This window comes from Lotus japonicus, chromosome 4 (assembly GCF_012489685.1).
Source record: "Lotus japonicus ecotype B-129 chromosome 4, LjGifu_v1.2".
Classification (NCBI taxonomy): domain Eukaryota; kingdom Viridiplantae; phylum Streptophyta; class Magnoliopsida; order Fabales; family Fabaceae; genus Lotus; species Lotus japonicus.
The window spans coordinates 30506000-30577603 of record NC_080044.1 but is presented as its reverse complement, the minus strand read 5'-3'; the positions used below and the strand labels follow the sequence as shown (position 1 = coordinate 30577603).

The 71604-nt window shown below is 39.4% G+C and overlaps 4 protein-coding genes and 1 long non-coding RNA gene across 5 annotated transcripts; 2 read left to right on the top strand and 3 right to left on the bottom strand.

Moving 5' to 3' along the window:
• Nucleotides 1–3161: 3161 nt before the first annotated feature.
• Nucleotides 3162–5998, bottom strand: LOC130713661 (replication protein A 70 kDa DNA-binding subunit C-like). Its single transcript, XM_057563445.1, has 10 exons — nucleotides 5663–5998; nucleotides 5230–5497; nucleotides 5059–5134; nucleotides 4823–4944; nucleotides 4666–4750; nucleotides 4447–4582; nucleotides 4210–4364; nucleotides 4006–4123; nucleotides 3675–3866; nucleotides 3162–3571 (listed from the first exon to the last, which is right to left on the bottom strand). Exons 1-10 carry the CDS (start codon nucleotides 5816–5818, stop codon nucleotides 3332–3334), a joined length of 1548 nt encoding a protein of 515 aa, XP_057419428.1. The 5' UTR covers nucleotides 5819–5998; the 3' UTR covers nucleotides 3162–3331.
• An 8501-nt stretch (nucleotides 5999–14499) lies between these two features.
• On the bottom strand, nucleotides 14500–16731 carry LOC130712599 (uncharacterized). The gene is made up of 2 exons (XM_057562426.1): nucleotides 15600–16731; nucleotides 14500–15491 (listed from the first exon to the last, which is right to left on the bottom strand). The coding sequence occupies exons 1-2, from the start codon at nucleotides 16729–16731 to the stop codon at nucleotides 14500–14502; spliced, it is 2124 nt and encodes a 707-aa protein (XP_057418409.1).
• Nucleotides 16732–22952: 6221 nt separating this feature from the next.
• LOC130710213 (uncharacterized) lies at nucleotides 22953–26204 on the top strand. Its single transcript, XM_057559396.1, has 7 exons — nucleotides 22953–23111; nucleotides 23462–23548; nucleotides 24560–24835; nucleotides 24959–25126; nucleotides 25233–25286; nucleotides 25473–25616; nucleotides 25821–26204. The coding sequence occupies exons 1-7, from the start codon at nucleotides 22953–22955 to the stop codon at nucleotides 26202–26204; spliced, it is 1272 nt and encodes a 423-aa protein (XP_057415379.1).
• A 1602-nt stretch (nucleotides 26205–27806) lies between these two features.
• On the bottom strand, nucleotides 27807–41238 carry LOC130712598 (uncharacterized). Its single transcript, XM_057562425.1, has 5 exons — nucleotides 41094–41238; nucleotides 36502–36955; nucleotides 34603–36177; nucleotides 33541–34552; nucleotides 27807–28142 (listed from the first exon to the last, which is right to left on the bottom strand). Exons 1-5 carry the CDS (start codon nucleotides 41236–41238, stop codon nucleotides 27807–27809), a joined length of 3522 nt encoding a protein of 1173 aa, XP_057418408.1.
• A 3399-nt stretch (nucleotides 41239–44637) lies between these two features.
• On the top strand, nucleotides 44638–47794 carry LOC130715396 (uncharacterized). Its single transcript, XR_009011639.1, has 3 exons — nucleotides 44638–46448; nucleotides 47004–47194; nucleotides 47463–47794. It is a non-coding gene; the product is annotated as an uncharacterized LOC130715396 (long non-coding RNA).
• Nucleotides 47795–71604: the final 23810 nt, after the last annotated feature.

Below are 71604 nucleotides of genomic sequence, written 5' to 3'. Positions count from 1 at the left end.
AATCAGCAATCAAGTATATCCCTTTAGGGAGATTTCTATCAGATCTCTTCATTGAGAGCAACCTTGTGCAAGATCTGATCAACGCTGGATGCATAGAGGATCTGACCACCATTGTCAGTGATGTCTTCACTGCCAATTCTCTAAGGAAGATGGGTCTGGTCAAGAAGAAAATCGCCCCAGCTCATGAAGACACATCTTCTGAAATCAGAAAGAGAAGGGTGCCTCTGAATGACTACCCTCTATGGACACAGGCAGACAACCCAGAAGCTATTAGGTGCTATGTTGAAGACCTAAGGGCTCAACGCTTTGAAATTGATCTAGATGAATTCTTCCGAAGACTGCCGCCAGCTCAAGAGTTTGACTCTCCTCCCAAGAGGAAAGTTCAGAGGAAGATGGTCTTAGAAGAATCCTCTGAGGAATCTGATGGCTCTCAGAAGAAGAAGAATAAGGCTGACCAGCCAAAGAGGAAACATGATGAAACCATCAAGCCTGATGCTGGTGGTGATGATAACGTTGGTCCTAAGAAAAAGAAGAAACAAGTCAGACTTGTGGTGAAGCTTACAAATGTGGAACCTGCTGCTCAAGTGATCAGAAGGATTGAGACTCCTGTCAGAATGACTCGGTCTTCAGCACGATCATCAAGTAAGTCTGTTATGGCTTCGATTGATGATTTAGATACATTTGATGCACTCCCCATCTCTGCTATGCTGAAACATTCCTCCAACCCACTCACTTCTATCCCAGAGTCCCAACCAGACACACAAACCACTTCACCACCCAATTCACCAAGGTCTTCATTTTTCCAACCTTCTCCAAATGAAGCACCTCTCTGGAATATGCTTCAGAACCAACCTACCGGACCCTCTGATCCAACCTCACCTATTACCATCCAATACAACCCATTAACTTCTGAACCCATCATCCCTGATCAACCAGAACTTAACCAACCAGAACCTGAACCCAGAACTTCTGATCACTCTGTCCCTAGAGCATCAGAACGTCTGGTTGCCAGAACCACTGATACAGATTCATCAAGTGTCTATACACCTGTATCATTCCCAATCAATGTTGCTGACTCCTCCCCTTCCAACAACTCTGAATCCATTCGGAAATTCATGGAGGTCAGAAAAGAAAAGGTGTCTTCCCTAGAAGAGTATTACCTCACTTGTCCAAGCCCTAGGAGATATCCTGGCCCTAGACCTGAACGTCTAGTTGACCCAGATGAACCTATCTTGGCCAATCCTTTACATGAGGCAGACCCTTTAGCTCAACAGGCTCAACCTGACCCTATCCAACAAGAGCCAGTTCAACCAGACCCAGAACAATCTGTGTCTAACCACTCTTCAGTTAGATCACCCAATCCTCTGGTTGAAACCTCTGAACCTCACCTTGTTGCCTCTGAACAACATGTTCAAAACTTTAACATTGGCTCTCCTCAAGGTGTTTATGAGGCACACAGCAGCAATCACCCAACCTCTCCAGACCAATACCTCTCCATAGTTCCCTACACTCATCTCAGACCCACCTCTCTCTCCGAGTGCATCAATGTGTTTAATCAAGAAGCTTCTTTGATGCTACGCAACGTGCAAGGTCACACTGACCTGAGTGAGAATCCTGACTCTATTGCTGAGGAATGGGATAATATGAGTACTTGGTTAGTTGCTCAGGTCCCTTCTATGATGAGTCATCTCATTGCTGAAAGGGATCAGAGGATAGCAGCTGCTAAGCAGAGGTTTGCCAGAAGAGTGGCTCTTCATGAACAACAACAGAGACATAAGCTTCTTGAAGCTATTGAAGAGGCCAGAAGAAAGAAAGAACAAGCAGAAGAAGCTGCACGTCAAGCAGCAGCTCAAGCTGAAGAAGCTCGGTTAGAGGCAGAAAGACTTGAAGCTGAAGCTGAAGCACTTAGATGCCAAGCACTTGCACCAGTGGTTTTTACTCCTGTTGCTTCTGCTTCCATTCCAGCTCCTCAAGCTGCTCAGAATGTTCCTTCCAGTTCTACACAGTCAAGCTCGTCCAGACTCGACATCATGGAACAACGTCTTGATATTCATGAGTCCATGCTGATTGATATGAAGCAAATGATGATGGAACTTCTGCGTCGCACTGATAAACATTAGCTTTAGGATCTCTTCGTTTTTCCCTCTTAACTTTGTTTGATTTTAACTTCTGTTTAATTTTTAGTTCTTTTTTTATTTTGCTTTTTCGTTTGTGATTATCTATGCATATATATATATATATATATATTTGTCACTCTGTGCTTGCAAAATATTTTCTTTATTCACTTTTCATCATATGTTTACATCATATATTTTCTTTTTCTAAAGTCTAGAATGGAGGATCCCTCCTCATTCTTCTGCACTCCTGGCGCTGCTCTGACCTCTTCTTCTCCAGACGATCCAGTGAATACTGGATGTTGTTGAGACTGTCTTTTAGCTCATCCCTCTCCAGAGTTTCTTCTGAAGTCTTGAGCTTCTTTTCTATGATTTCTTTCTCTTCCAGCAGCTTCAGTTCAAGCTGGCTGAGCTCTTGTACTTCCTCCACAAAGGCAAGGAATTCCACTAAGTCATTCCTCAACTCTGGACGCAGGTCCTCTTCTAGCAGTGTCCTCGTCAGCTCCGATATGGTTATTGTACCCTCTGGATGCCTTATGTTCAGGAACAAGTCCTCCTCAAACGGCATATTCATGTGAAAAAAGCTAGTCTTTGAACATCAAGTGATAGCAGAAACAGAGTTACGAAGGACCCTTACTTCTCCACTACATACTTCAAATCAAACCAGAAACCTACCATGTCCACATCAGATAGCAGATAGCTTAAACTTCCTTTCAATGGATCATCTCAAATTAACTAAAGCATTATACCAGTAGGTAACATAAATTCCTCTAAGCTACAACTTTATTTTCTTCTTCCAATTTCACCAATAGAAGGCCCAGGTAGGATTTGTTCTAACAACACCAGACTCCTAACAACATAAATATATTGTATTTTAACCAATTAAACATTAAACATTATTTCTAATTATAATGTTCTTCTATTGTACACTAACCAAATATAGAAAATATAAAAAGTCACAAAGAATACACAACAACATATTTCATTAATTAACAACTGCAACATAGTTGCAAACCAGTGCAAGCTACATAACCATAGTACTTAGTAACATACTTAACCACAACACCAAACTCCTATTTTCGAATAGGCCATAACTCCCAAAAGATACCCATGCCATTATCATCACACATACCACAAAAGAGGAACCACCAAACTGCTAGGTGACCCATAGATCAAAAGAAGCACACTACACTGGTTATTATTTCATACTAATATAACTACTTCTTCTCCACTTTGACATTCTTCATCTTCAGTTTAGGAACAGTTGGAGGTTTCTTACAATCTTCATCAGCCTTCCTCTTGAAAATGTTAGCAGAGCTTTCCACATATGAAGGATCACTACCAAGAGAAGGGGTTAGAACCTCAGGGGATAAAACCACACAGGACTCAGAGGGGTCCTCAACTGCTACCTTATCTCCAGCAGAATTAACAACAGTCAAAGGAGTGGGGCATCTAGCCTAAACATCATCAAAATATATCATCAGTCAGAAATCAATTCCAAATTCCAAATAAACACAAGAAAACCCATTGAAAACAAAATTAATCTATTCAATGGTTTACCAAATTTGAAGTCTGGGCAGCAGAAAGTGCCTTAAAGGCTTCTATAATAGAAGGATCATCACAAATACGCTTCACACAATAAGAGTCATCAAACTGGAAAAAATTATTAGATTTCTTCTCCACCTTAAACAGCAATTCTTTCCCTACCAATTGTTCTTCCATCAAGGGAGTAATCTCAGCAGATTTAGGATCCTACAATAAGAAAATGAAATTCATTCATTATACACAAGAACAAAATATATTAAAATAAGAATTCACATCTGCCACAAATTGTGTTCCATGTTATTATTTACATGCGGGTTATCTAATCTGACAAAAATAAAATGGATACCTTCAAATTTCCCAACATATCCTTGCAAGACTTCTTAATGAGATGATGAGCATCAGAGTCAAACAACATAAAATTTCCAGAATCAGTGTCATCAAACACCTCAAGCTTAATCTTGTATCTACAAAGCAAAAAATTGGTTACCAAAAATATCAAAAATTCAATTAAAGTTAACACTATTCATATTTCAGGTCACAAGAACAGCACCTTGCAGAAACATCCATAACATGCTTACAGCAACCGGGGCAGAAATATAATCCATCATCAAAAGTCACAGCTTTGTGACACTTGCATGCAAAATACCACCATGGATCATCTTGCAACAAACCAACCACAGTTCCATAAACAATAAACAATCCATCCTGCAAACAAACCAGAGAAATAACCCTATTAACTTTGCACAACCAATAACCTTAAATCTGGAAAACAAAAATAGCAAAATACCTCAGTAGTCTCATTCAAAGCACATATAGTTTTCTTAGGATAGTTGTTCATAAAATCTTCAAAAATTGGAACAGAAGGATTAGGAGAAATAATATGCCCCACAGGTTGATTGGGCTGCATATTAAGGCCAGATATGCTACAATAAAACAAAAGACAAATCAGAAAATTCAGAAACAAGTCAACCTAAAAATTACAAATAACAAACATCTCAAAACTAACCGGTCCATCAAAGATTCAGCTTCAGCAACCTCAGGATTAAAGATAATCCTCGATGCTTTCATTACATTCTGAAGAACATTCTTACCTATAATAAAAACAACCGAAATTAAGTGAAAATCAAATATGATTATAATTCCTTGTATAAATAAAAAAGTACCTCTAAATGACTTAAGTTTTGCAAGCTGCAGAACCACAACAGGCTTTTCCAAAGGATTAGAACTAAGGTAGTCCAATACAATCTGGACATACTCTCCAAAAAGGGCACACTCCAGTTTTCCTCTGTTAAAAAATAAAATATACACACATATAAATACAAAATAGTAACAGGAAATAACTTACAATAGAAGGCTGAAGCAAATATACAAATCCTTCTTAAATAAAGATAGGCCATACTTGTCATCACTAATTTCAAGCAACATCATCTTTGTAACAATGTCATCCTTGACATAAGTCCTTTCCTCAGAGGTAGCTGTCAACAAACCAATCATATCTACATCGAAATATTTGGATGAGAAAATTTCAAACAAAATCTATAGCCTAGGCTCATTGTTAAAAAACACCCACCAACTAAGTATTCCGTCTGGAAGCCATCATCATTAAGTTGAGAAGAATCCTTCAGAGAAAATCCCCACCTTGGGATAATGCTACTCTCAGCTGGAATGATCTTAGTTTTAGGATTAAAAAGAATCCTAAAAGCATGATCAGTAGGTCGATAGGCACCCAAATTGGGGATCAAGTGAAAAAATGTAATGATATAAACATTTCCTTCCACGAACTGTTCACCCCACTTCCTAAACACGAGCTTCCTCACAGTTGCTTGGATTTTTCCACCCTAAAATGACACATAATATTACATTATTATCTGAAGTACAATCAAATAACAAAATCAATCTAAGGGAGATGAAGAAAAATTAACATACATATTCAGCAAAAAAATCACAATATCAAAATACTAACAATAAAAAAAAAACAAAGCGTAAAAGAACATCACACATACATGTTGATCCAGTAAAATCAACTCCATTGAAGCAGGTTTGTTTTCCCCAGCAAACCCATCAGCAATCCATAGTCGAACAACTCTCACTTTGATCCTCCAATTGTGATTTGGAGGGCACAGGGTCACAACGGGATCAATTGCAACAGACGATGCCATCAAAAACCAAAAACGAATTACCAATTACCAATTTAAAGACACAAATTTTTGTTCTCAGAATAATGTTGAACGTTTATGCCTGATATCCATTCAACACCAGTCCCTTTTATACCCATGATCAAAAGCAAATGAACCCCATAAAAGTTTTTTTCTCACAAAACATTAAAAAAGTTTTCCAAAAAGTTAACACCAACAAAAAGGTAAATGACAAAGATTTCCTCTAAAAGGTTCAGCAAAAAATCACTGATCATTTTTCAACCTTTTGGTTAACACCAACAAAAAGGTAAATGACAAAGAGGATCCTTATGGTGCACCTGCGAAGCATTTCTGAAAAACCCTAATGTGAATAGTGACCAAAAGTTATCCCTTTGTAGTAGTTATAGATTATTTGGGAGTTTTTGGTGATTGGAATTGGGCACAGACTTCTTAGGGTTTTGAGAGCTTTTGCAAGGTTTCTCCTGGAGATTTTAGGTGCTATTTTTCTTATCTCTTAAATTCTTGATTATGACCATGCTTGGTTAAACCTCTTTTAGTACTTGGGTGTGGATCCTTTTTAGGATTATGTTTTGATTCGAACCTTTGCTTCATATGAATTTTGTTTAGTAATCTACGTAGTTGTTTCAATTTATCTTGATTATACTTGAATGCATGCGAGTAGTTTACTGATTCTTATGAGAACGGAAGTTGATTAGGAATTAGAGAAACAAGGAAACAATTAGATTAGGCGTTCCCTACTGCTTGATTCAAGAGTAGACCCTAATTGCGTTGGCTAGTTTAAATAGAACTTAATCTTCAATTCCCTGGTCTAGGTGCTCGTAAAACAGACTTAGTAATTGAATTGAAAGTCTAGGGCGTGTGAGTTATCAACATCCTAGAACATAGGCTAAATCGCTGTAGAGGAGTTTATTAAATTCATATGAACATTGTTAGAATAAAGGCATAAGCCGAATAGGTGAAACAGGACCCAAGTACTATCTTTCTCATCTGATTTCATAAACTATTTGATTTTCGCTTTTACTTTTTATTAGTGATTGTTACAATCCTTAAAATTGGTTTTTATTTTCATAATCTAAATACTAGAAGTTAATATAATTAGTATTGAATTACAATCCTCGAGGGATCGATAATTTATTACTACGGGCAACTTTGTACACTTGCAAAGGAGCTATCATGAAGCGTCTATAGTATCCAGCTAAACCCACAAAACTTCTGATTTCTGTCACTGTCTTTGGTTGCTCCCAAGCCAAAACAGTCTCTACCTTCGCTGGATCCACAGCTATGCCTTCCTTTGAGATCACATGGCCTAAGAAATTGACTTCCTCCAGCCAGAATTCACACTTGGAAGGGCTTGCATACAGCTTTTTCTCTCTCAACACTTGTAAAACTTGGCGCAAATGTCCTTCATGTTCCTTCGCGTCCTTCGAATATATCAATATGTCATCAATAAACACCACCACAAATCGATCTAAGAATTCATGAAAGATGCGGTTCATGTAATCCATGAAAACAGCAGGTGCATTTGTCACTCCAAACGACATCACTAGGTACTCATAGTGTCCGTAGCGTGTTCTGAAAGCAGTCTTCGGTATATCCTCAGTCTTCACTCTAATCTGATGATAGCCTGACTTCAAGTCTATCTTGGAAAATACGGCAGCCCCTCGTAATTGATCCATCAAATCATATATCCTCGGCAACGGGTATCGGTTCTTGATCGTCGCCTTGTTCAGTTGTCGATAATCCACACACAATCTCGACCTTCCGTCTTTCTTCTTAACTAAAAGCACTGGCGCTCCCCACGGTGAAACACTTGGTCGAATGAATCCTTTCGCCGAAAGATCCTCCAACTGAGATTTCAACTCTACTAACTCCGCAGGTGCCATACGGTAAGGTGCAATCGAAATCGGTCCGGTTCCGGGTACAATGTCGATCACAAACTCTACATCGCGTACAGGCGGTAGTCCAGGTACATCTCCAGGAAAAACATCCTCAAAGCCTCGAACCACCGGAATACCATGAATGTCTGATTCCTTCTTCCCCTCCAGACTTAGCAATGAAAAGTACTTCTGAGTGCCCTCGCTCAACGATGCACTAATGTGGTTAGTAGAAAGATACTCGAAAAGATCCGAGTCTGGGAACACCACTTTCTTTCGACTACAGTCCAAAAGACAATGGTAGTGGGATAACCAATCCATCCCTAGGATTACATCTAGGTTTTTAAGGGGTAGACATACTAGGTTGGCATGAAAAGTTCTATCTCTATACACTACTGAACAGTGCATGCATGCGGCATTAGCAATTAGGGTCCTAGCAGGTGTAGTTACCATAAGATCAAAACTCAAAGTAGTAATAGGCAGATGCAGTCTTGATACGCAATCCTTAGAGACAAAAGAATGAGTTGCACCAGAATCAAAGAGTACAGTTAGAATATTACCGTCGATTTCACATTCTCCTCTGATCAATCCATCCGCTCCTTCAGCCTCTTCACCATCCATTGTATACACTCTTCCCTTCGCCACTGGATGCTTCCCACTAACAGCATTCACAGACGGTTCAGCCTTCGGTGCCTTGCAATCCACAGCCAGATGCCCGGATTTATTGCAGTTGTAGCATCTTGGTGGCATCGTGCAATTGTTTGCATAGTGCCCGACCGCTCCACATCGGAAACAAGTCACCTCACGGTTTGGGGTACGGCTTCCCGACCCTCCAGAAGTAGCAGCAGCAGCCATCGGCTTGTAAGATCCCGGGGTAAACCCTTTCCCCGCAGGACGTTGATACGGCTTCCTCGCCTGAAATCTTCCCCTTCCCTGAAAATTCTGTGGTGTCGACCTCACCGGTCCTCCTGTTCCAACCCTGTTCAATCTTCGATTCTTCATCAACTCCACCTCTGTGGCTTTCTCAACCAATGCCTGGAATCTCGTGATCCCCAACGGTCTCACTGAGTCCTCAATGTCAGCTCTCAGTCCCCTCACAAAGCGCTTGCACATGTAGGGCTCATCAACTTGGTCACGGAAAAATCGGAAGTGTTTTGCCAGAGACTCCAACTTAGCAGCATATTCCGGGATGGTCATGCTCCCTTGTTTAAGAGTTAGAAACTGTGATTCACGCTCATCACGAGCACTGTCAGGAAAATACTTCTCGAGAAAAGCAGTTCGAAAAGAATTCCAGTTAACCTCAACATGATTTGCTTCCATTATCCCTCTGGCGCCTCTCCACCAGTACTCAGCATCACCCAACAACAGAAAGGTTGCCATCCCCACCTTGGCTCCCTCAGCAGTCTGTAACACACCAAAGATCTTCTCTATTTCCTCAATCCAGAGATCCGCTTTGTCCGGGTCAGTACCTCCCGAAAACTTAGGTGGATCCTGTCTCCTGAAATCATTCAAACCTTTGTTCTGATCCAGAGTCGCCTCCCTCTGACGCTGGTGTTGATCACGCGCTTCCTCTGCAGCACGCCTCAAAGCATTGTCATTCGCTTGGTTAGTCATTGCCTGAGCCATAGTGGCCATCATCTCCGCTAGTTGATTCGTGTTCACCATCGTCTGTTACCCCCAAGAAAACTGTTAGTCCTAATCGTATGATAGCACCAAAACTATTCCATCTGATTAAGTAACAAAGCAATCAATTAGAACGAAAAATCGTTCTGCAGACAATCAATTTTCACTCTTTGCAGAGTCACACAACCTAGCACAGAAGACCTATTCCCCAAAGACTCCCAAAAGACTCAACTAAGCTCTGATACCACAATGTAACACCCCGATTTCCGGGTGCCACTTTAGTAACCAAAAAATAAACTTTACGCGGAAAACAGGTAATTTTTTTTTCGTTCGATTCCTTTTAATAAAAGCAATAGAAAATAAAGACATAACCCAACAACTAAACTAACCGATATAAAAATATATACACATGTACAGCCTCAGTTGCACTCCCATGTCACGCACACTCGTAGTGACTCCAAAGTAGTGTGCCCGCAGGCAAATATATACAGACCAGCAGTGTAAGTGAAAGTATCAAAAGTACAGTCATCCAAGAGAAAGTCGGCACCCAAAAATGGCCTGAACAAAAGACCCCTATACTCCGACAGACTCTCTGTGATTCCTCATCAAAAGAACCACACAAAAAGCCACACATCGGGAACCTACCCTGTCCCAAAATAAGACGAATCAGAGCTCTACACAAAAAAATGACGCTGCCTAACCTACCCTCCCAGTCCAGCTCATAGCTCCTCCTCATCCTCCTCCTCGTCGCTGCTCGACGAGTAGCTGTCCCCACTGCTCTCGGAGTCAGAGTCGGAATCCACTGTAATCATCTCGGTGTCCAAGTCCACGACCTCCCTCCTAACTGTCCTGCGCAACGTCCTACTCAAGCCTGTCTCAACATCCACCTCTCCGGTAAGAACATCCTCCTCCACCACGCGAACCAGGGGATCCACACGGTAGCCGCGCGGTGAAGCAAAAGAAAAGAGACGTGAGGCAGATGGGACAACAGACTCCCTCTTCGGCCGCACAAGCCTAGAGGACGACGCCACGTCGGTAGGATCGATAGCAGTAGCAGGAGGTGGCGCAACAGGTGTAGCAACAACAGGCTCGATCTCCGTTGGGTCCTCATCATCAGAAGGTGAAGTCGGAGGTGGTGCAGGTGGTCCTCGACCAGTACCTGGTCCACAGTGAACTGAGGGCGGCAAGTCAAAGCTCAGCTCCATACGTCGTAGCACTCCTCTCGTCAAACGTCCACGCTCGTCTGTCCGGTCCTCCATGACCCGTCCCCGGTACGTCGCTCGGTGACCCGCAACATCGATCACCCAAGCGGTGGGGGCATGACGGTCCACCAACTCATACCTGATCCCTCCCGAGGGAGAGACCATCGAAAACCAGTCCGCCATCGACATCTGGCAGCAGGCCGACCGCCCAAACACAAACATGAAACCAAAGCCAAGGCGCTAGGGTCAACTCACGGAAATAAGTAATTATACACTCAACATGTGACATGGGGTATAGATATATATGTTGATATATATATATATAAATAATCCTAGCATGTTATTGGCTCTAACAATGCTTCAATAAATCAAACAGCACACAATTCCAGTCAGAGTGAATGTATGCGTGAAATGCAATCAATATGATCCGGATATTAGTGAAGCATTCCCGTTCTTCACTAGTAAAGCATTCCCGTTCTTCACTATGGATGAAGCATTCCCGTTCTTCATCCTTGACGAAGCATTCCCGTTCTTCGTCGAATTATGCATTGGTGAAGCATTCCCGTTCCTCACCATCGATGAAGCATTCCCGTTCCTCATCGAATTATGCATTGGTGAAGCATTCCCGTTCTTCACCAAATGATGCATGATGCAATATGGTTAGCCAAACATTGAATCGTCCTCGCAACACAAGAATTTAGCTCAAATCCCAATCTCAAAACCCAAGAGTTAGTGTCGGTCAGTACAACACAACTCAGAGTTAGTGTCGGTCAATACAACACAACTCCAACAACAAAACCAATGTCAAAACCCAGAGTTAGTGTCAGTCAATACAACACAACTCCAACAGCAAGGGTACTACAGTACTCGGTGATTTCCAATCATCATCGTGGCTCACCTCCCCCCCCGGTGTCCAGCAATTCCCCAAAACCCACAACAAAAGTCGACTTTTCCCCGTCTTTCGCAATCATTTTCCCCTTTAGGTTCCCTATGGTTCATTCAATAATGAAAACGGTTTAAATTGACTTAGTCAGGTTATGAGTTTAATTCTTTGAAAACTAAGTTCTCTAAGGTCTTTAGTTTTCGAAATTCTATTCATTCTAAGTTTTCCAAAAACCCTCCAAAAAAAGTTTCCCCGGGAAAGTCTAAGAATACGAACAAATGGCTAAGTCTCAAAACCCAAGTTTGAACTTGCCTAGGGTTGTTCATCCAACCCGAAATATCAAATAACACCAGTTCAATGAATCCCCACTCCGAAGTCGCGTCAAAACGCACAATTCAATAACATCTCAACATCATCAGTTATGGAAAATATCATAACATCAGTTCATCAACATAATCAACATCAAAGTAAAGCATAAGTCGAATTTATCGACGCCTATCATGCAGTCATAGCTAATAGTAAGTTGCCCTAACCTCGAGCTGCTCCAGCCTCGTGATCTAAATCTCCTTCACACAAATGCTCTGAAACTCCCAAAGTTCCTTCAACTGAACCTCGGAGAAAAACAAAGCAGAATCCAAACAAAATCGATTAGTTCGATCGCAATTCAAATCATAAACGATAGACAAAGCATTAAAGCTTCAGAATACAACAATCGAGTACGAAAAGACAAGTTTTCGAAAACGAAACCCCCCCTGACTGCAAGCTCTCGGCCAAAAAGGAAAAAGGGCTCCGGCTCTTTTTCTTCGATCAAATCTGTTTACAAGGTAGTTTTAGGGTAAAACTAAGGCAAAGAAGCTGTCGGAAAAATTTTCGGACGATCGGATCGAAATACGGCTGTTCAGGGGCGTTTTGGTCCAAAATAAAAGCTCAAAACCTCAAAGTTATCACTTCGGAAAACAAATTTGACAGCAATGATCCTAACGACATCCGTAACAACTAATCCTAAAGGCAAGAAGTCAGATTACGACTTTTCGACAGTAAAGTTTCGAAATGTGCGCCAAAAAGAGTTTTGAATCAGTTTTTCAGATCCTTGACAACTCGATCCATATCGGCGAATACCGACGAAGGTTCTAGGCTCTTGGGCATGTAGAGAAGATACCCCAACAGAGAAATCAGGAAAAACGGACAGTTTTACAAAAAGCTCGAAACTTTGAGCACAGAAACAGCTAAAGAAACGCAGTAGAAACAATGATCAGAGGTAAGAATCAAGCTAGTTACCTCGATACCTTGAAGTAGGAACGAACTGCGCGAAGATCGGTCAAGTTTCGGCGAAAAATTCTTCTCCCTCTTCTCTCCTTGAACTCGCGGGCTTGATGGATGAAAATGAGAAGATATTTTGAATTTTCAACTATTTATAGGCAGGTGAAATCGCGGGAAAATGAAAATTTCGCGATTCCGATTTTTGCAGCACATTCACCGATGAATTCTAAGAGAGATTCTGGCGACAGAATTCCAGAACTCAAAACAAATCTCTAACTTTTGGGGAAAACGATATCTAAAATCCCAAAAGCGATGCAAGTTAATCTGTCCCTAAAAACTACTTTTTGCTGTGATGGTCAGACGACAAAACTTTGTTATGGAGAAAGATTGGAAACGTCAAAACAAATCTGGCAACGCGGACGGAAACTTCGTTAGAAGTCCCGAATAGAAAAAGTCTTCATCCAGCGATTGAATTTAGGGTTTCGAAGCAAAGAAATTAGCGTCGTCGGACTTCCGGAAAGTGAATACTATCATGCGTACGGTACAGGGTTCCGAAATGAAACGCTGGTCGAAGGAAAAATAAGGAGAACCTTTAAATTTTCCAAGGATTTGAAATCTCACTTAATACGTTGCTCTAGAAGCGAAATTAGCCTATTCTGGACACTCTCGCCATAAGGCAGGTGTGCAGACGACTCGCACTAACTCCTAAAACAACGATGAAACATTCCTCAAGCAATTCCTGAACTTTCTTCTTCATTAACCTTTCCCAAACAGCAAACTCCTGTCACGCTTACACTGATTCTACGCGTGAGTCGGAAATTAACTTGTTCTGTAAATCCCGGTCTTACAACTAAGGAGTAAAAGCATGTGCGAAACTAGTGTGTGCAACTAAATAACTAAATGCATAATCATGAAATTAAATGAGAGATGAGTGGTTCAGTAAAACTCCATGTACTCAATATGGGTGCAAAAAGTGATAGCACCAAGACTCAGTCAGCTGGACCCTCCAGCTCATATTAATTCCTGTAAATCACTTAGTCCTTGTAAACATGAGCACACAAATTAAAACACCACAATATAACTCAAAAAAATTCAATGAGACACTATGACTCAAAATAAAATAAAAACTCAAACTAAAAAGGAAAATCTTTTTGTTTTTTAATTTATAATTTTTTTTTAAAATTTTCTACTTTTTCCTGAAATTTTTATATTTTTTTTAAACAAAACGGTGCTGACTTTCTGTTTTGAATTGAATCTAAATTAGTAAAGATTTTATTTTGTTTGTTTTTTTTTTCAAAAACGCAATGCAGATTTGTTATGTTTTAAAGATATACTCTTTGTACCAATAACATATGTCCTCAAAATAAGCCAGCTACTGGCTTGTAAAACAAAAGGATATAAGTTGTTTTTTTCTTTTTTCTTTTTTAACTAACAACACCAGCGTGGCCCAAGCAATTTTAGCACCAAATCCATATCCTTTTCATGCTATTAAAAACAGAATTGATGAGTGCCATGTTGCCGCATAAAAATAGGTATAAGATTAGCATCATTCTCATGCTAATTATTCCAGAAGTAATGATTGTCATGCAACCGCACGGTAATATGACACAACTCCATGCTATAAATTCCAGAAGCAAACTTTTCAACTTTTTTTTTCTTTCAAATTAAACTAACAACTAACAGTACGAAACTGGAAACACAAGCAGAAAAATCATTAAAACTAAGAAAGCGAAACCAAAATAAAATTAAAACCAAAGGAGTAAAACTAAAACAACCGCTTGGGTTGTCTCCCAAGAAGCACAATTTTATAGTCTTTGTTAGACTCTTCTGGACTAAGAATTTCTATCCGGGGTTTACCCCATAGTGAATTGCACTTCCAGGATCCTTAAACTCAGCACACATTTTCACCATGTTCTTGCAAGCAATCTCAAAAGCATGAACACAATTATTCAATTTAGAGTTAAAAGGGATGGGAGGTTTCTCATCTTTCTTAGGTTTTGGCTTCCATATGAAGTATTCTCCTTTCTCTTTCTCCTCTTTCTGCTCCATGTTGACCACAACGCTTGCAAAATGAACTGATTCAGCTTGATTTCTTTGGTTCTTCTCCTTCTTAATTATTGCTCTAGTTTTTTCTGTGAAGAAGAACTGTTTCAACTTCTCATCATTCCACTCGTCCATCATCTCCACCAAGAATGCATCATTCTTCTCAACTTGCTTTGGCTTCAGGTCAAATATGGTGAAAATGATTTTCTCATCAGCCCTTAAAGATATTGTTCCTTTTCCCACATTTATTTTCGCTTGTGAAGTGGCTAGGAACGGTCTTCCCAGAATCAATGGTATTTTAGAGTCCTCGTCCATATCAATTATCACAAAATCTACCGGGAACTCAAACTCTCCTACTCTCACTAGCACATCTTCAACAACTCCCCAAGGAGTTACCATGGAGCGGTCTGCTAGTTGAAGCATCATCATTGTTGGCTTCAGCTCTCCAACATTAAGTCGCTCGAACATTGATAGGGGCATTAAGTTGACGCTTGCCCCTAAATCACATAAAGCTCTCACTTCCTTTGAAGCCCCAAAATTAACAGGTAGAGTGAAACTACCTGGATCCTTTCGTTTAGGTGGAAGCTTCTTTTGCAGAATAGCGCTACACTCCTCAGTAAGCTCAACGATGTCATTCTCTTCACTCAACTTCCTTTTCTTAGAAAGTATCTCCTTCATGAACTTGGCATATTGAGGCATCTTTTCTAAAACTTCAGAGAATGGGAGGTCTACACGCAACTTTTTAAACATAGAAACAAACTTGGAGAATTGCTTCTCCAACCTCCTCTTTGCTATGTTAGTGGGGAAAAAGGGAAAATGAACTTTTGTAAACTTATTATTTTCTAAATCTACTTTTCTCTCTTTCACTAATCTATCTTCACTCTGTTCTTTTTCCTTACTTATCACTTCAGTTTCACTTTTATTCTCAGTCTCACTCTTATTCTTTTCATTATCTTTTTTCTTTTCAATTTGATGCATAACTTTTCCACTTCTTAGAGTAACAGCAGAAATATTCTCTCTAGGATTAGGCACAGTGTTACTAGGAAACATACCTGGAGATCTCTCAGATAATTGTTTGGAAATTTGACCGACCTGATTCTCCAAATTTTTGATTGAAGCCTCCTGATTTTTGAAGTTATTTCTGGATTCATTAATGAAGCTATTTGTGGATACCTGAAGCTTGCTAGTAGCTTGGGCCAGTTCTCCCACAATTTCTTCTAGGCTCTTCTTCCCACTTCCTTGCTCTTGAGAGGGTTGAGGTTTCTGATCTTGACCATAAGTCCTTTGATTAGAGTACTCCCTTGAATTTCCAAACTTGTCTTGACCTTTCCATGAAAAGTTAGGGTGATTCCTCCAACCCGGATTATAAGTATTTGAGTAGGGATTGTTTTGAGGATTACCCATTGCCTTCACTTCCTCATCAAATGCAGCATCTTCAGCACTCAGTTTGCGACCATCCAAACGTTGTACTATTGCATCCATCTTTTGTGACAACTTTCTGTTGGATGCGAGGACATCCTCATTTATTCCAACTTCATGCACACTTTCCCGGTTCTCCCTATCATAATCTGACTGTGAAGATCTAGTGGCCAAATTGTCGATGATCTCAAGAGCTCTGTGTGCAGGCAATGAATCAAATGCACTATTAGCTGCTGCATCCAACATACCTCTCGTGTACTCACGCAATGATGAGTAAAATTTGTCAACTTGTTCACCAACAGAAATATTATGACTTGGACACTTCCTCAGAAGTTCTTGAAAACGCTCCCAAGCCTCATACAAATTTTCAGATTTGCTTTGTCTAAATGCATAAATTTCCTGCTTCGCCTTTCTGATGCGTGTGGATGGAAAGAATTTGGCGATAAATTTTTCCGCCAGGTCCTCCCATGTTCGAATGCTGTTAGGGGGTTGTGACCTCAACCAATCTTCTGCAGCATCCTTCAAAGTGTAGTGAAAAAGAATCATCCGGACTGTATCCAAGCTGACTTCACGCCTTTTCAGAGACTCACAATGTCTGGTGAATCTGTCCATGTGAGCATGCGGATCCTCAGTAGCTTTACCTCCAAACTGATGCTGGCTCACCAACTGAATATAATGATGTGGAATCTGAAAGTTGTCTGGTATGTCTGCTGGAAGGACAACGCTGCCCTCTTATGTATAGCTCATACGAGGGGCAGTGATTTCCCTCAATGGTCTCTGAGCATCACGTTCAGCTTCTTCTTCTTTCTGGCGAAGGATCCGAGCTGCAACTTCAGCTTCCACTCTCGCTTCATACTCAGCTCGATTTCTTGCTTCAGCTTGTGCTTCTTCCATTGCAGCGGTAGCTTTGGCTTGGCCCTTCTTCTTCCTCTGTTGTGCACGATTAGATCGACAAGTTCTTTCGATTTCTAGATCAAACAACAAAGATTCAGGACTGATTGTACCTCGCATGCACTAACAAACAGAAGTTAGTAATACCCGCACAAGAGAATTAAAGTAAAAATCCTAACAAATAGATTCAGAAAAATTAGAGAATAAACTAAACACAATCCCCGGCAACGGTGCCAAAAACTTGATAGCGAATCTGCAAGTGTACAGATTGCTCGAAGTAATAAAAGATCGAACCACAGAGATTGCGTAGTTTATACTCTAAATTAACTAAACTTAGAATGAAAGGACGTGGAAATAAAAATAAAAATAGAGAGATGAATGATTGTTGGTATGAAACTTAACTGCAATAAAATAAAAGAAAGCAAATAACACGGTTGAAGTGAATTCAATTTAAAAGCGCGCTAGAGATCCTGATTTCGTTAACCTTCTCCCTATGTATCTTCCCAAACAGTTATAATTATGAATTCAATAGATTATCAAGGTGCTAAACCTAATTGTCCACTTATCAATTCCTTGCATAAGTGTCCCTTCCAATTAATTAGTGATAGCTAATTCCTTAGTACCTAATCCTAATTAATTAGAGATGAAGTTCAATTCAATTCAGGCAAACACAAGCAATTCGTTACCCTTATTCCTAAGGTGCACAGACCCTTGCTCAACTTCTCCCCAAATCCCTAAATTCTACCAATTTTCCAATTGCATAGAAAATAGTATGACAAACTATTGCAATAGAAAGTTTCAATTAAAACAGAGGAGAAATTCAAGACATAAAATAGAATCCATAATCATAACTGAAACTTGGTTCAAAACATAGTTTAAAGGAAAACTAGATCAATCACCCTAACACAAAGGGAGTTTAGCCTGACATAGTCATGGAAACAAATCAAAATTCAAGCCAAACCTCAAAATCTTGACAAAGAACCAAGTAAGCTCTAAACAAAAACCCAAAAACGCAGCTCTCCAAGTTCTAACGTGAAAAAGTATCCTTAGGGTTGAAACTAAACACGTTTAAATAATAATAGATTCGTGACTGTGACATAGCACAAATTACAGGCAAAATTCGTGCTACTCTCATGCTAGAAATTCCATCAACGGCTTCTGTCATGCAATAGCATCAATTTCCAAGCAAAACTCGTGCTACTTCATGCTACAATTTTCAGCATTGGTTTATGTCGCGCTACAGCACGGTTTTTAGGCTAAAACGGCACGAGCTTCATGCTGAAGTTTCCAGATTTGGTGCACTTCTGAATCTTGCTTATCTTGCCTTGATTTTCTCCTCTTTTCCTTTATCTCTTCATAAAATAAAACATATAATAATTAATAAAGGATGAAATAAGGATAATTACCCTAGTGAACTTTTCAAGACTCAAAATAACAACCTAAGTCCTATAAAACTCATAGAAATAACATAAAACTATAAGAAGATAATAAAACTAATTAGAATATCAAAATATTAAGATAATGTGAATACTCAACTAAAAATACTAAAATACTTAAATAAACCTTCAAAACATATGCCAAATACTAAGAAAAATAGCATTAAATCCCGGGTCAACAGATATCATTGAACAAAGGCTCAACTCTCATGAAGTTCTCCTTCAGAGTTTGAAAGAAATGTGCACAGAACTGCTTCGGAGGACACCTAAACCCTAGTTTTAGGAACTCTCTTCGCTCCTGTTTTATCTTTGTTGATTTATTTTCCTGTATTATGTTTTTCTTTTTCACGTCTATTTGTTCTGAACCTTGTTTCTTTATCTATTCTCGTGTTATTCTATTATCATCTTCATTATGTGTTGCATAATACTTGTTCATCATAAAATTTATTTCATACATACTCATTAACCACCAACCAAAATCTTTTTTATTAATAAGAAATTGCATACAAGCATTGCTACATTAAAATGGAGGATTTTTCCTCATTTCTCTACACTACCTACGCATCGTTGCTTTCTCAAGCTCCAGACGATGTTGCCTATACTCTAAGAGGGCTAAGCTCTGGCGCAACTCCTGCCTCTGAGGACCCGCCGCCACCGTCTCCAGAGCCGCCTCTATTGCTCTGATTTCCTCATACAGCTCCAGCTCCTTCTGAAAGCAGACTTGCATTTCCTCCACAAATCTGAGGAAGCTCCTAAGGATGTTATCCATTTCTGGACCTAGGCTCATGCCTAGTAGCTGGTTTGTAAGGGTATAAACGCTCGGTTCCTCTGGATGGCGTACGTTGATGAAGAGATCTTTATCAAAGGCCTTCTCTCTCAACTGCTCGATGCTTGCAATGAAGGATGTCATTGAAACTTTCAGATCAAGAGAAAATGAGATGTGAAGACTGATATGGTTTAACTTCTATTTATACGCTCAGTTCAGTCTACAGAAGTTAATGCTGCAGCAGTTTCTCGAGGTTTACTTATTGGTAACATAAGTTTGCCTTAATGCCTTGGCCGGTGGTAAACGTTCAACCTCTTCATTTACTCTTCTGCATATGGATTAATTAAATACGTTTTCATTAATTTTTTTTATTCTCCATCTTTTTAAACTTAGACCTTCTCTAAGGGGGAGTACCTTGTACTTCAAGCTAAGTTTTTCACACCCCATGCTTTTTGCTTATGACAAAAAGGGGGAGTATAACCTAGTTTTTGATGTGTAAGCTGTGTTAGCGTGATTTTTTTTCTTCTGGAGAATTTAAGAGTTCCACCTTTATGACCATAGATGTGTCACTGGGCAAATACAAGGAATACATTTTCACTTCCTCTGAAGTGATACTAGTTGACGAAAAATGTATCACTTAATCACTTAATTATCTAATAAAATCACTTAATCACCTTATCATCTAATTAAATCACATAATCACCTTATCATCTAATTAAATCATATAAATGATCAAATTACCATATAGCATAATAATAATTAGAATAAAATAGTAAATAACCTAATAACGAAAAATGGGGTGTGACACGGGTCAAGCCGATCATCCTCTCTGTCGCCTATCGCATTCCTCGACGCTGTGAAGAGGTAGTTCGTCGAAGCCACCACTTCTTGCTTATGGTTATTTTCTTCTTCTGGGTTTTCTTTTCATTCTTTTGAAATTTCTTTTTCTTCTTTTGGATTTTTATTTTCTCTAAATTTTAATTTGAGTTTTTTTTAGGCTTAGATGAAATCTGAGTTGGAACTAAAAAAACTTTTGTTTAATTGTTATATGACATGGAAAATAAAAAAGTCATGTGGAAATGATGACAAGGAAAAAATCGTGCCACATAAGACTGAAACACACTTCGGAGCCAATTTGATTGAATTTTTTTTCAAGGGATCCAATTTAATGCGAATATTTTTCAGGCACCCAACTTGATGCAAAGACACTAATTTTGGACTTGTTGTGTATATTTCTCTTATTGAAACTAAACGTAAAAAATAATAAATCAATTTCAAATTATAGCATATGTGGATTCTGAAGGTATGAAAAACGATAGAAAGGGGGGGTTTGAATAGCGTTTTCAGAATAAAACTTCCCACTTAAGATTTTAACAAATCTTTCGAAACACAAGTAAAGTGCTTAAGATAAGAGATGAGAAAAGCACACAAGGATTTTATCCTGGTACACTTGATGAAACACTCAAGCTAGTCCAGTCCACCCGTGAAGGTGATTTCTTCCTTCTTAGAATGAAGGCAATTCACTAATCAGAGATTTGTTACAACTGCACTTGAAACCTACAAGTGACTAACAATACACTGACTTAGCTCACACTAAGATTCACTCTCTTAGTCTTCTCTAGGATCCGATCAACCTTGATCTCCTAAAGGTAAAAATAAACAACTGTTTAAAAAATATTGTTTACAATGAGATTGCTTCTGAAAAGCTTGTAGTAAACACAATGAATTCGATGAAGAAAGATTGCTAAGAAGATTTGAATATTGCTTGCGCGTATAAGTTTCTTCCACAGCATCTTTCAGTCTTCAGCCTCTATATATACTCCAAGGATTAGGGTTTGAACATTGCATGGGAATGCTACCGTTGGAGGGCAGATCTGGGATTTTCAGCTTCTGCTGTGGCTGAGAAAGTTAGGTTAGGTCGTCAGGATAGTACACTGCTTTTGTACTTTGGATAGTGACGTGACCTTTAACCTTGTTGACTTCTGATCAGAGGAATGCTTCGTGTTGGAACTTGTGAAGCTTGTTGATCAGAGTCAGAGGGAAGCATGGATCCTCTGACCGTTGTAGCTTCTGATCCTGAACTCAAAGGAGAAGTACTTGGTCTTCAGAGCCAGTTTGCTTCTGGACTTCAGAGACTTCACTTTTCAGCTTCTGGATCTTCAGAGTCTTCTAAACCATCAGAGCTTCTGAGCCTTCAGAGTGTCTGGGTTATCAGAACGTCTGGATCTTCAGAACTTCAAGTGAGCTGAGTCCACATCAGAGCTTGACTATCTTCAGATCTTCTGAAGCTTTTCTACTGTTCAGTTTGAACATAGAGATTGCGAAAGCGTTGCTAGGGTCACTCTTTAAGCAAAGTGCTTCTGATTGGTGTGAGATTATATTAAGGCCAGAGCCTGTCATGAACACACTCAGAAAACACGTTAGAGTACCATAATTGTTCATACTAAAACGTTAATTTGTAATCATCAAAACATAGAGTTGTACTACATGATCAAAACTTGATCTTACATATTCATGGTATTCCATTATTGAGAAAAATTATTAGGAAAAACATTGTTACAAATGTTTGTGAATGAATTGATCAACTAAATGAAACTTTTTTCCTGAATAGATCCATATTCCATTCCACATTAAAACACACATACACATATAAGGATACATTTCAATTTATTCTCAAGAGACACATAAATTACACTGTCCCTCCTTTGGTTTGAAATTTTGTACTTTTCTCCCCTAAATCAAAAGAGTCTGATTCTTTATGTGTTGATCTTTAGTCCAAGCTTCTATACTAGTTTCAATTTTATTTATAAAATTATCTATTTTTATGTCTTTATGTATTTAGTTAAAGAAAATTTTCATTTTCGTTAGTATCTTTAATTCAAATCAAGATTTCTCCAAGTAACATTATAAATATTGAAATATTTGCAATCACCATTTAAATAATATGCATTCTATAAATTAACCAAAACATCATAACAAATTTCAAAAGTTTATTTTAATTTATGGAGAAATTGCACTCATTTCCCTTGAAGTTTATCATTGCACTTATCTTCCCTCTATTTGATAAATTCCATTAGCCACCCTCATACATATATTTTTTAGAAAAACAAAGTAGTGTTGAGTGTTATAATGATAAATATTATTGAAGCTTGGCTTAATAATGATAAACCTCAAGGGAGGTTAATGCAATATTCTAAATAAAGTAAGGGTGGTCATTGATTTATTAAATAACAGAGGAGGTCAGTATCACAATGATAAATATCAAGGAGAGCAGTGCAAATTACCCTTAATTTATTTATATTACCATTAGTATAATATCATATTAGTTACGTCAATTAATTTCTTAAATGTTTTTAATTAAATATAAAATTATGTTGGAAAAAAACTAGAATAAAATTGGTTGTATTGAAAAGGAAATTTTATCAAATGTGAAAAAAATTTAAATATTCATTATCTTGCATATGTATTCATAATAATTAGATAAAATTATCAAACTGTTTTTATAGTGAAAATTTGCTATTATCATGAATAAATACATTGTCATTCTGAAAATTGTAATATACAAGTGTGTAACGTTTACGAGAAATTAATTAATTCTTTTTTTGTAAGAACAATAAATATATTAATAGCACCCACTGTTTCATACAATTTCTACACTGAAATTTCTTATATAAATTTTGTTTCATGTTTGATATCTATCATTTTATTGAGTGAGAAGAAAGGATCAAATATCAAGGTGAATGGGAAAGTATCAGGTTACAATCTTGTCGCTTTGGGCACTGTTTGCCTCATACGTTATATTAGATTTGAAAGTTCAAGTAAGAGCATCATTACCTTTGGAAAGCGAAATTGAAGCTAAATTGAAGCTTCTCAACAAGCCTGCCGTGAAAACGATTAAGGTTTGCATTACATATATACTTGATCAATTTATTTGCTTCTAGAATGTGCTCATAAATTTTTGTTTGTATTTTTTTTAAATTTAATGAATTCGGTGTGTGATAATATTGAAAAAATGATAATACTCAAATATTAAAAATTATAAAAATGCTTAATTTGTAATTAAATAACACCAAAATTGTGTTTAGTGGAGAATTTCTTAAAATATATTTTAATGATATCTTAATATGTAATCTAAAAAAATTATATTATTTTAAAAATTAAATAACAATTAATTTTAAATATTAAAGTGTTATTAATATAATTGAGTAGATGATTATGTTGTTATTAAAATCACAATTTTTTATTGCAGAGTGAAGATGGAGATATTATCGATTGCGTTGACATCTACAAACAACCTGCTTTTGACCATCCTGACTTTAAAAATCATAAAATTCAGGTGCAACCTTATTTTTTCACATTTTAGTTTACCTTTATTTGACATTCTTTTTATCTCTTCATTATATTCTAAGTGTATCTCATAATTTTTCTCGTAATCTCTACTAACCTTAGCGAATACATTCCTAGATGTGTGAATTCTTTTTCATTCATTTGAATTTTTTTTGTTTAGCTTAAAGTTGAATAATCCAAATATTTTTAAATTAAAAATTAACTCTTGTAAACCAAAGAAAATTATAAATTAACACCAATATAATTAAAACAAATAAATTATAAATTTGTCTTAATATATAATCCAAACAAGTCAAGAAATAGAATGACCCAGTTAACTAAAATTGTATGCAACCAATCTTGGAATCTTTGACCATGTTATTCTTAGATCATTGCATTCAATTCAAGCTATGAATTTCACAATGCTCGTATATTTTTTTTTTATATGCAAATGTTAGTTGTTGAAATTGTTAATAAATTAATCCTCCTCCAGGTTCGAACCCGGGACCCTTCACCCTTCATTCCACCCAACCCTTATGTAGTCTCTAACTCTTACCACTTAAGCTATCATTCAAAAACTCACAACGCTTATAGATAAACGTCATGTCTAACATAGAAGTAAAATTTGATTCTTAATTACATATTAGAATTGACATGATTCCAAACGGCTCAAAACTAAATTTTTTTAGAATAAAATCATAGGCTTTATAAGTCAATTTATTCAATTAATTGGTCATTCAAATGGGTAAGTTCTTCTTCCTGATTTAATTAATTAAATGACTTTATTATTCAAAATATAAGGGTTAGACTAAATTTGCACCTATTTTAGGTGTACGTGGCAATATTCATCTTTAGACCAGAAATCTTGTTAAGGAACAATAATTGGTGCTGAAACAATTGAATGTAATAATTATTTTACTTTAGAATTCATAAATAAGAATTATTAACTTATTATTTTATTCCGTTTAATATGATTCTCAAGCTGACAGATTTGTGCTTGTTGAACTAATGAACTGCGCAGAAAATACCAGATTTTCTTCTAAAATCCCAAAAATCAAGTACAGACGATGCTTTCGAGGAAAATTCAGCTATATTTCAGACATGGCAGAAAAGTGGAAGTTGTCCAAAAGGAACCATCCCCATTCGCAGAACACGGAGGGAGGATTTACTAAGAGCTTCTTCTCTGCACCACTTCGGACAAAAACCCGCAGAGTTATTCATTAATTCATTAAACAAAACAAACTTCAATTTTCCCAAATTCAATGGCAGCAAAGAAGTTATTCCAGAAAATCACTCGGTACGTAGTATGTACTATTAATATTATTAGTTTTATAGATATATACATGTGTATGTAATGTACCGTGATGTACCATTACATAGGTATATAATTTTAATTTCATCTTACTATGTAATCTTGCAGGCATCATATCTTGTGACGATGGGATACCATTATATAGGTGCACAAGCAACTATCAATGTTTGGAATCCAGTGGTTGATCTCCCAGATGATTTCACCACTGCTCAAATCTGGCTTAAGACCGGAGCTGCCAATAGTTCTGATTTTGAAAGTGTTGAAGCAGGCTGGGTGGTTGGTTCACCTACTAAAACTCACTAATTATAATTCCTAGTTCACTATACATGAGCCCATGGATTTCCACATCACTAACATATTTCAATATACTATGATGGCTTAGGTGAATCCAAAGTTATTTGGCGATCGAAAAACACGATTTTTTTCCTACTGGACTGTAAGTACCTACTATTTATTGGAAGATATATATATATATATATATATATATATATATATATGTATGTGTGTGTGTGTGTCATTTTTGTTTATACTCTCCTTGTTGTTTTAAACTTTAACCTCAAATTTAGATGAAGATTCAAAGAGTGGTTGAGTGGTTTTTGCTTTTTTTTATTTTGTGTTGTAGAGGGATTCTTATCAGTCAACAGGCTGCTTTAATCTAGCTTGCCCTGGGTTTGTGCAAACAGGCCAAGTAGTTCTTGGTGGTGCCATAAGTCCAGTGTCAACCAAAAGAGGCCGCCAGTACGATCTCAACGTTGGAATGTTTTTGGTAATGATCACATGTTTCTTATATTCCTATATATGCTAATGAATTATGTTAAACATTGAATTGTTATACTCATGCCCACAAGACACAATTTAATTGGTGTGACAAAGAATATAACACTAAATGGAAACATATGACTTTAGTTAGACTCGGTAATGTCAACTAATGTACTAAATCAATATTTCTTTTTTTGTGTGGCTTGTATAGGAACCTAACACGGGGATTTGGTGGCTTAAAATAAGAGACAACATCCCGGTAGGTTACTGGCGACCCAATTTATTTAGAGGTTTAACGACAAGTGCCACAATTGTTGAGTTTGGGGGACAAGTGTTCAGTCCAATGGTTAAGAAAACTCCCCACACAAGAACAGGGATGGGGAGTGGAGATTTTGCAAATGGCCTATATGGAAATGCATGCTTCATGCGCAATGTAAGAATTATGGATTACTCGCGTTCACTCAAGTACCCTGAGTTTGTACATCCTACGACTGAAGAGCCCTATTGCTACAATGCCTTCAATCATGCTAAATATGGAAAAGAGCCTTACTTCTATTTTGGAGGGCCTGGACAAAATCATCCTTACTGTCCTTGAATTTTTCTAGCTAATAAATAGATTACGTATATGGTCGTTTGATTTTGTTGGAGGCTAAAATAAATTTTATAAATATGAAAGAAGAAGCCTTATTAGTAAGAAAGAATCATGGTAAAAATGTAGGTATGAAAATCTATGGAATGCAATTGAGTTGGAAATTATTTTGCCAAAAGAAGTACGCTTATATGGGCTTCGGGAATATGATTTTATTATGTATTCATTCTTTTCAGGTATATCTTGGTAACAATTTTTTTATTTGAATCATGTAACTACCAAGTATAAAATGAACTATAATGAAAAATATTCCTTGATCAACTCTCTACCGTTTAGTACGCTGACTATGGGGAGATTAGTCACATGGCTGTCGACTGGGAGGATTCATTGGTCAAGACCAAAACATAAATAAATTATCGAAACTAATGATTAACGAATCACAATTATTTATTTCATATAAAAAATTGATTTGTTTTAATTTTATGACATATAAGCATTACAAAAAAGTAAGGATTTATCATTAAACAATATATATAATATAATATAATATAATCATATACAACTAGGTATGTATGACCAACTAAGTCATAATCTAATCACATTGGTGTGACAAAAGCACAATAAAGGTAATGAAATGAAATAAAGCTTTCACTTTTGACACTAAGATATGATCAAGAAATTACTTAGTTTCTTAAAACAGATTATAGACGTTTGAAACCAAACGCTAATTAGAGTGAACAATCAATTTGATCTCTAGAAGAAATATGTTGTTCATAACAATCCTCTTCTATGGAAATAGAATAAATCACCTTGCATCTTCAAATTGTCGACCATGTTAGTTTGACCGTTGCATTCCATCCAGCTCCCTGACCTAAGTATCATATTTATCACATTAAGTTCCAAATAAGATGTCATATCATATTGGAATGTTGTGAGATGGAAAATTCATTCATATGGGGAATGCATGTGTACTCTCCAATTTCAAACATGTCCCAGAGTACTTTGCGTGTAGATTTAATGAACAACCTAATCGTTGCCTTCCCATGCTTATAATCTTCAGTTCTTCACCATTGAAGGTCGATGGTCTTCAAACTGAGTGACACTCATCGAGATATGTCTAATCTATACTAGCTTCTCCCATATAATCTTTAGAAGAGCATACAAATCACTTGAAAAATTCTTAGAGAGTTAGCCCAAACAGCAGCGTATATGGATCGCACAAATCACCATCACTCAAGGGTGTATAGGAAAATTTCACTCATTCCAATAATACAAACATAGTGCAGTGGATCTGTAGATCAACCATACCAAATAAAGAAGCAATATGTAAAGTAGGAGAGACTTCATAAGGTTGTAATGAGGCTTTAGGTTGCAAGGTTCAATAAAAAAAAAAAAAAAAAAAAAAAATGATAAGAAAAGGGCTACAAAATTTCACAAACTAGGTGATCATACATTAAGCACTACTAGAGCAATTATTTTAATTTACTAAGGCTTATTAACTTCTCCTTTTCTCTTTTTTTCTCAAAACAAATTAATGGAGTAATTGTGTGGTATGGAAGGTGGTGTGAATAAACTCATACTACTTTTTTTGAATGAAAGTTCATTGTATTAATAAGCAAATGCAGAGTCTGCTAACAATGTTTCAGCAATACAAGAAGGGGGAGAGTCCCACCAAATCCAACCTGAATAAGATATAGCATCAGAGGCTAGCTTATGAGCAGCCACATTAGCCTTTCTATTAACATGAGAGAAAGAAATAACCGGAAAATTAGAAGCTAGTCTCTTGCAATCATCAATTATCACATCTATCTGTGGAGAGCATGGCCTCGTGCTTGTCATTGCAGCGATAATCGTTGATGAATCAGAGTCAATGATAATACATTCCAACTGCAACTCAAGTGCTGATTCCAAGCTCCAGCGCAATGCGAGGCCCTCAGCTACCCACTACTAAAAGAGTGTCAATTAGTGATGGAATTTAGTGACGGATTACAGTTCATAAGTAATAGTGACGATTTCAGTGACGGATTTGGTAAAATTGTTACGGATTAATTTTTCAAGTACCTAGTGACCAAATTAGTGACGGAAATTTTGGTCACTAAATATTTCGTCACTAATTTCGTAACTAAAATGTTAAATTTTGCGTTTAGTAACGGATTTTGTGACTTTTTTACCTTGGTAGTGTAAATTTGGAGTTTATTTACCAATCTGGTGCAACTTTTAAAATATTTACAGAACTAGTGTAAATCGCCACTAGCATTGGCGATATATATTTTTTTTATTTTACGTTCTAGAGAAATCGCCATGGCCGTTGGCGACATATATATTTTTCTAGTATCGCCATTACGATTGGCGTTAACGAAATATTATATATATTTTCTTTTAGTGTCGCCATTAGGATTGGCGACACCATATTTTTTTTTTTATGACTCTACTCATTAGTGACGGAAATACGTCCGTCACAAAATCCTAGTATATATAATATGAAAGGTATTAGTGACGGAAAGTGAAGAGAGAAGATATCCGTCGCAAAATATTTAGCGACGAAGATATTCGTCACAAAATCCTAGTGAATAATAAAAAACAAAATTAGCGACGGATAGTAGAGTAGAAATTATTCCGTCGCAAAAGTATTAGCGACGGAATATTGTTTGTGACTTCTTTACATATTATATACAAGGATTTTGTGACGGACGTTTTTCCGTCACTAACGAACAAAGTCAAAAAAAAAATTATGGTATCGCCACAGCAAGTGGCGATTTTATTAAAAAAGAAAGGAGGTATCTCCAATGTCAATAACGATTTCATAAGAACAAAAAAAAATATTAATGAAATCGTTAATGCTAGTGACAATATATACTAAATCCGTAAATAATTTAAAACTTACACTAAATTGGTAAATAAGTTTGAAAATTACACTACTGATGTAAAAAAGTCGGATTTTGTTTCCGTTGAAAAACATGTTTTACTAATTTATGATGAAAGTAGTGACGAAATTTTGTCATCACTAATTTTAATTCATTATGGGTTAGTAACCGTTTAAAAGTTGTTTCACGTTTTCAGCGGTCTGTGTTTACACATTTTCAGCGTTTTCACTTGTTATTTTTTTTTTTTGATAATTTTGAGGGCGAAAGCCCAGGAAAACAGAAACTACAAAAGTCTGGGAGTGGTAACTCCCATTACATCATTAGTAATGATAGAAAGGAGCCCCCGGGGAACATTCTCCCCATTGAAGCTAAAATTATGTACCCCATGGCCAAAGGAGGCTAAGAAATTAGCACTCTTGTTGGCTTCCCTGTATATGTCACTAAACCAGATTTCCCAATTCATATCAGCAAGGTGAAAAATCTCCTGCACAAGGTCCCTGCAAGGGTGTTCCATGGGACAACATTGGGTAATGAGCTTGAAGGCTTCACTGGAGTCTGTCTCTACTAGCAAGCGGTTCACCTTGAGATCTTAGGCCATTTGAAGACCTTTCCAAATCCCATAAAGCTCTGCTCGCAGGGGGTTGCAGATGCCTAATCTGGTGCTGAATGTAAGGCCCAAGTTTTTAAGCTTGTGTCAAGTAAATAGAATCCTATTCACGATTAGGGTTGATGTATCGTGAAGGGAAACCTGAACTAGAGTTTACCAAATGAAATAAATATGTGAAGGAGAAAGTTCAGGAAAAGTTTGAGGATTGTATCGAAGTCGATTTAAGTTATAGCACGACTAATATTCGCTTTAAAAACCTAGGACAAGAATCTTAGGAAATAACACTATGTTCCACCCTTGGAACACTGTAGGATTTTAGTCCAAAAATCTTCAGAGAAATGTTAGAACTTCTCTTTTTCCATATATCAAAATCGTTTCGAGGCGAAACTCTAGGATCTACGAACGTCCGATTCCAATCATCGGAAGTTTGCCGAAACCGAAACCCTGGTATTTCAAAACCCTAGAATCAACCGACAATGAAGACTTTTTCTATTCGGAACATCAAATGAAGATTCTACACGCGTACACCCATTTCTCTTGATGATTTCAATCTTTCTTCCGAAGGAAGTTTTCTATTCCGACATTCGATGCAAAAAGCAACTTATCGGGTAAAATAGTTTTATACCGACTATGCATTAGTTGCCAAAAATACAAGGAGACCTCTTTATAGTTTTGGAATTCTTTTGCCAAAACATATCTATTAATTCACGGAGAATGACGCCGGAAAAATCAGATTCGCGAAACTTTCATTTTCCCGCGAATTTCCAACCTTTATATATAGCAAAGAAAGGAAGAAAAACTCAAATTTTCCTCCATTTTCTCTCCTCAAGGCCGCGAGTTCATCCAAGGAAGAAGGAAGAAGAATTTTCTTCATTACTTGCTTGATCGTTGATCCGTTAGTTGCTGCTTCAAGGTTTCGAGGTATAGTCGCTAATCCTTACCTCTGATCGCTTTTTCCATAGCTTTTCTGTAGACTTTTCTGAGCCGATAGTTTATGGGTTTTTGCAAAACTATCCTGAATCTTTCAGTTCTGATTCTAAACCTCTTCTATATGTGCCCAAGATCACTTCTGCCGGATTAGATTTTCCGTTATGTCGCCGGAATTCCGCCGGAATCAATTTTAGCCTTAAATACCCATTTTTGGAGTTTTTGAGGTAAAGCTTCAACCTTTAGGCTAAAAACTATCGCCTTAGCATAGTGTTAGTAGGATTAGTTGTCATAAACGTCGTTAGTAACGTCCCTGCAAAATTTGGTTTTTGGGATTTCAGTTTTGAAATTTCTAAGTTAAAAATCATGACCAAAATACCCCTGCGACAGTTTTTGATCCGATAATTTTTCCGAGTTCAGAATACCCTTAGTTACGGCTAATGAAAGCATAGGAACCAAGTTTGATCGAAGAAAAATCGAGCCCCATAATTACCAAAAGTGGCCGAGCCCTATAGGGGAGGAGGAGGAAAATTTCCTTTTCCGAAAACTTGTCTTTCGCGCTAGATTATCGTACCTTAGAGTATAGATTACTTCGTGTAACCTTAGTAAGTATCGATAGCTTAGTTTTCGATAGATTCTGATAGTATTTCTGTGACTTTGCTTTAAAGGAACTTTTGAGGAATTTCCTGAGGAGCAACGCTTTGCTTGTGAGGAAGAGTTAGAAGATAATCCTGGAGAATCTGCAGGTGAGGGCTTCTCACTGAATCTCTAGTTAATGCTTAGGGTCGATGTTTCGACATTGTTTACTGTTTATGCACTGGAATTGTGTGTGATTGGAAAATGTTTTCTGAGGCTTCGGCTGACAATGTAGATGATTCATCTACTGAATGTTTTTGAGATTGTCTTACATGCTATGTGCTATGTGGGTAATCTAGGATGTGTGGTGCATGCTTTATATGCTAAGTGCTAAGTGTTTATGATGCGATTTATTGATATATGACTTGTTGTTGATTGTGATGATTTAAATATGCTCTGCACTGGAATCTGAGATTCTGAATCGTGAGAATAGCGGGTAGGTCATGCCGATTTTTATTTGAGAGTTTTGAGAAAGTTTGATAGGACGAATGAGATTCGGGCCTTGTTATGATGTGTATGGATCGAGACATTCTCTGGAGTCATTTGGGGATTAGGAGATCCCGATAACTTATAGGAATTTCGATAAGACTAAAAATGATATTATTTTGAAAAGAAAACTCATAAGACATTAAACAACCTCTAAATCTTTAAATAAAGATAATAAACTCGAAAGGAAGCTTCGGATGCAAACCTTAGTTTTTGGAAAACGAGAAGTGTCGTCGGATCCAAGTGTTGAGGAGTTTGGTAAGTTCTGAGTATGTTGGTACTCCTTCGCTCGTTGAGCAGTTTGTTAGCCATCCAAGGGATGAGCCGAGAAGCTTCACTGAGGCGTGAGACCTTGTGAATGCGGGATACTCCACTGAGGCGTGAGACCTTGTGGAAAGCATGGAACTCCACTGAGGCGTGAGACCTTGTGAGAGCATGAAACTTCACTGAAGCGTGAGACTTCGTGAGAGCATTGATGACCCGAAGAGTCATCGTGAGTGGTTGCACTCATTTTATGATTATTGTATTTTGTCGCAGAATCGACTTTACCTTAGGGTAAGCTTTTAGAGACATTAATTTAGCTAGAACACGTGGCGACGTGTCGAGTGAGGTCGGAGACGTTGTTTGGCTAATCATTGCATTGCATGCACTCATTAAGTGGTTTAAACACGGCGAGATACCGGACCATGGCGGATTCCAAAATTGGTTATAAGACCAGGATTTCCGCGTAAGAGCGCTGCTAGGTGACTCTTAGTAGCAGACCGAAATGGCAGGCCTTCGGGTTTTATGCTGATCTGACTACATGATGATGTTGGAGTAAGAGGCGTCACGGGCCGAAATGGTCCCACCGTGGCTGGTGTTAGGGCTGATCCGATGATGTCCATCCGTTCCGGATTGCATATTGGTTGACTGGGTTAACCTGCATATCATTTCATGCAACATGCATACTGACATAGTTGATGAGTGTGTTTGGTACTTGTTAATTCTATTTGAGGCATGTTAACTGTGATTTACTGTCGTTTATGTTCATTGAGAAATATGCAACCCTAGGATGTTATCCCTAGCTATAAGCCTAAGTGGCTAATCTTTTAATGGTATCTAATGGTGGTATTATTTATATAATTCTTTGGAGTTGACCCTCGCGTCTTCTGTGTGTGCTTTGGCGAACAAACGCCCTTTGTCAGATGTCTTTGGCGGACTAGTTCACGACGGTTCGCCCTTCGGGGGAAACTAGAGTTGGGATGCTGGAACAGGAGCGCATTGCGAGAGGAGGACGGATGGTGTACTTAGACTAGGTCGTTCTGAATTCAGATTCGGGCGACGATCATGCTAGCATGTAGGTTTTAGTGCTGGTGTGAGCTCCTCGAGATGGGATTAGTGTAGGAGTAGAGTCTTAGCTCTGAACATCATTTGTTTTCTTTGGGGACAGGGTAGTTTCCCACCTATAGCTTTTTGGTGTGGTTTCTTTACGGGAATCACAGAGAGTTGGTTGGACTTAGGAGGTCTTGCTTCAGGCCGATGGGCCAACTTATTCTCAGTTTTGAGGGATGGTGTTGCGGACACTTGACCTTTCTTGTGGATTGTACCTTTTGCCTTCGGGCGTTACACTTTTCTTTCCGTCACTAGAGGTTTACTCGTGACGAGGTTACTACTACAGCGGGGGCTGTTTATATATTGTATATTAGTTCTATTGCTTTTCGCTTTTGGGTTTTATTTAATTCAGTCTTGTCTTAGTTATTATCAAAAAAAAAATATTTCACGTTTTTCCGCATTAAGTTTACTTTTGGTTACTAAAGTCACGCCACCGAAATCGGGGTGTTACACTGAAGCCCTGAAGAATAGCTCCCTTCCAGTCCCTTATAATTCCACCACACGCTGCCCTTCCAGAATTGGTGTGGACCGATCCATCAGTGTTTAGCTTCCAGGTTCCCTGTTCAGGTTTGGACCACTTAATAAGGTGCTCCGTGCAGTGGAGCTGGTCCACGGTCTCAGGATTGTTCAGGGTACGAGTCACCTCTGAAGTAAAACTTGTCGCAATGATGATCAGATTGCTTGGCAGTGTGATATGGTTATTGAACACTAAATCGCATCTATCTTTCCAAATCTGCCAAGCAATTATACCAAACAGTAAGGGCCAAGAGAGGCCACCACGTTGCACAAAGTTTCTACGAAGATTGAAGTCCAACCAGTTTGAGATACCTTGGCTATAGAATTTACTCCAATCTTTGTCTAGGAGGAAGGCATTCCAGATCTGTTGTATGTGGGGGCAGTCCCTTAGAGCGTGAATCACTGTTTCTTCAGCATCAATACAGCGGGGGCAAAGGCCATCAGATGTCATTCTTCTCTTCATTCTTTCCTTGTTTGTAAGGAGACGAACATGAGCCACTTTCCAGAGGAAACTTTGGACCTTGGGAGGACCTTTGAATTTCCAAATTGTTCCAAAGATTCTATTAGAGGGTTGACTATCACCAGATTGGATTATAGGGTGCACAGAAGCAAGGCTAAATTTTCCATCAGAGGTGAGGCCCCAAGAGAGACTATCACCTCCATGTCCTTCTCCGGGTGGGTTGGTCTCTATGACTCTATCATAGATTTCAGGGGGTAAAATCTGCTGCAGAGTTTCCTTCTTCCACTCTCCATTCACTCTATAGAAACTAACAGAGACTGATTTAAGCCAGTTTGGAGCAGTTTCAGGGACCAAATACAGCAAGTTCCCTAGGGAGGGAATCCAGTTATCCTTCCAGAACATGGCAGTTTTCCCATCACCCAGAGACCAATGGGAGCCCAAATCAGCAAGGTGCCAAGCATGACAAATGCCTTTCCAAGTGGGAGAGCTAGGGGGTTTAGCAATGGGCAGCACACCAAGAGCAGGTTAAAGCCATACTTTGACTTGAAGACCTTTGCCCACAAGCAATTAGGCTCTTTTTTAACTATCCAAGCTAACTTTGTCATGTAGGCCCTGTTTATTGAGTGGAGGTCCCTGAAGCCCAAACCACCACAATCTTTAGGAGAGCAAATTGTTTCCCAACTTATCAGATGGCACTTTCTTTTCTCAACAGTGGAACCCCAAATAAAGTTCCTACAGAGTTTCTCAACTTCTTTGCACACCCCTAAAGGAATGGGGGTTGTTTGCATGACATAAGATGGAAGGCTAAGCAAGCAAGATTGAGTGAGAGAAACTCTACCTGCAAAGGAAAGGGAGCTAGCTTTCCAACCTGAGAGCTTCTTCTTTACCTTGTCAATAAGGAAGTTGAAATTATCCTTAGTCATTCGAGAGTGCAGCAAAGGGACACCAAGATACATGCCAAGGTTATGAGTTTGCTGGATTTCCAGGCTGTTGGATAGCTGCTCAGCTAGGTTGGTCTCGGTATTCTTTGAGAAGAAAACCCTGGATTTAGCTAAGCTGACTTTCTGGCCTGAGGCATCACAGAACTTCCTTAAAACATCATGGATAAGGGAAGCTTGATCCAAGGAAGCTTCTGCCAAAAGGATCACATCATCGACAAAAAGCAGATGGGATATTTCAGAACCAGATCTACCCACTTTGAAGGGCTTCCACTCCCCTGAACCACATGCTTCTTGAATCATAAGGGCCAACATTTCAATACAAAGGCCAAAGAGGTAAGGGGAAATGGGATCCCCTTGCCTAATGCCTCGCTGAGGGTTGAAAGATTCTGTGTAGAACCCCCTCCACGACAAGGCCATTGAAGAGGAAGAGATGCAATGGTGGACAATATTGGTGAAGTGTTCATCAAAGCCAAAGAACTTCATAGTATCAACAATGAAGGGCCATTGCAGCCTGTCATAGGCCTTCTCAAGGTCTAATTTGATCGCCATGTAGCCCTGTTTGCCTCGAAGGGATTTAAGGGAATGGATCACTTCTTGGAAAATGAGGACGTTGTCCATGGTACTTCTCCCTTTGACAAAACTGGCCTGATTGGGAGAGATGAGGTTAGGTAGCACCTTACTAATTCTGCTGGCCAGAAGTTTGGTCACCACTTTGTAGCTTGTGTTACAGAGTGAGATGGGCCTGAATTGAGAGACTCGATCAGGGGAAGTAATTTTGGGGATCAGCGCTATGATTGTCTGGTTTACTTCCATGATCTTCTCAGGTCTATGAAACACTTCCTTCACAAAGTTTGTTAAAGAATCTTTAATGTGTTCCCAATTCTTTTTAAAGAAAACTGAATGGAAGCCGTCGGGTCCAGGGGATTTGAGGTTGCCAATGCTGAATAGAGCTCCTCTCACTTCTTCTTGTAACACAGATTCAGTCATCTCCAAACTCTCATTGTCATCAAGCTTCGGGAAGGACAAGGGAAAAGGTAGGGGGCCAGAAGCCAAGTCTTCTGGGGTGTAGAGGTTTTTATAGTAGTCTACCAGCATCCTCTTGAGTTCCTGTGGGTCATAGATCCAATCTCCATCTTCATTTCTCAGAGCCTCGACTTTGTTCCTTTGCTGCCTACAAATTGTGCTCTGGTGATAGAACTTGGTGTTTTTATCACCTAGTCTAAGCTAGTTGATTTTAGCTTGTTGGGCCCAATATAACTCTTCCCGCTTAAGAATGGTTTCATAGTCCAGCCAGAGCCTCTTTCTTAACTTAAGAAGATGAGGGTTCACTCTTTGGCAAAGGCTACGTTGAATGCCATCCAACCTGGCCAGAAGTTTTCTCTTAATTCTGAAGATATCTCCAAAAATGATCTTGTTCCACTCCTGAAGGCTGGAAGTGCAAGACTCAATATTATCCAACCAGTCCCCATTAGCTACCCAGTGTTTATGGACTTACTCTTGGAAATCTGGATGGTTTAACCACGCAGCTAAGAACTTGAAGGGTTTAGGTCTTCTATCTTCTGCATTTAATCTGATCAAGACAGCACAATGGTCTGAGAAGGGTAGGGGAATATTAGTAACCGAGGCCACAGGGAACATGGTCCTCCACAGATCATTGGCCACAGCTCTATCCAACCTTTCTAGTAGGTTCCCACGCTGCCAAGTGAAAGGAGTACCCTTTGCACCAAGATCATCCAGGAGGCAAAGGTTTAAGCAATCTTGGAATCTATTAACAGCTGCTCTATTTATAGGTGCACCCCCCACTTTTTCAGATTCATAAAGGACTGAATTAAAATCTCCCACCACACACCAAGGTCCCATGACTTGGTCTTTAAAGGAGGTTAATTCTTCCCACAGTTCAATCCTTCTCCTCTCTTGAGGACTAGCATACACAACCGTCAAAATCCATCCTGTAAGACCCAAGTTTTTAAGCTTAGGATCAGTGGAAGAGATTTCCATTTACGATTAGGGTTGATGTATTGTGAAGGGAAACCTGAACTAGAGTTTACCAAATGAAATAAATTTATGAAGGAGAAAGTTCAGGAAAAGTCAAAGGATTACATCATGATCGATAAAAGTTATAGCACGATCGTTATACGCTTAAACCTAGGTCAGAAACCCTAGTATATAGCTGATTTTCACTTTTAGGCACGACGGAAGTTAATTCCAAAAATCTTCAGAGAAATGTTAGAACTTCTCTTTTTCCATATATCACAATCGTTTCGAGGCGAAACTCTAGGATCTACGAACGTCCGATTCCAATCATCGGAAGGTTGCCGAAACCGAATCCCTGGTATTTCAAAACCCTAGAATTTCTCGACAATGAAGACTTTATCTATTCAGAGCTTCAAATGGGTATTCTACACGCGTACACCCATTTCTCTTGATGATTTCAATCTTTCTTCAGAAGGAAGTTTTCCATTCCGACATTCGATGCAAAAAGCAACTTATCGGGTAAAATAGTTTTACACCGACTTTGCACCGACTTTGCATTAGTTGCCAAAAATACAAGGAGACATCTTCTTAGCTTAGGAATTCCTTTGCCAAAACCTATCTTAGAATTCATGGAGAATGATGCCGGAAAAATCAGATTCGCGAAACTTTCATTTTCCCGCGAATTACCATTTTCTATATATAGCAAGCAAGTGAGAAAAAAACACAAAACTCCTCCATTTTCCCTCTCAAGGCCGCGAGTTCATCAAGGAAGAAGGAGAAGAAGATTTTGTTCAATCCTTGCTTGATCGTTGATTAATCAGTTGCTGCTTCAAGGTTTCGAGGTATAGTCGCTAATCCTTACCTCCGATCGCTTTTTCCATAGCTTTTCTGTAGAGTTTTCTGAGCTGATAGTTTATGGGTTTTTGCAAAACTATCCCGAATCTTTCATTTCTGATTCTAAACCTCTTCCTTATGCGCCCAAGATCACTTCTGCCGGGTTAGATTTTCCGTTATGTCGCCGGAATTCCGCCGGAATCAATTTGAGCCTAAAATACCCATTTTTGGAGTTTTTGAGGTAAAGCTTCAACCTTTAGGCTAAAAACTATCGCCTTAGCTTAGTGTTAGTAGGATTAGTTGTCATAAACGTCGTTGGTGACGTCCCTGCAAAATTTTATTTTTGGGATTTCAGTTTTGAAAATCCTAAGTTAAAAATCATGACCAAAATACCCCTGCGACAGTTTTTGATCCGATAATTTTTCCGAGTTCAGAATACCCTTAGTTACGGCTTATGAAAGCATAGGAACCAAGTTTGATCGAAGAAAAATCGAACCCTACAATTAACCAAAGTGGCCGAGCCCTATTAGGGGGAAGGAGGAAAATTTCCTTTTCCGAAAACTTGTCTTTTCGCGCTAGATTATCGTACCTCGGAGTATGTATTGCTTCGTGTAACCTTAGTAAGTATCGATAGCTTAGTTTTCGATAGATTCTGATAGTATTTCTGTGACTTTGCTTTAAAGGAACTTTTGAGGAATTTCCTGAGGAGCAACGCTTTGCTTGTGAGGAAGAGTTAGAAGATAATCCTGGAGAATCTGCAGGTGAGGGCTTCTCACTGAATCTCTAGTTAATGCTTAGGGTCGATGTTTCGACATTGTTTACTGTTTATGCATTGGAATTGTGTGTGATTGGAAAATGTTTTCTGAGGCTTCGGCTGACAATGTAGATGATTCATCTACTGAATGTTTTCGAGATTGTCTTACATGCTATGTGCTATGTGCTATGTGGGTAATCTAGGATGTGTGGTGCATGCTTTATATGCTAAGTGCTAAGTGTTTATGATGCGATTTATTGATATATGACATGTTGTTGATTGTGATGATTTAAATATGCTCTGTACTGGAATCTGAGATTCTGAATGGTGAGAATAGCGGGCAGGTCATGCCGATTTTATTTTGAGAGTTTGGAGAAAGTTTGATAGGACGAACGAGGTTCGGGCCTTAATTTTGTTTAGTGGATCGAGACCTCCTCTGGAAGCGACATGGGATTGGGAGATCCTGCAAATGTATAAGACTTGCGATAAGACAAAAGGGAATCTATTTTATAAAGAAAATTCATAAGACCTTAAATAACCTCAAAATCTTTAAGTAATGATAACAACCTCGAAGGAAGGCATTGGAAGTCAAATCATAGTTTTGGAAAAGCGAGGAGTGTCGTCGGATCCAAGTGTTGAGGAGTTTGGTAAGTTCTGAGTATGTTGGTACTCCTTCGCTCGTTGAGCAGTTTGATAGCCATCCAAGGGATGAGCCGAGAAGCTTCACTGAGGCGTGAGACCTTGTGAATGCGGGATACTCCACTGAGGCGTGAGACCTTGTGGAAAGCATGGAACTCCACTGAGGCGTGAGACCTTGTGAGAGCATGAAACTTCACTGAAGCGTGAGACTTCGTGAGAGCATTGGTGACCCGAAGAGTCATCGTGAGTGGTTGCACCCATGCATATACGCGATGAAGTGCCAAGCAGAGTACTTCGGTATAGCAGGAAGTAACGATCAGCCATGCAGAGTTGGATCGGTCCTGACTATACCTGGCACAACAGGAGGTAACGATCATCCATGTAGAGTTGTATCGTGCCTGTTGATGTTCGGCATAGCAAGCAGAAATGGTCAAACCATGTAGAGTTTGTACCGTCTTGACTATAGCCAAAGGTGATAAGCGACGCCCGAGCAGAAATGGTTAAACACGAGGCTAGTGTTACGACCGTCTCGAGGTGCCCAGCCTATAAGTGGCAATACCTTTGGTTTGTCCCGTCGCCAAGCAGAGTGACGTTGTTGTTTTGTTCCGTCGCCAAGCAGAGTGACGTTGTTGTTTTGTTCCGTCGCCAAGCAGAGTGACGTTGTTGTTTTGTTCCGTCGCCAAGCAGAGTGACGTTGTCGGTTTGTTCCGTCGCCAAGCAGAGTGACGTTATTCGGGTTTTATGCTGATTTGACTACATGATGATGTTGGAGTAAGAGGCATCACGGGCCGAAATGGTCCCACCGTGGCTGGTGTTAGGACTGATCCGATGATGTCCATCCGTTCCGGATTGCATATTGGTTGACTGGGTTAACCTGCATATCATTTCATGCAACATGCATACTGACATAGTTGATGAGTGTGTTTGATACTTGTTAGTTCTACTTGATGCATGTTAACTGTGATTTACAGTCGTTATATTCTTTGTGGAAATATGCAACCCTAGGATGTTATCCCTAGTTATAAGCCTAAGTGGCTATTATCTTATTTATATTTATTGGTGCTATTATTTACATAATTCCTTGGAGTTGACCCTCGCGTCTTCTGTGTGTGCTTTGGCGAACAAACGCCCTTTGTCAGATGTCTTTGGCGGGCTGATTCATGATGGTTCATCCTTCGGGAGGAACTAGGGTTGAGATGCGGGAACTGGAGCGTATCGCGGTAGCGAGAGGAGGACGGATGGTGTACATAGACTAGGTCGTTCTGGATTCAGATTCGGGCGACGATCATGCTAGCATGTAGGTTTTAGTGCTGGTGTGAGCTCCTCGAGATGGGATTAGTGTAGGAGTAGAGTCTTAGCTCTGAACATCATTTGTTTTCTTTGGGGACAGGGTAGTTTCCCACCTATAGCTTTTTGTGTGGTTCTTTACGAGAATCACAGAGAGTTGGTTGGACTTAGGAGGTCTTGCTTCAGGCCGATGGGCCAGCTTATTCTCAGTTTTGAGGGATGGTGTTGCGGACACTTGACCTTTCTTGTGGATTGTACCTTTTGCCTTCGGGGCGTTACACTTTTCTTTCCGTCACTGGAGGTTTACTCGTGACGAGGTTACTACTACAGCGGGGGCTGTTTATATATTGTATATTAGTTCTGATTATTGTTATTGTTGGGTTTTATTTAATTCAGTCTTGTCTTAGTTATTATTAAAAAAAAAAAAAATCTACGTTTTTCCGCATTAAGTTTATTTTGGTTACTAAAGTGACGCCACCGAAATCGGGGTGTTACACATCCCCCATTGTCACTCGGGTTCACATGGAGATGTATGCATTGTGGTTTTATATCAATCACCTGTATAGTGCATTGGGATTGCTTCCAACAGCACCAAATGCCTCCGGAGAAGCCCACAGAATCACTTTTAGCAAAACTATCAAAACCAGAATTTTCAAGCACCTTATCAGCTCTAGGCCCACTAATTCTGGGTTCCAAAACAGCAAGGAAGCTCAAATGGTGAATTCTTGTACAGTCTTTAATCATATTAGAAAAGTTTCTCTTTCCAGCTCCCCTGCAATTCCAAATCATGCAATTCATTTGAAACTTTTGGGAAGGGAACAGAGCCTGCAGCTCACAGACATTAAAACTTAGGAGGACAATCCTCCTCCACCATATTGTCACCTGGAAAAGCATTATCCTCTTGCCCCAGGTCTTCATCATGGCTACTTTGCATAGCATCACCAGGATCACCAACATCTTTTTTAAGGAGCAAGGCCTGAACGAACTTCAGCTCCTCTTTGGAGGGGGTATGCAAGCTGCCCTGGAGCTCTTCATCACTGGCCTTTCTGGCTTTGAATTCCTCCCAAAGAGCAAGTTGGTGTTGTCTAACTGTTTTCAGAATATCACACTCCTGCAATGACAATTGTTTGTCTGGCTTCTCCCTTGGTTGGACAGGAGTTTTCTCTACTGTATTGGCTTGAACTCTTCCGTTTTCCTTGTCATGCACTTTCTCCACTATGGGGGAAGTCTTTCCATTGGTTGCTGACCCCATCTGGGTGGAGTGGTTGCTTCTGTTATTTGCTCTTGGTTGTTTCTTTTGCCCTCCTTGGTGTACCTTACTACTGCTCCCTTGTTGGTTACCTTGCCCTATCTTATCCTGGGGTCTAACTGGTTGTTCTTTCTGTCCCATTTCATCCTCCAACACATGAAAGCGGGATCCATTCCCTTGTTGGGGAATTTGCTGGTTAAGAGGACTGAGAGGCTTCCTCTTGGGGCTCTTTTTGACCATCATCCAAGGACCAAATCCCTTAGGGTTTTCCTTATTTGCTTCTGGTTGGGCTTTTGGTGGGGGGGGGGGGCTGCTGCTGTGTTCTTCTTGCATCATAGGGTCAGGGCCAGGTCCAGTTGAGAAAACTGGAGAATTTCCAACAGTACGGTTCCCTGGGATCAGTAGGTCAGGACAGCAGTCACTCTTGTGGCCATATTTGCCACAGTTGAAGCAGATAGAGTGCAGCCCTTCATACTCAAGGCAATGTTCCTCCCCAAGTGCTGTGAAGGTTGGGACTAACTCTCGACTAAGATCGACTTCAACACAAATACGGGCAAATTTCCCCCTAGAGTGGATTGCAGTATGCTGGTCAATCTTCAGCATTGTACCAATCAGTGAGCTAAGGCGCCACAGGAAGGTGTTGTTGTACAGTTCCACAGGGAGCTTAGGCAACGTAATCCATACAGCAATTTTTCTAGCTGCATCCTCTTCAGCTTTGAACATGGGTCTCCATCTTTGGACCATCAAGTAGTGGTCGGCTATCATCCAAGGGCCTTCAAACAGGGCAAGTTTATAGTCATTTTCAGAGGCAAAACGTACCAGGAAGTAGTCTTCTGCCAGGTCAATCACTTTGACATCTCCTTCCTTGGCCCATAGACGGTGAAGGCGTTGGTTCATCCACTTGAAACCAATTCTTTTCCCAACAGCTTCACAAACAGAGTGAATTTCCAAGGGCGGCACCACTGTTCGTACTCCTCAAGAGAAATAGGAACCACAGGGTTTGGGTTGAAAGGTTTGCTGGTTTCCCGGGAACCCTCTAGGTCCAAATCACCCACAGCCAGCTCTTCTCTTACCAGGTCCACAATCTCCTGGTCTGTGAAAGAACTACTTTTTCATTTATAAAAAACTGATCATAATTTTCCCGATATAAACAAAAAAAAAAACTGATCATAAATGAAAGTTTATAAAAATTAACTATAAACAATTAATCATTTTAAATGCAGTAATTATATAGACTCGTTTCTTATAGAAAAGATATTGATAATTACTTTTACAATTAAAATTATATTTCTTACAAAAAATATTGATACCAAATTATTTTTTAGTTAAATATGGAAGAAAAAACAACAAAGAAAAAAAAGTCACTACTTTATTCCGTTATGAATCAGAGACACAATCAAACAAGATGAAGGTAGTCGCCAAACCTGGCGTTGCAAACTATCCCGAGTCGCTTGGTGAGCCAGCATATCTGCAACTTGGTTGTTCGCCAACGGAATCTGGACAATTGTGAAAAAAATCAGATTATTCGGATAATTTATATTTTTTTACCACATTTAAATCTAAATAAACTTGCCCGATGGAAGAATAAACTGTTAAGTCTGAACATATACCTAAAAATTCATTATGTTATTTTTGATGATAACAATGATAAGGTTATAAGCATATTAAGTGAACAAGTACTTAAACATAATGTTTTGAAATTTCAAGTACAAATCCCTCTCAAGGACTAACTCTTCAAGCTCAAGAAACTTAGTCTGACTTCTGGATTGTCTTACCTTAGAAGCCAACATTGTCTACCTCTCAATGTCAAGACATTGTCTAATTCATTTTGGCATGGATCATCTGACTCTTGGAACATATAGTCTGAGAGTTTGGATCTTCTTAAAATAGTACTATGAAGACCTAGGACCAAAACAAGACAGATGACCTCTATCATAGGTTACATCTTGTGAAAGCAGAAGTCATTGAGAATGAGAGTAGTAACAAGGATACAAGAAGGGGGTTGAATTGTGTTTGTATAAACTTTTCGTTGGTTAATAACTTTTAATCATTTTGATTTACAATGTTCCATTAGACGATGGTGCAACTGATAGATATTGTGAACAAGACGGTTAGAAATGATTTAAGATGCGCACTTACAATTTTATCATGGTTTACCCAATCATAGGCTACGTCTAGTCCTTGACATTCCACCAAGATTTCTATTAGGTATTAATAAGGACTTCTCCTGCAAATATTAATCAAGGACTACTCCTATTAGTATTAATAAAGAAATCCTCCTCCGTAGAAGAGAAATCTAGTAAAAGAGAAATTTTAAAAACGTGAGTGCCAAGTGTGTGTTGTTAACCAACATATGTTGCCTCAGTTGGTAAAGACATACCACTTCCTCTCACAAGGTAAAGTTTTGATTTTCGCCATGATGTGAGGGTATGTTGGTGAGCGATCTATAAATACATTCGCAAGCAACTTTTAATTCCAAAAACATGCACTATTCGGAGGCAAATCCACTCAAATTTTATCCATACAAAAATGTTGTTGCAACAGCTATAAGCTTACACTACTAAAAAAGTGTCAATTAGTGACGGAATTTAGTGACGGATTACAGTTCATAACTAATAGTTACGATTTCAGTGACGGATTTGGTAAAATTGTTACAGATTAATTTTTCAAGTACCTAGTGACCAAATTAGTGACGGAAATTTTGGTCCCTAAATATTTCGTCACTAATTTCGTAACTAAAATGTTAAATTTTGCGTTTAGTAACGGATTTTGTTTCCGTTGAAAAACATGTTTTACTAATTTATGATGAAAGTAGTGACCAAATTTTGTCATCACTAATTTTAATTCATTATGGGTTAGTAACCGTTTAAAAGTTGTTTCACGTTTTCAGCGGTCTGTGTTTACACATTTTCAGCGTTTTCACTTGGTTGCTTCCATTACCTGCACATTTTTCTTCCCTCGCTCAGATTTGTTCGACAACACGCGAAGTTCCACGAACGAAGCTCACCCTTCTCCGCCGCCGTGCGCTCCTCCGGCGACGCTCCTGCATACGCTCCTCCGACGATCAGGTCCGAAGCCTCTGATTCTCCTCCAACATCGTTGAAGGCATCAACCACCTACTCTACGCCACCGTCACCTCCGATTTTCGCTGCCGCGAACCACCGCTTCCTCTCCCGCTATCCGCTTTCTTGTTTCTATTCTAGTGTCGCTAGAGGCGACATCGACTGCGATTTGTTCGCTCTCGCTCTCTCCTTTCCGATTTCACTGTACGAACACAACTCAGTGTTCCATCAAAACCCTAATTCCTCTTTCCAATTTCATCCAACTATGCTTGTTATTGCATCTGCTTATTGTGATTGTCATTATCATGATTATGTGATTTGATTTTTCACGCGTGCGTTGCAATTTGCATATTATGTTTCTTTCTCAAATCAAAGCTTTTGATTTCAGGGGTGAATATGGGGGAACACATTCAGGTTTCGCTCTTGTTATCAAACACACATGCAAATTTTTGCACTTATTCTTTTGATGATCTGAGTCAGTAGAATCTGATATGTTTTTAGTTTTTATGATATGATTTGGTTTTCTACCTTAAGTTCTGACATTTGAGGATAGATTTATGCAGAGTTTGCTATTGTTCCATAAGTGAATTACTTGTTGAAGTCATTTATTTAGGGAAGTGTTATCTGGTTGAATAATTCTGATTTATGGCAAGGCTTTGCAAATTTTGCTTAGTTCCTTATCCAACAAAACCTGTAGGATGGAGCTGGGTAGAGGATTAGCAGTTTCATCATTCACGTAAATCCTTTTTTTATGCTTTGAGATTTTCTTATGACTGCTATGGATGCTTTGCTATAATGTCGCTGATTTTCTTCTCTTTCGACATGAATCAACAAATGATGAACAATCATGTTAGTAGCTTTTCTGTGAATATTGAGTTTTGATTATTCCAATTTTTGTGTATATTCAACCGAGACAACTAAGTTTTCTTGATTGAATCAAAATTTCCTGTACTAAAATTGATTGTTTTCTGGTTGCTGGTGATTCAATTCCCCCCACCCCCCCTCTTTTATTTTCCAAATTCAATGCACAGTGCTTATTGGTAGGATAGATACTTGTAGTGAGGGAGTAATTAACTTGTACTTGATTTGGCCTGTGACCTAGGCTTCTACCTTTCAGTTCGCAGCTAGTAAGAGACACTAGAGAGAAGCAGATACAGCTATGGAAAGAGCTTATTTTAGACTAGTGTAAAACCCAGAAGATATTTGTGATCAGGCTTGAAGAAGAATTTCCTCTATAGTGAACCTGAGCAATTGCCTTTGAATATCCTGAATCGATTTTTAGGTCCAATGATTCTATATTCAATAATTATGTTTTTGTTAAGTACTTTATTAGATGTTTAAGTAAGTGCAGAGGGATGGGTTTGGTTTATAACTTCTATGAAATATGCCCACATGTCTTTTTCTTTTTTTTGGTAGTTAAAGTGACAGATTCATTTTAATTCATCTGCTATGTTTATACTGTTATGTTCTGCTTCTTATAGTTCGCCATAGCTTTCTCAATTGCTTCTTATAGGATGTTGACATTTTCCTTGTTATAAATCACGCATCCTTCTTACTGCTGAAAATGGAAGAGTATTAGCGGACAAGTTATTGAGAGTAGGAGGAACAAGAGTATTCCCACAACACACTAATCAGCAACTCAGGTATGTCTTTTATGCTTCCCCCTTGTTCTTTTTCCCCTTCATGTTGACCTGTGATTGTGTCCTGTTATTCATGCGCTTTTGCTCTATTATTGCTGGTGTCGGTGTGGTGTTAGATATATGCCAGTCCATCTCTATCTTTACATGGTGAAAGACATTGTGTAGTAACCAGTTAGTCTGATAATCTGAACCAAGTAAAATATCTTAATCCAAACCTGCTTTGCTTCTGAAAATTTGATATGGAATTTGAGATTTCTTGCTTGTTAGAGTGGTGCTCATGATTTTATGCCATTGACATTGATGTATTTCTAGTTCATGATTTTCAGTTGTTTTTTTAGGCTTGAGAAAATATAAGTTAGTCATGAAATTCACACTTCAATCAGTTCAAGAGATGATATATAACAATATTATAAGTTTGGTTGGACTTTGAGAATAAAGTTCGAGTTTGATGGCCCTCTTATGTTAATTTGATGGTTGGTTGAGATCAGTTCAGTTATATTTACTCTTTTGGATTTGGGTTCATATACATTATTTAGTTGATATATTTTTAATTGACAGGTTTCCATTCCCTTATTTTGCTTCCCCCTCCCCATCATTATGGCCCCTGCTCAATAACCTTCATTTTGACAAGAGTAGGCACAAGAAGTGAATCTTCATTTTGAATTGCTGAGCTTGTTGTGTCCCTGATGGAAAAAAAGTGTGATATATAGAAGAAAAGCACAGGGTCAATCGATCACTTGACGGGAAGGGTAATTTTCAATCTATTCTGCTGTTTCTTTTTAAGTGTTTATTTTTCATTGCTTATTTTGTTGTATTTTTCTTGTGCACTTACTGCTGACTGAGTATACTCTACAATGGATTAGCTGGAGTTTCTGGCTTAGTGTGTTTTGAACCATTTAGAAGGGAAAATACTGAATAGGCAGAAGGGATATCCATCAAAAGCAGTAGAAGCTGGTTGGTAAAAAAACTGAATGATAGGAATAATATATAACACTAATCCATATTTTATTTTTGCAGAAAACATCTTATGATATGGAACCAAATTGTTGGGATCTATTTCGAAAGATCCACACAGTGAAGGGAGATAAGTCAAAGTGGGTGTCCCATGAGGAGATTATTCGTTCTTCCCAAGAGGCTTTCCAATATTGTCTAACAAGTAAACTTTGATGAGATTTTGCATAAATTAATTTGAACCTTCAATTTTCATTTTACTTTGTTCATTCATTATAATGTAATAGTGTGTTGAGCTAGATATTTGAAATTGGGATGAATTGTTAAACTTGCACATTAGTTGGCTATTTGAAATTTATTTTTGTTGCTTTGCTTTCAAATTTTACAAGTTACTTAAATGAGTTTAATTGTCAGTTTGTCATTTCAAATAAATTCAAAAAAGATGTTGAAATTTTGTGACGGAACATTCTGTCACAAATGTATGACGGAGATTCCTAATGGAAAGTCATCCGTAATAGAATTAGTGACGGACCGGAGCGTCACTGTTTATTAACGAAATTTATCCGTCACTAATTAGTTACGGATAGTTCCAACTACACCTCTAGCTTTTTAGTAACATAATTTTATTATTAGTTACGGATAATTTTCGTCACTAATTTGTTACGAACCAAAAATTTCGTTACAAGTGATTAGGGCTGTCCATCGGTCGGGTTCGGTCGGTTTCGGGCCCAAAAAGGTCCACTGACCGAACCCGCATGACATAAAATTGGGCCCCTAACCGACCATGAGATGTGTCGGTTTGGATCGGTTTCGGTTTGGTCGGGTAACAGACGGGTCGGGTCGGTTCCACCAGATTTTGCAGAGAACACTCAAAACAGAAAGATGAAGAACCATGACCAAACAAATTAACCAAGAACAACATAGTCAAGAACAAGTTTTCAATTGCTATTCTCATGCGAAATAGCATGTTCATTTCATCTTGCGATATCAGAATTGATTGAGGCAAAATGAAGATGAACAAGCTATTACGGACTAGAGAAGCATGGAGGAAGAAGGCAAGAAGCCATGCAGATGCAGTGGTGGAGTGAGTGGCTAGGGTGGTGGCGGCACAGAGTATGGCGACGCAGGGAGGGGTGGTGGCGGCTAGGGTTTGGAGTTTGGAGTTTGGAGAGAAGAAGAAGAGGAGGAGAAGGGTGGTGGCGGCGGATCTGAAAAGGAAGGGTGGTGGCGGCTAGGGTTTGGAGTTTGGAGAGAAGAAGAAGAGGAGAAGGGTGGTGGTGGTGGTGGTGGTGGCGGCGGCGGGTCTGAGAGAGAGAGCAGAGGTTGAGAGAAGAAGAGAATGAGAGTTGAGAGGTTGAGAGAGAGAGAGAGAGGTTGGGATTGGGACGGCTAGGTTTGGGAGGGTTAAAAAATTTAGTGGGTGGGGTAATGGCCTAGGGTTTCTGAAGCCTTTTTTTTTTCCTCCCCTCACTCACACACAATGGGCTGGGCCGTTGGAGGAACTATTTTTTTTTTATCCCTAATCGGTCGGGTCGGTCGGTTCAGAACCCAGACCGACCCGACCGGTTAAAACCGGTTTTTTTTAATTGTAAGACCCGATAACCGACCCGGCCCGCCCGAAAAGCCTTTTTTTGGCCACGGGCCGGTCGGGCCAAAAAATGTTGGACAGGCACTTGAAGTGATTAGCAACGAGACTTTTTGTTACAGTTGATATTCTGTCATAAATTCCCTCACTAACATGCTTTGTGACGGAATTTTTAACACTCTGTGACGGAATTTATCTGTCACTGATTCCGTTTTTTTAGTAGTGACCAGAGGATCCTGCCGAACACTCACCACATGAGATGCCGCAGCCATGAAAGCAGAGGTGTGCGACCTCACCACCATCCCAAGCCCTGTTGATTCACTCCCAGTCCAACCGGCATCAACATTCACCTTCAGACATCCCTCCGGCGGTGGCTTCCATCAAACCCGACGCTCCCTTTGACGAACGCACTGTCGCGGGTGCGTGTCAAAGTATTTTTGCTTTGAATGCAGTACAAGGTGTTGAACACCAGGATCGTTCTCACAAGGACTTGGTAAATTATTAATTGATATTAGAGTAAAACAAAAGCAAATAAAAAGGGGGGTTTTTGATTGATTTGTTAGAAGGTAACAAAGCAATAATTAAATAGATCAGACAGAAGAGAGAAAGCGTTAGTCATCGGATTATAACATTCAAATGCAACAAACCTTCATTGGTTACAAAAGATTAATTCTTCCTTATGAATTTCCTAATTCGTGAGAACTAATTAACTAAGCGGAAATTAATTCACAGTTTCCTAAACTAAGCGATTAAGAAACAGTTACGAACTAACATGAACTAAGCGAACATGCATAAACTCTTATTTCTAAAACTAAGGAATTAAGAAAACCCTAGATCAGAAATAGAGATGATGAGGATTAATAAAAACAAATTCACATTAAGAATAGAACCTCAAGTTTGCAAACACAAGAATATTAAAAATCTTAAGACTAACTATGGAGTTTAGCAATTCATATTAGAAAAGATGGAGAGATATGAGGAGGAGGTGGAAGAGGTTATGGTGAGATGAGGTGGCTTCTAACAAAATCATAAACTCACATATTTATACTAATAAATAAACTTGTTCATCAAGTAACAATCCTTGTTATCTAATTTTTTTCTAAATCTTCACAAAATCGGGCCCACATAAAGGAGTAATCTGCTGAACACTTAGGCATTCGCGGGTCCCACAAGGAGTTTGAATCTTCAATCAAGGTAAACATGAGAATCGTAGAACTTTAAGTTAGCTTCGCGAACCTTCAATCGGATCCTAATTCGGAGTTATGTAGCCCAAGATATGATCATTTTAGTGCAGACTGTTCAGACTCGCACGATTAGCGACAGAAACTTTGCAAGGCAATTCTGACCAAGTTCAAGACTGGTTATCGAATTATGCTGAACATGAAAGTTGTAGGGCTTCGAGTTAGCTTTCCAACGACATATTATTCGCCCTATTTGAATATTTGTAGATCCATATTTAATCTGTTCTAGAAAAAGAGTCACAGAAACTAAAAGTGTAGAATTAAGCACTTTTTTATGAATAATCCAATTAAGCATTAATGGTCAGAACATGGCTAAGTGATAACAATTAAGCACAAAAATGTATATAATGACTTATAAAGACACACATAAAGTGCATCAATTATACTCTTATCAAATACCCCCACACTTAGCCTTTTGCATTCCAGAGCAAAACTTAACTTCAAAGAAGAATCAGAAAATCACATATGATAACAAGTACTTCCTAAAACATAAAAACTGAGCTCACACTTTTCTTTGAGAAGTGAAAATTCAGATTTATGAGCAAGAAAACAACCACTTCACTTTTCATAGAGATTAGACAAACAAGAACTCCATCACCTACATTCCAAGCCAATAAGAATTGCAATTTGAACATCAAAGTTGGATGCAAGTGTTATAATCTCTGCTCTCAAGTGTTTGGGCTTGTATTTAATCATGCTTAAGAAACTCTCATCATCTCATGAAAACATGAATCTATCATAGGCTTGACAAGATTCTAACACAACAAATTAAATTGAACAAATGCACACAATGATCAAAAGACTTTTCAAGGTTGTAATGAGGCTAAGGTTAAGTAAGGATTTATGAAAGATATTCAGAGTTAAAACCTTAGTAAAAATAAGAGCAATGGGGAATAATTCAAATTAAACTTACTCACAACCCCAAGAATTAACACATTCTTCCTTTTCACAACTTTCTTTTTACAATTTTCAATTCTTTTATTTTTCCTTTTGCAATGAATACCTTCCTTCACTTTGTAACTTCACTTTTTTTTTTCAGCATTTCCATTTTTTTTCTTTCAACTTTTTTTCAGCTTGCTTACAATTTATCCACAAGGAAGGTACCTCTTTTGAGCAACTTAGACCATGCATTCAAATAATTCACCCCCACACTTATTGAATACTAATTCTCAAAACAATTCCAAAGCTCTTATATTCCCTAAGGTTAAGGTATCATCATTGTATTTCACTTAGGCTTGTAATGAGCTGCAAAATAATGGAGATATTAGGCTCAAAGGGGCTAAAACAAAGGTTAAAACATGCAAGGTAGGCTTTTTAGGCCAGTAGCTTATTGAAAAAAAATGCCTTATCACTTCTATGTATACACATAAACAACAATTTTAGTCAGAATCAAGTCAAGTTCTGCAGTGCATATAAACATGAGGAAATCACACAAGAAAGAAGAGAATCATGGCAAAGACATTACCATTCAAGTGTTTGGTCCAAATCTCACAAGGTAGTCTCGCATGGCAAGCATATAACACAATGAATCCAATAAATCAGTTCTCAATGCAAATCATGATGAACTCTGTAAGATCAAGTTTTGATCATGTAGTACAACTCTATGTTTTGATGATTACAAGTTAACATTTTAGTATGAACAATTATGGTACTCTAACGTGTTTTCTGAGTGTGCTCTTAACAGGCTCTGACCTTAACATAATCTCACACAAATCAGAAGCACTTTGCTTAAAGAGTGACCCTAGCAACGCTTTCGCAATATCTATGTTCAATCTGAACAGTAGAAAAGCTTCAGAAGATCTGAAGTTAATCAAGCTCTGATATGGACTCACCTCACTTGAAGTTCTGAAGATCCAGACGTTCTGATAACCCAGACACTCTGAAGTCTCAGAAGTTCTGATGGTGTAGAAGACTCTGAAGACCCAGAAGCTTAAAAGTGAAGACTCTGAAGTCCAAAAGCAAAATGGCTCTGAAGACCAAGTACTTCTCCTTTGAGTTAAGAATCAAAAGGTACAACGGTTAGAGGATCCATGCTTCCCTCTGACTATGATCAACAAGCTTCACAAGTTCCAACACGAAGCATTCCTCTGATCAGAAGTCAACAAGGTTAAAGGTCACGTCACTATCCAAAGTACAAAAGCAAATTCACTATCCTGACGACCTAACCTAACATACTCAGCCACAGCAGAAGTTGGAAATCCTAGATCTGCCCTCCAACGGTAGCATTCCCATGCAGTGTTCAAACCCTAATCCTTGGAGTATTTATAGAGGCTGAAGACTGAAAGATGCGGTTGGAAGAAACTTATACGCGCAAGCAATATTCAAATCTTCTAAGCATTCTTTCTTCATTCAATTCATTGTGTTTACTACAAGCTTTTCAGAAGCAATTTCTTTGTAAACAATATTTCTTAAATAGCTGTTTAGTTTACCTTTAGGAGTTCAAGGTTGATCGGATCCTAGAGAAGACTAAGAGAGTGAATCTTAGTGTGAGCTAAGTCAGTGTATTGTTAGTCACTTGTAGGTTTCAAGTGCAGTTGTAACAAATCTCTGATTAGTGGATTGTCTTCATGCTAAAAAGGAAGAAATCACCTTCACGGGTGGACTGGACTAGCTTGAGTGATTCATCAAGTGAACCGGGATAAAATCCTTGTGTGCTTTTCTCATCTCTTATCTTAAGAACTTTACTTGTGTCTCGAAAGATTTGTTAAAATCTTAAGGTGGAAGTTTTATTCTGAAAACGCTATTCAAACCCATCTCTTTCTACCGTTTTTCATACTTTTAATTGGTATCAGAGCGCAAGTTCTGATTACCACACCTAATAGTGTTCAGTGATCCGGGCCGGTGTGAAAAACAAATGGCTACCACCAGTGAAATGCAAAAGGATGGTTACAATGCAAAGCCTCCCATGTTCGATGGTCAAAGGTTCGAATATTGGAAAGACAGAATTAAAAGTTTCTTTCTGGGCTTCGATGCAGATCTCTGGGGTATCATTGTGGATGGCTACGAGCGTCCAGTTGATGCTGATGGCAAGAAGATCTCCAGATCAGAGATGACTGCTGAGCAAAAGAAGCTTTACTCACAGCACCACAAAGCTAGAGCTATTCTTCTTATTGTTATTTCCTATGAAGAGTACTAGAAGATTACAGATCGTGAGTTTGCCAAGGGAATCTTTGAATCCTTGAAAATGTCCCATGAACGAAATAAGAAAGTGAAAGAATCAAAGGCTCTGTCCTTGATCCAGAAGTATGAATCCTTCATCATGGAACCTAACGAGTCCATTGAGGATATGTTTTCCAGATTTTAGTTGCTTGTAGCTGGAATAAGACCTCTCAACAAAAGCTACACTACAATAGATCATGTCATAAGGGTTATCAGAAGTCTTTCTGAAAGTTGGATGCCTTTAGTGACTTCAATAGAGCTAACAAGAGATATTGAGAGTATGAGTCTAGAAGAACTCATCAGCATACTGAAATGTCATGAACTGAAGCGCTCAAAGATGCAGGATCTGAGGAAGAAGTCTATAGCTTTGAAATCTAAATCTGAGAAGTCTAAATCTGAGAAGTCAAAAGCTCTCCAAGCTGAAGCAGAAGAATCTGAAGAAGCATCAGAAGATTCTGATGAAGATGAGCTGACTCTGATCTCCAAAAGGCTCAACCGCATCTGGAAGCACAGTGTAAGGCCCAAGTTTTTAAAACTTATGCCAAGTAAATAGAATCCTATTCACGATTAGGGTTGATGTATCGTGAAGGGAAACCTGAAATAGAGTTACCAAATGAAGTAAATTTATGAAGGAGAAAGTTCAGGAAAAGTCTAAGGATTGTACCAAAGTCGATAAAAGTTATAGCACTGTAAGACCCAAGTTTTTAAGCTTATGCTAAGTGAATAAAATCCTATTCACGATTAGGGTTGATGTATCGTGAAGGGAAACCTGAACTAGAGTTTACCAAACGAAATAAATATATGAAGGAGAAAGTTCAGGAAAAGTCTGAGGATCGTACCGAAGTCGATAAAAGTTATAGCACGATCGTTATACGCTTAAACCTAGGTCCAAAAAAAATCTTCAGAGAAATGTTAGAACTTCTCTTTTTCCATATATCACAATCGTTTCGAGGCGAAACTCTAGGATCTACGAACGTCCGATTCCAATCATCGGAAGTTTGCCGAAACCGAAACCCTGGTATTTCAAAACCCTAGAATCAACCGACAATGAAGACTTTTTCTATTCAGAGCTTCAAATGAAGATTCTACACGCGTACACCCATTTCTCTTGATGATTTCAATCTTTCTTCAGAAGGAAGTTTTCTATTCCGATATCCGATGCAAAAAGCAACTTATCGGGTAAAATAGTTTTATACCGACCATGCATTAGTTGCCAAAAATACAAGGAGACTTCTTTATAGTTTTGGAATTCTTTTTCCAAAACATATCTATTAATTCACGGAGTATGACGCCGGAAAAATCAGATTCGCGAAACTTTCATTTTCCCGCGAATTTCCATCTTCTATATATAGCAAACAAGTGAGAAAAAAACACAAAACTCCTCCATTTTCTCTCCTCAAGGCCTCGAGCTTCACCAAGGAAGAAGGAAGAATAATTTTCTTCATTACTTGCTTGATCGTTGATCCGTTAGTTGCTGCTTCAAGGTTTCGAGGTATAGTCGCTAATCCTTACCTCTGATCGCTTTTTCCATAGCTTTTCTGTAGACTTTTCTGAGCTGATAGTTTATGGGCTTTTGCAAAACTATCCCGAATCTTTCATTTCTGATTCTAAACCTCTTCTTTATGTGCCCAAGATCACTTCTGCCGGATTAGATTTTCCGTTATGTCGCCGGAATTCCGTCGGAATCAATTTTAGCCTAAAATACCCATTTTTGGAGTTTTTGGAGTAAAGCTTCAACCTTTAGGATGAAAACTATCGCCTTAGCTTAGTGCTAGTAGGATTAGTTGTCATAAACGTCGTTGGTGACGTCCCTGCAAAATTTGGTTTTTGGGATTTCAGTTTTGAAATTTCTAAGTTAAAAATCATGACCAAAATACCCCTGCGACAAATTTTGATCCGATAATTTTTCCGAGTTCAGAATACCCTTAGTTACGGCTAATGATAGCATAGGAACCAAGTTTGATCGAAGAAAAATCGAGTCCCCTAATTACCTAAAGTGGCCGAACCTATTAAGGGGGGAGGAGGAAATTTCCTTTTCCGAAAACTTGTCCTTTCGCGCTAGATTATCGTACCTTAGAGTATAGATTACTTCGAGTAACCTTAGTAAGTATCGATAGCTTAGTTTTCGATAGATTCTGATAGTATTTCTGTGGTTTTGCTCTAAAGGTGATTTTGAGGAATTCCCAGAGGAGCAAGCCTTTGATTGTGAACAAGTGTTAGGAGATCGTCCTGGAGGATCTACAGGTGAGGGCTTCTCACTGAATCTCTAGTTAATGCTTAGGGTCGATGCGTTCGACATTGTTTACTGTTTATGCACTGGATGGTGTGTGATTGGAAAATGTTTTGTGAGGCTTCGGCTGACAATGTAGATGATTTATCTACTTAATGTTTTTGATGAGTGGATTACATGCTAAGTGCTAATTGGGTAATTTAGGATGTGTGGTGCATGCCTTATATGCTAAGTGCTATGTGGTTATTGCTTAATATATTGATATATGACATGTTGATTGGTTGTGCTGAGTATTTATACTTATGCAATGAGATCTGAGATTCTGAATGGTGAGAATAGCGGGCAAGTCATGCCGATTTTATTTTGAGAGTTTTAAGAAAGTTTGATAGGACGAATGAGATTCGGACCTTGTTATGATGTGTATGGATCGAGACATTCTCTGGAGTCATTTGGGGATTTGGAGATCCCGAGAACTTATAGGATTTGCGATAAGTCTAAAAGGATAGTATTTTGTAAAGAAAACTCATAAGACATTAAACAACCTCTAAATCTTTAATTAATGATAATAAACTCGAAAGGAAGTGTGGAAGTCAAATCTTAGTTTTGGAAAACGAGAAGTGTCGTCGGATCCCAGTATTGAGAAAGTTGAGAGGCTTCGAGTATGTAGATGTTGTGGTGCTGTTGGAGCAGCGTTTGTTGTTGTGCAGTTGGAGAAGCTATGTTGTTGGGCTATCCTGGGGATAAGTCCGGGAAACCGTTAGTTTCCGAGAGTGTGATACTCTGTGCTCGTTGAGCAGTTGTGACCATCGGATTGAGATGAGTCGAATGATTTGGAGATCATCGTGAGTTATGTGTTGTTGTGAAGAAGTGTCTTTTGTCGCAGAATCGACTTTACCTTAGGGTAAGCTTTTAGAGACTTTAATTTACCTAGAACACGTGGCGACGTGTCGAGTGAGATTCGGAGACGTTGTTTGTCTAATCATCCTGCATTCATGCAACATTAATGAGGTATTAACACAGGACGTACTCTGGACCTCGTCGGTTTCCAAAATGGTCATAAGACCCGGAATGCCGTGTAAGAGCGTTTGTAGACGACTCTTGTAGCAGATCGAAATGGCAGACCTACGGGTTATGGCTGATCTGGCTACCTTGGTTTGGTGTAAGAGACACGCGGGCAGAATGGTCCCACCGTTGCTGGTGCTAGTATTGATCCGGTTGATGTCCATCCCAGAGGCACGCGAGCAGAATGGTCCCACCGTTGCTGGTGCTAGGATTGACTCGGTTGATGTCCATACCTATGTTTGGTGTAAGAGGCACGCGGGCAGAATGGTCCCACCATTGCTGGTGCTAGGATTGATCCGTTTGATGTCCATCCGTTTCCGGTATGCATTTGGTTAACTGGGTTAACCTGCATATCATTTCATGCAACATGCATACTGACTTAGTTGACGAGTGTGTTTGATACTTGTTAGTTCTACTTGATGCATGTTAACTGTGATTTACAGTCGTTATATTCTTTGTGGAATAATGCAACCCTAGGATGTTATCCCTAGCTATAAGCCTAAGTGGCTAATCTTCTATCGGTATCTATTGGTGGTATTATTTATATAATTCTTTGGAGTTGACCCTCGCGTCTTCTGTGTGTGCATTGGCGAACAAACGCCCTTTGTCAGATGTCTTCGGCGGGCTGATTCATGATGGTTCATCCTTCAGGAGGAACTAGGGTTGAGATGCGAGAACTGGAGTGCATTGCGGTAGCGAGAGGAGGACGGATGGTGTACATAGACTAGGTCGTTCTGGATTTCAAATTTGGACGACGATCATGCTAGCATGTAGGTTTTAGTGCTGGTGTGAGCTCCTCAAGATGGGATTAGTGTAGGAGTAGAGTCTTAGCTCTGAACATCATTTGTTTCTTTTGGGACAGGGTAGTTTCCCACCTATAGCTTTTTGTGTGGTTTCTTTACGGGAATCACAGAGAGTTGGTTGGACATAGGAGGTCTTGTTTCAGGCCGATGGGCCAGCTCATTCTCAGTTTGAGGGATGGTGTTGCGGACACTTCACCTTTACTTTCAGTCTGTACATATTGCCTTCGGGCGCTACACTTTTCTTTCCGTCACTGGAGGTTACTCGTGACGAGGTTGTTACTTACAGCGGGGGCTGTATTATATATTGTACATTAGTTCTGTTGCTTTTCGCTTTTGGGTTTTATCTATTTCAGTCTTGTCTTAGTTATTATCGAAAGAAAAAAAAATATTCACGTTTTTCCGCATTAAGTTTACTTTCGGTTACTAAAGTGACGCCACCGAAATCGGGGTGTTACAAGCACGATCGTTACACGCTTAAACCTAGGTCAGAAACCCTAGTATATAGCTAGTTTTCACTTAAAGTCGCGATGGAAGTTAATTCCAAAAATCTTCAGAGAAATGTTAGAACTTCTCTTATTCCATATATAACAATCATTTCGAGGCGAAACTCTAGGATCTACGAACGTCCGATTCCAATCATCGGAAGTTTGCCGAAACCGAAACCCTGGTATTTCAAAACCCTAGAATCACCCGATAAAAAAGACTTTTTCTATTCAGAGCTTCAAATGAAGATTCTACACGCGTACACCCATTTCTCTTGATGATTTCAATCTTTCTTCAGAAGGAAGTTTTCTATTCCGACATTCGATGCAAAAAGCAACTTATCGGGTAAAATAGTTTTACACCGACTTTGCATTAGTTACCAAAAATACAAGGAGACCTCATTTTAGTTTTGGAATTATTTCGCCAAAACCTATCTTAGAATTCACGGAGAATGACGCCGGAAAAATCAGATTCGCGAAACTTTCATTTTACCGCGTTTTGCCAACCTCTATATATAGCAAAAAAGGAGAAAAAATGGCAAATATCTTCACCATTTTCTCTCCCAAATCCGAGAGCTCCATTGAAGAGGAAGGAAGAAGAGCTTTTGTTCATTTCTTGCTTGATCATCGATTAAACAGTTGCTACTTCAAGGTTTCGAGGTATAGTCGCTAATCCTTACCTCTGATCGCTTTTTCCATAGCTTTTCTCTATGTCTTTCTGAGCTCATAGTTTTGAGGTTTTTGCAAAACTATCCTGAATACTTCATTTTTGATTCTAAATCTCTTCCTTATGTGCCCAAGAGTACTTCTGCCGGATTAGTTTTTCGGTTATGTCGCCGAAATTCCGCCGGAATCAATTTTAGCATCAAATACCCATTTTGGGGCAAAGCTTCGTCCTTTGGGCTGAAAACTATCGCCTTAGCTTAGTGCTAGTAGGATTAGTTGTCATAAACGTCGTTGGTGATGTCCCCATCCAATTTGTTTTTAGAAATTTCAGTTTTGAATTTCTGAGCTAAAAATCATGACCAAAATACCCCTGCGACAGTTTTTGATCCGATAATTTTTCCGAGTTTAGAATACCCTTAGCTACGGCTAATGATAGCATAGGAACCAAGTTTGATCGAAGAAAAATCGAACCCTACAATTACCAAAAGTGGCCGAGCACTCTAAGGGGGGAGGGGGAAAATTCCTTTTTCGAAAACTTGTCCTTTCGCGCTAGATTATCGTACCTCGGAGTATGTATTACTTCGGGTAACCTTAGTGAGCATTGATAGCTTAGTTTCCGATAGATTCTGATAGTATTTCTGTGGTTTTGCTCTAAAGGTGATTTTGAGGAATTCCTAGAGGAGCAAGGCTTTGATTGTGAAGAAGTGTTAGAAGATCATCCTGGAGAATCTACAGGTGAGGGCTTCTCACTGAATCTCTAGATAATGCTTAGGGTCGATGCTCTCGACATTGTTTACTGTTTATGCACTTGTTTGTGTTTGATTGGAAAAAAAATGTTTTCTGAGGCTTCGGCTGACAATGTAGATGATTCATCTACTGAATGCTTTTGAGAGTGAATTACATGCTAAGTGCTAATTGGGTAATTTAGGATGTGTGATGCATGTCTCATATGCTAAGTGCTACGTGGTTATTGCATAATATGTTGATATATGACATGTTGGTTGATTGTGCTGAATTAATTATGCTTTTGCAATGAAATCTGTGATTCTGAGTAGTGAGAATAGCGGGCAGGTCATGCCGATTTTATTTTGAGAGTTTTGAGAAAGTTTGATAGGACGAATGAGATTCGGGCCTTGTTATGGTGTTTTATGGATCGAGACATTCTCTGGAGTCAGTTGGGGATTAGGAGATCCTGAGAACTTATAAGATTTTGCGATAAGACTAAAAGGATATTATTTTGTAAAGAAAACTCATAAGACATTAAACAACCTCTAAATCTTCAAATAATGATAACAAACTCGAAAGGAAGCTTAGGATGCAAATCTTAGTTTTTGGAAAACGAGAAGTGTCGTCGGATCCAAGTGTTGAGGAAGTTGAGAAGTATTGAGTATGTTGATGCTCTTGCGCTGTTGGAGCAGCTGTGTTGTTGGGCTATCCGGGGGATAAGTCCGAGAAATTGATAGTTTCCGAGTATGTTGATACTCTTGCTCGTTGAGCAGTTTGACCATCGAATTGAGATCAGTCGGATGATTTGGAGATCATCATGAGTTATGTGTTGTTGTGAAGATGTGTCTTTTGTCGCAGAATCGACTTTTACCTTAGGGTAAGCTTTTAGAGACTTTAAATTTACCTAGAACACGTGGCGACGTGTCGAGTGAGATTCGGAGACGTTGTTTGACTAATCATCCTGCATTCATGCAACATTAATGAGGTATTAACACAGGATGTACTCTGGACCTCGTCGGTTTCCAAAATGGTCATAAGACCCTTGTAGCAGACCGAAATGGCAGACCTTCGGGTTTACTGCTGATCTGACTACCTTTGTGTGGTGTAAGAGGCACGCGGGCCGAAATGGTCCCACCGTGGCTGGTGTTAGGGCTGATCCGTTTGATGTCCATCCGTTTCCGGAATGCATTTGGTTAACTGGGTTGACCGTCATATCATTTCATGCAACATGCATACTGACTTAGTTGCTGAGTGTGATTGATAATTGTTAATCCTATTTGATGCATGCTATTTGTTATTATTGTCGTTACATTCATTGTGGAATATGCAACCCTAGGATGTTATCCCTAGCTATAAGCCTAAGTGGCTATTCTATTGTCTGTATCTATCGGTGCTATTAATTACGTAATTCTTTGGAGTTGACCCTCGCGTCTTCTGTGTGTGCTTTGGCGGACTACGCCTTTTGTCAGATGTCTTTGGCGGGCTGATTCACGATGGTTCACCCTTCGGGGGGAACTAGGGTTGACATGCTGGAATAGAAGCGCATCGCGGTCGCGAGAGGAGGACGGATGGTGTATATAGACTAGGTCGTTCTGGATTTCGAATTCGGACGACGATCATACTAGCATGTAGGTTTTAGTGCTGGTGTGAGCTCCTTGAGATGGGATTAGAGTAGGAGTAGAGTCTTAGCTCTGAACATCATTTGTTTCTTTGGGGACAGGGTAGTTTCCCACCTATAGCTTTTTGTGTGGTTTCTTTACGGGAATCACAGAGAGTTGGTTGGACTTAGGAGGTCTTGTTTTAGGCCGATGGGCCAGCTTATTCTCATTTTTGAGAGATAGTGTTGCGAACACTTGACCTTTCTTTTGGTCTGTACCTTTTGCCTACGGGCGCTACTTTTCTCATTACCCGTCACTGGAGGTTTACTCGTGACGAGGCTAGCTACTTACAGCGGGGGCTGTAATATATATTGTGTATTAGTTCTGCTATCTCTCGCATTTGCGTTTGTTTAATTCAGTCCTGTCTTTATCATTATCGAAAAAAAATATTCACGTTTTTTCCGCATTAAGTTTATTTTGGTTACTAAAGTGACGCCACCGAAATCGGGGTGTTACACATAGGCAGAGCAAGTACAGAGGCTCTGGAAAGGCCAAATGAAAGTCTGAATCCTCATCAGGCCAGAAGAAGTCCTCTATCAAGAAAGTCACATGTTTCGAGTGCAAAGAATCAGGGCACTACAAGAGTGAATGTCCAAAGTTGAAAAAGGACAAAAAGCCAAAGAAGCACTTCAAAACAAAGAAAAGTCTGATGGTGACTTTTGACGAATTAGAGTCAGAGGATGTTGACTCTGATGGTGAAGTTCAAGGACTCATGGATATTGTCAAAGACAAAGAAGCAGAGGCAAAAGATGCAACTGACTCTGACTCAGCATCAGAAGAAGATCCTAACTCAAACGATGAAAATGAGATATCCTTGATAGCTCCACTGAAACACCAATCATGGTATCTGGACAGTGGATGCTCGCGTCACATGACAGGAGAAAGGCGTATGTTCCAAGAGCTAAAACTTAAGCCTGGAGGCGAAGTTGGCTTTGGTGGCAACGAGAAGGGTCAAATTGTTGGTACTGGTACTATTTCTGTTGATAGTAGTCCATGCATTGACAATGTTTTATTGGTAGACGGCTTAACTCACAACTTATTGTCAATAAGTCAATTAGCTAACAAGGGTTATGATGTTATTTTCAATCAAAAGTCTTGCAGGGCTGTAAGTCAGATCGATGGCTCTGTTCTGTTTAACAGCAAGAGGAAGAACAACATTTATAAGATCAGGTTATCTGAGTTGGAATCTCAGAATGTGAAGTGCCTTCTTTCTGTTAATGAGGAGCAATGGGTATGGCATAGACGATTAGGGCATGCCAGTATGAGAAAGATTTCTCAGCTGAGTAAGCTCAACCTTGTCACGGGCTTACCCGCTCTGAAGTTCTCTTAAGATGCTCTTTGTGAAGCATGTCAGAAAGGAAAATTCACAAAAGTCCCGTTTAAGGCAAAGAATGTTGTCTCAACCTCAAGGCCGTTGGAACTTTTGCATATCGACCTGTTTGGACCAGTGAAAACTGAGTCTATAGGTGGCAAAAGATATGGGATGGTCATTGTTAACGACTATTGTAACATCCTGACTTGACGACTGGCCTCACGGTAACAACACGAGTCTTTTCAGCGCACTATGTCCTCACTCGCGCGCTTCCCGGGTAAACTTCCCAGGAGGTCACCCATCACGATATTGCTCCAAGGCAAGCACACTTAACCATGGAGTTCTTATGAGTTGGGCTCCCGAAAAGAAGTTGCAACTTGTTGTTATGGGTAGTACAATCAAATCATATATGCCTTGCTCAACTGTATAGTCCATCCCTACACAGTCTCGGAATACCTCTTATTCGGGTGCGAAATCGGTTCATTCATGTGCCCCTCCGCCTAGAAGCCTGCCAGGAGCCGCTCCTTGTCCGTGCCTCACTGCACCGGCAATCACTCCCCGCCCTCGTCATCCCCGGGTGTCACAAGCCCACCAGCTTCCGCTTGGTTCGTCCCCGAACCACACCGTACTGGGAGAGGTCGGCTCTGATACCAAGTGGAAGCTGGTGGGCCTGTGACACCCGGGGCCGACGAGGGCGGGGAGTGATTGCCGGTGCAGTGAGGCACAGACAAGGAGCGGCTCCTGGCAGGCTTCTAGGCGGAGGGGCACATGAATGAACCGATCCCGCACCCGAACAAGAGGTATTCCGAGACTGTGTAGGGATGGACTATACAGTTGAGGAAGGCATATATGATTTGATTGTACTACCCATAACAACAAGTTGCAACTTCTTTTCGGGAGCCCAACTCATAAGAACTCCATGGTTAAGTGTGCTATAGCCTTGGAGCAATATTATGATGGGTGACCTCCTGGGAAGTTTTCCTGGGAAGCGCGCGAGTGAGGACAAAGCGCGCTGAAAAGACGCGTGTTGTTACCGTGAGGCCAGTCGTCAAGTCAGGATGTTACAACTATAGCCGCTGGACATGGGTAAAATTTCTATCCCGCAAGGATGAGTCTCATTATGTGTTCTCTACCTTCATAGCCCAAGTGCAAAACGAGAAGGCTTGTAGGATTGCGCGTGTCAGAAGTGACCATAGTGGAGAGTTTGAGAATGACAAGTTTGAGAGTCTGTTTGATTCCTATGGAATTGCACATGATTTCTCTTGTCCCAGAACTCCTCAACAAAATGGGGTTGTTGAGAGGAAGAACAGAACTCTTCAAGAGATGGCTAGAACCATGCTCCAAGAAACTGGCATGGCAAAGCACTTTTGGGCAGAGGCAGTAAACACAGCATGTCACATTCAGAACAGAATCTCTGTGAGACCAATTCTGAATAAGACTCCTTATGAATTGTGGAAGAATATAAAACCCAACATTTCTTATTTTCATCCTTTTGGTTGTGTTTGCTATGTTCTAAACACTAAGGATAGATTGCATAAGTTTGATGCTAAGTCTTCTAAATGTCTATTACTTGGTTACTCTGATCGATCTAAAGGTTTCAGATTTTATAATACTGATGCTAAAACTATTGAAGAATCTATTCATGTTAGATTTGATGATAAGCTTGACTCTGATCAGTCAAAGCTAGTTGAAAAGTTTGCAGATTTAAGTATAAATGTTCCTGACAAAGGCAAAGCTCCAGAGGAAGCTGAGCCAGAGGAAGATGAACCAGAAGAAGTTGGTCCCTCTGATTCACAACCTCAGAAGAAGAGCAGAATCACTGTGTCTCATCCTAAGTAATTGATTCTGGGTAACAAAGATGAACCAGTCAGAACCAGATCAGCCTTCAGACCCTCTGAAGAGACTTTGCTCAGTCTGAAAGGATTGGTGTCCTTAATTGAACCTAAGTCAATTGATGAAGCTCTTCAAGACAAGGATTGGATTCTGGCTATGGAAGAAGAACTGAATCAATTTTCCAAGAATGATGTTTGGAGCCTAGTGAAGAAACCTCAAAGCGTTCATGTGATCGGAACCAAATGGGGTTTTAGAAACAAGCTGAATGAGAAAGGAGATGTAGTCAGAAACAAGGCAAGGCTAGTTGCTCAAGGCTACAGTCAGCAGGAACGAATAGACTATACTGAAACGTTTGCTCCGGTAGCAAGACTGGAAGCTATCAGACTACTGATCTCATTCTCAGTGAATCACAACATAATTCTTCATCATATGGATGTTAAGAGTGCCTTCCTAAATGGTTATATCTCAGAGGAAGTCTACGTTCATCAACCTCCAGGTTTTGAAGATGAGAAGAACCCTGACCATGTTTTCAAATTGAAGAAATATCTCTATGGTCTGTAGCAAGCTCCCAGAGCATGGTATGATAGAGTCAGCTCATTCCTTCTGGAAAATGAGTTTGTAAGGGGTAAAGTAGATACAACTCTCTTTTGCAAAACTTACAAAGATGATATCTTAATTGTGCAAATTTATGTTTATGATATTATATTTGGATCTGCTAATCCATCTCTATGCAAAGAGTTTTCTGAGATGATGCAGGCTGAATTTGAAATCAGTATGATGGGAGAACTCAAATACTTTCTGGGGAAACAAGTTTATCAAACACCAGAAGGAACTCACATCCATCAGAGCAAGTACACTAAAGAACTTCTGAAGAAGTTCAACATGACAGAATCTACAATCTCTGAGACTCCAATGCATCCTACATGCATCCTGGAGAAAGAAGATGCAAGTGGTAAAGTTTGTCAGAAGCTCTATCGTGGTATGATAGGATCACTTCTATACTTAACTACATCTAGGTCAGATATTCTGTTTAGTGTTCATCTATGCGCTCGTTTCCAATCAGATCCTAGGGAAACCCACTTAACTGCTGTTAAGAGGATCCTGAGATATCTAAAAGGTACCACTAACCTTGGCTTGATGTATAAGAAAACATCAGAGTATAAGCTTTCAGGTTATTGTGATGCTGATTATGCTGGAGATAGAACTGAGAGAAAAAAGCACTTCTGGAAATTGTCAATTTCTGGGAAGTAACTTAGTCTCATGGGCAAGAAAGAGGCAATCAACCATTGCACTATCCACTGCAGAGGAAGAATATATCTCAGCGGCAATTTGCAGCACTCAGATGCTCTGGATGAAACATCAGCTGGAGGATTATCAAATCCTTGAGAGCAACATCCCAATCTATTGTGATAACACTGCTGCAATCTCACTGAGTAAGAATCCTATCTTACACTCAAGGGCAAAACACATTGAGGTAAAGTATCACTTTATTAGAGATTATGTTCAGAAGGGCGTGCTTCTTCTGAAGTTTGTTGATACTGACCATCAATGGGCAGATATCTTTACCAATGTTCTAAAAACCGGACCGGTCATCGAACCGGCCGAGGCACCGGTTTAAGGTTTAAAGGTTGAACCGAGGTTGAACCGAGGTCGAACCCTATTAACTTAAATAATATAATTTATATACATATAAAAAATATAGACAATATATGACATCTTTGTGACTACTAAATACCAAATAGAAAATACCAAGAGTGGTAATTGTTTTAAACAAAAAATGATCTTTTGTTAAAATGATCCTTTCTTCATTGAATTTTTTTGATCAAGCCCAAACTACATGAGAACAACACAGCAAAAAACAACCCATCATAAAAAAACAACCTACAAGCTCTCTGCCATTCTAATTACCCGCAACGCCTAACATACTCACTCCTCCAAGCCTACGGTACCAGCTAGTGTGTTTGCCACCAAATAATTGCATCAGCAATTTGATCCCTCCCATTGATATCCAATATAGCATACATGTAACTTGACTTGCATGACTCCAATACCCATCCTAATACAGTACATGGCCCGCCACCACACTTGGCTTCTAAAACAGAGGATGTAAAACTTGATTTTCTAATAACTTTTCTCTGCAATTCCTCTGTTTTTGAAGAGAAAATCAAAGAACGCAACTCCAAATTGTACTTGGCTTCTAAAACGATGTCGATCTGTCCCTTTGAAATTAGAACGCACCAGATCCTCTGTTTTTCACTTCTTCTGTTCGATCCGCTTGTTGTTCCCTCTTTCAATCTTTCTCGTTGTCCCTATGGAATTTGGTTCTGGATTTTTTTTCCCCAAAATGCTGTCGTTTTGGGCTTTTGGCTTGGTTATACTGAACCGGAAAAAACCGGGTAACCCACGGTTTTGACCGGTTTGGCCGGTCCAGTTCCGGTTTTTACGGTTCAACTCCGGTCCACTGTGTAGCCGGTTTTTACAGTGTTCCGGACCGGTGCTGTGCCCGGTTCCCGGTTGAACCGGTTGAACCGGCCGGTCCGGTCCGGTTTTCAAAACACTGATCTTTAAAAAGCCCTTAGCAGAGGATAGATTTAATTTCATTCTGAAAAATCTGAATATGGACTTTTGTCCAGCATGAAGATGGATCAGAACCTCTGACTATGATGCTTCTTTATCAGAAGATGTCTAGTTCAGAAGGTAACTCCATCAGAGGTTAAGTACCCATTGGTGCTTACTTTGAAGCTGAGACAGTAAATGTGTGTCAGTAGCTATGATACATCGTTCCTTGTGCCCGTGCTGACAATCTGTCGCAATGAGTGTTGATGTGCTTCTCTCCACCGTGTGATATGTGTATTAACTGTTTGTAATGATGTCTTTAATTTTTAACCGTTGATTTTACCTTGCTTTTTAATCAACAACGGTTATTTTCAAAAACCACTATGCACACACGTTCTCCATCACTTATTGTCTTACTCTCTCTCTCTCTCTCTCTCTCTCTCTCTCTCGTTTGCAAAACCCTTAATCCCCACGATCTCTCTCTCTCTCTCTCTTCATTCATCCTCTCTCTTTCTACCCAAACCATCAACCGCTTCAGAAATGGTGAAATCCAACAGAGGTGAAACTGTTGAAGGAAGAAGATTTCCTTTCATGGTGGTGGGTCAGGCTTCAGGTCAATCGAGCTCCGCAACTCAGCGAAATCAACCAGAAGCTCAAGCTACAGGCCAGATGATTCCTCTTGCACAAAGGGGTTGTGCTGTTACGTGTGTCAACTCTCCTGATGAACTCCAGGTTCTTGCTGAATGGAGATTTGATCTTGACAACATTGCTGCCAATGGGTTTGATCTTCGTCCTGAAGTAAAAGCTCAAGGCTGGGAAGAATACTTCAACAGGCTTCGTGGTCCAGTTTACATCAAATTGGTAAAGGAATTCTGGAAACATGCCGACTGCGATGACAACCAAGTGGTCTCCTACATTGCTGGCAGAAGAATTATCATCACGGAGAAATCAATTGTTGATCTTCTGGGTGAAAATACCGATACAGGCTACAGATTCCAACTGTTGGGATCAAAGGTGAAACCCAAGACCAAAGAAGCTGTTAACCAAGCTCTCTACACAAACTGGAAGCCAAGCAAGAATGACTGCAAAGTGGTAGAACTTCATCCTAAGCTGAGGATTTGGCACAAGATTCTGCTACACTGCATCAATCAAAGGCCAAAGGGAAGCTCTCCAGACTACATCATTTTCTGTCAGAAAGTGATGCTTTTCTTCATTCAGGACCACAAGAAGATCTGTCTTCCCTTCTTCCTGTTCTCTTATCTCAAAGAGTGCATCAAGAAGTCCAGAACAACTGCTTCTCCAAAGTCTGCAATCAGATACATTCCTTTTGGAAGATTGCTCTCAGACCTCTTTCTGGAAAGCAAATTGATAGAAGATTTGACTAAAGCAGGCTGCACAGAGGATCTGACGACTGTTGTTGGTGATGTCTTCACTTCCACATCCATGAAAAAGATGGGATTGATTAAGACAAAGGTTGCACCTGCTCATGAAGACACCTCTGATGAAATCCGACAGAGAAGAGTCCCTCTGACCGATTACCCTCTATGGTCCCAAGCTGATGACCCAGTTGTTATCCTGCACTATCTAGCTGATCTGAGGGAACAAGGTTATGAAATAGATGTGGATGAGTTTTTTAGAACCCTGCCACCAGCTCCAGAATTTTATTCTCCTCCCAAGAAGAAGAAGAAGAGAAGAATAATTATAGAGGAATCCTCTGAAGAGACTGATCCCTCTGATGGTGTTGATCAGATGAAGAAGAATGAAAAGCCTAAAAGGAAGCATGAGGAACCCTCCAAGCCAGATGCTCAATCTGATGGTGATGATGATGATGCTCCTCCACCAAAGAAGTTGAAAAAGCAAGTGAGAATTGTGGAGAAGCCAACTCGTGTGGAACGAGCTGTTGAGGTAACCAGAATTAAGGCTTCTGACAGGGTTACACGGTCTGCAGTGAGATCATCAAGTAAGTTTGCTGTTTCATTTAATGATGATGATTTAAGCTCATTTGATGCACTACCCATTTCTGTCCTCCTTAATCGCACTGCTACCCCACTCTCTCCCATTCAAGAGTCTCAACCAGCTGACCAAAACCCCTCTCCAACTACCTCACCTAGATCTTCATTCTTTCAACCCTTTGATGAAGAAGCACCTCTTTGGAATATGCTTCAGACTCCCAAACCCTTTGAACCTACCTCACCCATAACCATTCAATATAATCCACAAGCCTCTGAACCCATTATTTCTGACCAATCTCACCATGAACTCAGAACCTCTGATCACTCTGTCCGCAGAGCATCAGATCATCTTGCTCGCAAAACAAATGATACAGACAATACAACTCCTTGTCCCTCTGTATCCTTTCCCACAAATGTTGCCGACTCCTCACCCTCAAATAACTCTGAATCCATTCGCCAATTTGATCAAATTGTGAAACAAAAAAAGTCTGCTATTCCTGAGTACTATCAGACCATTCCTAGCCCAAGGACATATCCTGGACCTAGACCAGAACGTCTAGTTGATCCAGATCATCCTATTCCAGTGGTCCCTCTGAATGCAGCATCTCCTTCATCTCTTCCTGTACAACCAGCACTTCCCTCACAACCAGAAAATGTCCAACCAGAAAACTCGGTCTCAAACCATTCCTCGGTTAAATCTCCAAACCCTGAGGTTGAGACCTCTCAGCCTAACCTTGAGATCAACACTTCAAACCAAACTCTAGATGTTGGTTCTCCTCAAGGTGCTTTTGAAGCAAATAGCAGTAATCATCCCACTTCTCCTGAAACTAATCTCTCCATTGTTCCCTATACATATCTCAAACCCAACTCCCTTCTTGAGTGCATCAGTGTGTTTAATTATGAAGCATCATTAATGGTTCGCAATGTGCAAGGTCACACTGACCTTCATGAGAACCCTGACTCTGTTGCTGAAGAATGGGATCATCTGTGTGATTGGATGATTGCTCAAGTTCCTATCTTGATGAGTCATCTCACATCTGAAAGGGATCAGAGGATTGAAGCTGCAAGGCAGTGTTTCAACAGAAGAGTGGCTATGCATGAACAACAACTAAGGGTTGAGTTACTTGAAGCTATTGAGGAAGCTAGAAAGAAGAAAGAACAAGAAGATGAGGCTGCACGTCAAGAAGCTGAACGACTTGAGAATGCAAAGTTAGAAGCTCTGAAAGAAGCTGAGAGGCTACAGGCTGAAGCTGATGCTCTCAGAGGTCAAGTTCTTGCACCAATGCCTTTCACAAGTGTTGCTTCACACTCCACTCAAGCTCCTCACTCTGCTCAAGATAATCTTCAGGATATTCCATCCAGTTCTACTCAGCCAAGATCTTCCAGACTTTCTATTTTGGAACAACGTCTTGATTCTCATGAGACTCTTTTGTTCAGCATGAATGAAGCCATTCAAGAACTCCTTCGTCGCACTGCAAAACCTTAGTTTTTAGGATCTCTCTCGTTTTCCTCTTTGTTTGATAAACTTTTAGTTATTTGTTCTATGTTTTTAGTCTCATTATTGCCTTATGTGATTATTTATTTCGTTTTTCTTCTTGCATTTAACACAACATATATCTGAAAATTGCTTTTCTTTATATATCATATCTCAATATTACATACTACATCATCATACATCTGCATTTTTCTAGAATGGAGGATCCTTACTCATTCTCCTACACTCTTGGCGCTGCTCTACTCTTTCCTTCTCCAGACGATCGAGTATGTACTCTATGTTGCAGAGCCTGTTGCTCAGCTCATCCCTCTCCAGACTCTCTTCCATCGTCTCCAGATCCTTCTCCACTGCTTCCTTCTCCTCCAGCAGATTCAGCTCCAGCTTGCAAAGCTCCTGAATCTCCTCCACGAAGCAGAGGAACTCCCTCAGATATTTCTCCAATTCTGGACTGAGATCCTTTTCCAGCAGCGTTGTAGTCAGCTCATGTATGGTTCTCGAACCCTCTGGGTGCCTCACATTGATGAACAGATCTTCATCAAAAGCCTTCTTTCTGAGCTCTTCCAATGCAACCATGTATGACACCATTTGTGATTCGAAAGTAATCTTGTTGTGAAGCTTACAGTGTTCCTATATAAGCATCCTTCTCTCTCCGGAAGTTATTGCTCTTGCAGTTTCTCGAGGATAAGTCTTTGGTAACTGAAGCTTCTCTTTACTCCCGTGGCCCGTGGTAAACGTTCTACATATGCATTGATTCCTTTCATTAATTCGCTAATTTCTTTTTCATCATTAATTTCTTCTCCATCTTTTTGAAACTTAGACCTTCTCTAAGGGGGAGTACCTTGTACTTCAAGCTAAGTTTTTCACACCCCAAGCTTTTTGCTTATGACAAAAAGGGGGAGTATAACCCAGTTTTTTATGTGTAAGCTGTGTTAGTGTGATTTCTTTTTCTTTTGGAGAATTTAAGAGTTCCACCTTTATGACCATAGATGTGTCACTGGGCAAATACAAGGAATACATTTCACTTCTTCTGAAGTGATATTGGTTTACTCTGATACCCTACTCGTGACTCTGAATACTTATGCGCTCAGATTATTTCATTTCATCTATGTCATGCGTTTTCACTCTGAACTCTTTTATTATTTAGCCCAGAATCTAGATATCACTAACGTTTTCATTAAGTCTTAGATTCAGGGGGAGCTAAGCTCAGAATCAAGCTGTGACTTGGATTCAGAATGAGCAAAATAAACCATTCACATCAGGATAAGTCTAATTCTATTTCTCTAAACTCTGAGTGAATTCAGTTTATTGTTTAAGAATTGTTCATCAAAATACTTGGTTTTGTCATCATCAAAAAGGGGGAGATTGTAAGATCAAGTTATGATCATGTAGTACAACTCTATGTTTTGATGATTACAAGTTAACATTTTAGTATGAACAGTTATGGTACT

Bases quoted from the DNA above. Each gene is read 5' to 3' on its own strand.
- LOC130710213 (XM_057559396.1), top strand. From the start codon at position 22,953: ATGGGAAAGTATCAGGTTACAATCTTGTCGCTTTGGGCACTGTTTGCC. The intron at 24,836-24,958 runs GTACGTAGTATG...GTAATCTTGCAG, and splicing joins TTATTCCAGAAAATCACTCG to GCATCATATCTTGTGACGAT. The intron at 25,127-25,232 runs GTTGGTTCACCT...ATGATGGCTTAG, and splicing joins GTGTTGAAGCAGGCTGGGTG to GTGAATCCAAAGTTATTTGG.
- LOC130712598 (XM_057562425.1), bottom strand. From the start codon at position 41,238: ATGATTAAAGACTGTACAAGAATTCACCATTTGAGCTTCCTTGCTGTT. The intron at 36,178-36,501 runs GTAAGTCCATAA...CACAATTTGTAG, and splicing joins AACCATCCAGATTTCCAAGA to GCAGCAAAGGAACAAAGTCG. The intron at 34,553-34,602 runs GTATGGCTTTAA...TAAACCCCCTAG, and splicing joins GCAAAGGTCTTCAAGTCAAA to CTCTCCCACTTGGAAAGGCA.
- LOC130712599 (XM_057562426.1), bottom strand. From the start codon at position 16,731: ATGGACAGATTCACCAGACATTGTGAGTCTCTGAAAAGGCGTGAAGTC. The intron at 15,492-15,599 runs GTAAGGAAAAAG...CCACTAACATAG, and splicing joins AAGTGAAACTGAAGTGATAA to CAAAGAGGAGGTTGGAGAAG.
- LOC130713661 (XM_057563445.1), bottom strand. From the start codon at position 5,818: ATGGCATCGTCTGTTGCAATTGATCCCGTTGTGACCCTGTGCCCTCCA. The intron at 5,135-5,229 runs GTGGGTGTTTTT...GTTTGTTGACAG, and splicing joins CCAGACGGAATACTTAGTTG to CTACCTCTGAGGAAAGGACT. The intron at 3,572-3,674 runs GTAAACCATTGA...GATGATGTTTAG, and splicing joins CTGCCCAGACTTCAAATTTG to GCTAGATGCCCCACTCCTTT.